This window comes from Vigna unguiculata, chromosome 3, assembly GCF_004118075.2.
Source record: "Vigna unguiculata cultivar IT97K-499-35 chromosome 3, ASM411807v1, whole genome shotgun sequence".
Classification (NCBI taxonomy): domain Eukaryota; kingdom Viridiplantae; phylum Streptophyta; class Magnoliopsida; order Fabales; family Fabaceae; genus Vigna; species Vigna unguiculata.
In genome coordinates, this window is record NC_040281.1 from 45,575,162 (window position 1) to 45,647,250 (window position 72,089).

Consider the following 72,089-nt stretch of genomic DNA (forward strand, 5'->3'; position numbering starts at 1 on the left):
TTAAAATTATAATATTAAAATTGAATTAAGTTGACTCAATCCAATCTAATCCAATCTAATCATATTAAGTTTCATTATCGATTAGATCAAATCCAGTCAAACTCAAACTAATCGAATTGTTGTCAATTGAATAATATATTTATCTAAATCCTATTCACCCAACTCACTAGTTTTATGTGATGGTACGAAGCGATAGAAAGTAGTGGTGTAATAGACTGATTATTTAAGATTTCTTTTCATAAATTGTGATACGTGCATAAATTCGGTAAGCAAAAACGCCTTGAAGAAAAACATTGAGATTGATAGATTTGTTGAGCGCGCGTATGAAGTTTAACTAAATAATCAGATTGCAAAGCATTGAAATAAAAGATAAGGATGGTTTATTATTATCAAGACCTGGAAAGAATAATGGTTCTACCATTATAAATATACAGATAACTTATTTTGGAAACAGTCATAACGCATAGAATACATTACCATATGAAGAAATTTCTTCCGACTTTTTCTTCTTTTGCCATACCCATAGGGTTTCCCAAGGCTCGCCATCTTATTTGCCTTATTACTGTAGCTCCCCAACTGGCGCCTCGTTGAGCCACAGGAAATGAATGAAGTCGTATAACTTTGCACTAACACTGACCTTGTATGGGGTTGGGTTAAGTCTCCTCATGTGGTCAGGTCGCATTATCTCCAGTTGCTTGATGCACCGGTCTCTAATGTCTCTCAGAGCTGGTAAAGTATCTTTCTTTTTATCTTCAAAAAAGAATTACCAAGATGGTAAAGAAAACAAAAAAACGACGATCATGAGCAGAATGCACTGATATATGAATTGTAGATAAATGCTAGAGTGCGACCTAGTTTTCAGATGACAAATAACCATTTCATTCAAGAACTCATAAAATAATACATTTTGCAACCACAAGATTTACAGATGGAAGGATATCTTCCTTTTCGTAGTTTTAAATGAGTAATGAAGTGGCAGGTTCACAAGCTACAATCCCGTAAATATTTATAGAAAAGAAAAATAAGAAAAAAAATAATTTTCCTCAACCTAAAACTTATTTATAAATAAATTAAATTGCAGAAGCTCTTTCATACCGGCTTCATATTTTTTTGATAAGCATACTAGCTTAGCTTCATATTAAAAGATTATTTCTTATAATAATATCATAAGCTATTACTGATCTCCACGATAGTTAATAATTAGTTCTCTTCTCACCTGAATTGCCAGGCCAGTAACACCTTAAAAGCTCCTCAACTTTCTGTGGCACAACGTATGCTCTCTTGGATTCTTGAAAGGGATGTCGGCACAGGATTCTTTCTCCCACCTACAAATCAAAGATGATAAAATAATTGTTAGGCCTTATTTTTATACTAGCAAAACCAACTCGCTTGGAAGCAAGATTGACAAGCCAAGACGCTGGAACTTTACATTCTAAGAGCAATGAGAGAATGTTGCCAAGTAGTCGGTCCATTATTTGGATTTATATTATCAAAAAGGGTGAAGAATAGCAATTGAATATGGCCAAATTTTCCAGAACAACAATATTGGAGGTTCTATCAAAAGTTGCTTCTACATTACTAAGTGTGCATTCAGTTTTGTCATCTAATCCGCCCACAACGAAACCCATGACTGTTTTAGGCACTTCATCATTGTACCTAAGAAAAATCACTTCAATGCTTAGATAATACAACACATGCTTAAACCAAAGCATGACAGTTTCTTCAGACTTGACACTACTACTCCAAGGCGACAGTCCTAAAAAAGAAATCTCATTGACCAGAATCCCAACTTGGCATGCTGGTGAAAACATTGAAATAATACCTTTGGAGGGGGCTCATTTTCTCCGGTCATTATGTCAACCAGGGGATAACCTTCTTTCCCATACAACCTATAGCATCGCTTCTTACATGGAATAGAGACCTAAATACAGACAAAGAAACAGAAAATATAAAAAATAAATATTAATCAGACGATTACACTACCATGTCCAGTTTAGAATGATCAAACCTTTGACACATCTTCAGAAAGTTTGATACGAGGTTGATTATTTATTTCAACCAGCTTGAAAACAACACCTAATGCAGCTTGAGCGTAACACGTAACCAGATAGGTACCAATTCCATAGGCATCAACCTCATGACCCTATAGAGAAAATGCCATACAATAAAATATTTATGATAATGAAACTACATATTCTGTGTAAATTTATATAAAGTCTCGGAGTTTTCATTTTAAACCTCAACACATCATCAGAAAAGATTAATACATAGAAAAATCCTATTGATGGATTCCACCATGATATGAAAATGTTCTATCCCAACGAGAAGAAAAATCTATTAACAATTTCTATTCAATAAATTAGCAGTACCCATATTAAGCATTGGTCACTGTCATATTTATTATGGGCTTTTGAATTTGAGCTGGGGCTAAAGCTACATGCTGATTTTCCTTTCAAACACTGGCTTGGTAGCAATTTACCACAGTGAAGGGGGCAGATAAGATAATTTAAAGTATTCCTACGCCTTGACAATTTTAAACTTCTTTTATTTACTAAGTTTTTATAAAATTCTGATTATAAATCCTCAATCTCAGTGATGGCTACCCTTTCAATAAACAGCCGCATGGTCCTGTGGTTAGATAACTTCAGTTGGTTTAAATTAACCTGAGTTTGTCGAATTTTTAGAGATTAAGATTGTGACTTCAGTGAGTAAAGTTATGTAAGTTACTTCTATTCTCAGTTACTCAATAATTAATGGTATCCCAATCATGGTAGGAAACCATGTTACTTCCATATGGAAAGTTACATGCCCACAGAACTAACATATGTATCCTACAAAACTGCAATTTTGAAGGCAAAACTTTCCAAAATTATAACAGATCTTTCAGGGACACCCGTATTAGTGAAATAAACAAAGTTTCATATTCCTCGCATTTCTTATAACTTACTAAATTACATAACTAAAGTACCCTTTTTTCAATCAATTTTTTTTTGTTTTAATTAGAGGAGGGGAAATATTATAATAACTATCCAACCATGTCAGTAACTTACATTTGAAGATCCAATTTTAAATAACAGGAGAACTTATTAATTCCACCAAAAGCCTAGATATGTAGATGTAAATAGATGTGCGAAATTTATAATGAAAATCTGTATAAAGTTTAAACCAACAAATCATGTGCAATAGCCATAAAAGAATTTTATGTAACACTGAAATTACTCAATGGGAACACATCTACGCCGAAAAGCAAACACAGATACTGCTCAATTGTTACACTGATTGAGAATCAATAGTTCAGAAATCAGAAGCTCCAGTTTACATTGACATAATTACCTGTTTGTTTAAAGCATCTAGTGTTTCCTCATTGAGGTCATTACTTGCAGTGATTGCTAGCTTCCCAAATTCAGGCACTCCAAATTCCTTCTCAATAGAGCGAAAGAACTTCCTGACCTCACAAGACAAATATGCAAGGTCACCAGAGTCCAATCTAATACCAACTGCTTTGTATCTGCACGGTACATCATGAAGGCTCAGCAATGAATGGCAATTATGTGATTCTTTGGAAATGATAACTTTTTTAAGGGAATGAACATGAGGGTACTAAGAGACTAGTTCAAGCCAAAGGTATGACTCCCTTAGTTCCCTTTTGTCTTTTAAGGTTCTTTTCCCGGAACTAAGAAATACAATAAATTTTCTTGATTCTAATAAAATAGTTGTATAGTTTTCTATTTTACTCCGTTCTCTCTCAATCTAACACTGTAAATGCATGTGTAAATTATTTAAAAATTAATGTAAGGGTTACGGGCATAATAGGAAAAACAAATAAATTTTATTCAAATTCTAAAAAGAAACAATTCTTTTTCAAAATTAAGACATAAAAAAGAACAGAGGGAGTGCAATTTATTGATTATAGAACAGGATCTGAGAAAGAAGAGATCTGCAGTAAATTAACAGGCTGGTGTAATCTTCAATTTGAAAATAACATTATAGCATACATATAATATAACATTATTTGCCAAAAGGAAAAAAAAAATAATACAAGCACATGGAAAAAGGATTCTCAACGAACAAGATACATGCAACAATATACACCACAGTCTGCATAAAGAAATTATGTAATAGCAAGAACAGGGCAATGTGCTTCTAATAACTGTGGAAACATTATTCATAAGCAAGCCCATTTAATAAAATTTTCAGGAAAATTTTGCATTAATGCTAAAAATACCAACCAACTGCAACTACGAGTTTAGATATTGCATCCAGTACATCCTAATCAAATCCTAATGAGGATTGCCATTACATCCATATTTCTAGACTGGTGGCTACTACTGCTATTAATTCCTCCCAGAACATCTATGCAGATACTACCACATGATATAATTTTTCATTCATTCATTTGGAAAAGAAAACAAAACTTTGTATACCTACCAACTAAGAAACAACAGGGACAAGGGAACAATAACTACAATAGAAATTCATACTTGTGTAAAACTTAGGGATACAACCGGATATAATATTAACATGAAATACTTCCTGACATACCCTAAATCACTGAGAGCTAATGCAACTGCACAGAAGTTAGGGACTCCACTTCTCATCACCTGTCAACCAATGCAAATGTAATGATCTAAAGAAATAGCTGAACTCATAACAAAAAATACAGAATGAACCCATAAAAAAGCAAACCCGTCATTTGATATAATGACATGACATAATGACTGATATAGCAGTTCGCACATTTGCAAAGCTTAACAAACTTTCAACGTTAGCATATACAATAAAATAATAGGCAGGCAGAAGTTGGAGGGCAATATGTGTTGCAATATTCAAGAGTAAAATAGGTATGGCATCACTTATGCACCTTAGGTATGATTTGCAACACTATTCACCCAGCCTGGACTTTGTACCTCTGTTGCATAAGAACGATCCATTCAGTAGAGTTATACTCTATTTGAAAACTGAAGGAACACTGACCAGTGATCAGTGTCTCTGAGTATTGAGCACAACACTACCTACCCATCCACACATCTGTTAAATACATAGCTAATCTAAATCTTAATATAAAAGGAGATAATTCATGTGACTAATTTGCAACTTAAAGTTTATGCATATCCTAGGAGCAAGGGCAACTAAGGGTTGGGTTACCTCCAATACATACGCAGAGATTTATAAGCACACGACAATTCACTCATCTTCCCAGTTATCTAAATCACCTATCAATTGCGTCTCAAAGTCAAATTGATAAAAGATACCATAACTGATTCGTTTTTAGCTTGTATCAGTTTCCACTTTTATTGTTTATCACAGCATCTTCATGGAAAAACCAGAACTAGTTCACAAGACATAAATGAGGGGAAAACAAGATTTACCCATAACCATCAGACATTTCCAGGTAAAATAGATTATATATAATGATGGTATTTTAAGAACTAGAAAATCAGTATACTTACATCATATGTATCTACAAGGGCAAGAAAATTATCAGGAAATGCCAATGCATACGATGTGAATGCTGCCAACTCGCTTTGATTGGTCTCACCAAAAACACCATTTGATAACTGCAGAGAGGGTACATATAAGTATATTCACTGGTAAATCCATCTTTGATTTTGTAAGAGCGCAAATGCTAAACAAATAACGGAGTGATGGCTTAAAGCATTGGCATGAAATGCTTATTCATTTTTTTTTTTTCAGAAAGTGGGGAAAACATTAGCACACATGAAAATTATTAAATATAGTGAAACTAAGTTTGAGATTAATCTCAAAATACACATAGAAGTTGTATTTATAATAAAGAAAATATGGACTAAGCCCAAAATACATATGAAGAATAATAACAATAGAAATATAAAATAATATATTAATGATATCTTTAAAAAATCAAGATCTAATATACCTATATCATATTAGGAATGACTTTATTTGATGTATACCTATTCAATAAAGTTCTATTGTATTAATCTTCTGGTTATCCAGGCTATATGATTATATTCAAACTTCATATGTAGAATAATTTTTTCCTGTGTAGAATGTCCAGTGAAGGATCAAAACACTCCATAATTCATGTATGTCAATCGCATAAAATAAAATCATGTGTAGCACAGTTACCCCAAACCTTTTTGTTAGGATGACATCATTCTGGGAATGCTTTCTACGCCAACTAATGATAAAAAACCTTAGACTCAAAGCTTGAATAAAACATGAATCCACCCAAAACCTTGCGTGGAGACTGAACACACCATGCTCCCCCGCAGAAATAAACACACCAAAAAATATAAACAGGAGATAATTCACAACTATGGCAGAAAAACAACATTAAGGATGTAAATGTTGTATCATGGAACCTGAATTTTGCTCAGCCATGTTTGAACCACAATAACAAAATCATCACATGTACTTGAACCATCTTTTCTGCGAAGTGATTTGTCTGATATCTCGTCAAGGTTCTGCACAAATGTACACAAAAAAGAGTAAGCAAACGAAAATAACAGAAAGTACCTCATTTACTTTAAGCATATAAACTACAATAAAACAATAAACATAAATAATATATAAAGGCGGCTAGAAATTACAAGCCAGATTTTGGACAAAAGCTCCAAATTTATAAAAAATGGGATCTACAAATTACAGATTCAGGAAACAACAGCAGGGTAAGACTGCAACAACTCCGCTCCCTAGATCCCCGGGCAGGGAGCCTTTTGTGCACTTGGCAACTGTTTTTTAAGGGGACCTACCTTGGTGTTTCATAGTTTCATGGTCAAAGTCAAAAACTCAAACTTTGACTCTATGGAATCTGATCTGACTGCGTAATATTTTGGAAAATGAATAGGACAAAACTTTCATATGATCCCTCTGAATTATACAATTGCACTTGTCACACTCCAATCTTGATCCATAGTGTAAATGTTTTATCTTCCTAGACCTACATTTTTGTAATCTCAAATGAGATTCATAAATGCATATAAACAAATTGAAATGACTTTAATTGTTATGACTTAAAACCATATTCACACTGAACTACATAGCAGTGCCTCTCCACTAATCAGTGTATTCTTCCGGGACAAATTTCCAACTATCTTTGTTATAACAAACAATCAAATACAATTTAGTGCCTTTAGACATGTTGAAAGGAAAAATTTAAACAGAAACTATATTCTTTCATCTACATAGGGGATATGTATTATATTTTACAAATAACAAGCATACTTATTAGAAATTGTTTACATGATCATTAACCAAATATGTCACAAAATTCAGTAAATTGGTTACGCACCATGTAAGAACTAACGAATGCATGGGAATGAGTACCACGAAGCGGTATCCCGAATAACTTTCCAGCTGCAACATTGCTATTGACACATGAAAAAGGCAGTTTATGAAAGAATCAAGCTTAGAAAAAGTCAGAAACAAAAATATTCACCAAACTAAAATAAAACAGCCAACCTCCCCCTTCCCCAAAAATGCAAATTTTCCCTGATCATTCAATTTGAGCACAATGCCCCGAAATCTAGGGTTATAATATGAAACCTGAGTGACTTTCGAGTTATTAAAATCTCATATCTTACCATTTTGTGCAAACAAAGTCTGACTTGATCAACTTAAATTGCAGGTCAATAACTTCACTTATCACATATAAGTAATGGGTACAAGGGAACTTGTGTAGGCCATCTCTCAGTAATATGATTTTTATTGTTTGTCTACTCTATCCAGTTGTACTTAACTTTAAGTACTTCAATATTCCTAGGGTGATTACAATGACAAAAGATAAAAAAGTAGAAGTGCAAATAACACTGAAAAGGAATAGCAAACTATGGGTTTTTTCCACAACAACAATCTACAAAACTTTGTAACCAACATCTCTATGCAATCAAACTTAAAACAGTAAGAAAAAAATAATAATAATAAATAATTTCAAGTTCTGCATTGCACTATGAAATGGAGCTAAAGTCAGTTCAAGGTTTTAGGCCATCCAAACCAAAGTGTTTCATCACAATAACTACAACAAAGAAATACTGATATAAGAACATCAATAAGTAATTTAAAATTTTAATCCTTTCCCTGCATTCAAGTTCTCTCGTACTTATTAATTTTCAAAATCACTCATAAGTTATTGCTTGCAACCTGATGGCGTTATTTATGTGACAGAAAATGGGGCCTTGATCATGAATTTACCAAAGTTATTTGAATCATGCTAAAAAAAAGTCTAGCACATGGGAAACATTTAGTTTAGATCCAATTACAATGTACAAACTAACAGACCATGTCGCAAAACCATGCTAGAACTACATTGCATAATTGATAATACCTTGTTGCATCAAATCCACCAATATAACAGTACTTTGATGCTCCTATTCCACCATCAGGCCCCTAAATTAAAAAAAAAAAATCTTTTAATGAATATCAAAGAAGCTAAGTTATCCCAAAATTTACTACAATAAAAACTACGTAACCTGAGCCCTTCGCAATCCAAACTCCAGAAGAGTTTTGGATTTTCCAGCAACATGACGATGCCTTGCAGCATTAGTAGAAACTAATGATGCATAATTAATTAGATTCACAAAAGGTGTTTCCAACAATTGAACAACCTGAACAATACGACAGTCAATTTAATTAAGAAATTGGTCATCTTTGAAAGCAGATCACTATTAAAGTATGGTAGTTAATGGCGGGCAAGTACTCACAGCAATTGGGCCTTCAACTCTCATAAGGGGAACCTTGGGGAAAACAACTGTTCCCTCGGGAATAGCATACACCTCAACATCAGAGCAGTCAACTCCTCTAAGATAGTCAAAAAATCCATCCTAGATTTAATTGATTATTATTAACAAGTCAGAATATTTCGAAGTGCGAATTTAAATAAAACTGCAAGCAGTATTAAATTTTCCACAGAATTGAAGCAAACCCAACTACCAGACATATTATTTCAGATTTTCATGGCCCAAATCTGTTTTTAAAAAAGAAACAAAAACCTTCAATTCTTTCTATCCTGTAGATATCCTAAAGTTAGATTCCAGTATATCTAGTTGAAAGTTCTGACACAGTTGACATTAAGGATAAAATTTCTGCTTTTTACCTACATCATTTCCTATTATTGAAAATAATGTTACACCTAAATTCCCGGTATAAGGAAACTTCAAATCTTTACACTTAAACCATCCTACTAACCATAGTAACAAAACAAGGAAGTTACACTTATAACAAGTATCATAATTTACTTTACCTCACAAGAGGAAGATAAACTTTGCCTGACAAAATCAATCTCCTCCTCAGTGAGCTTGAAATTAGCTATGAATCTTATGCACTCTTCCAAACCAGCGAAGACGGTATACTCTCCACCGAACGGACTCTTCCGAAAATACAAATCGAACCTGAAAGGAAACACGATCCAATCTCCTCACAAACACACACATGCATTCCAAAATTAAAACAGTGATTAAAACGCCGAAAAGAATAACCATTATGCAGCCACAGATTAATCAAACACTAATCCCAACAGAAGATAATGAAAGCTCTCAACACAGCAGAAGCACAAAACGACAACTATTATTCACAATTTCACATGCACTTCATCGGAAACAAAACGCAAACTAAAACAAAAAAACGACGAATACTGACACAGCACGTTCTTGATGCTTGCCAGCTTTCCAGTAGGCGTAAGCCATGGTGAATTGATAGAGATCTGTGAGCAGAGGCGTAACCATCGGATTCGTAGGTCCGTCTATGGCGCCACTGGAAGGCTTCTTGTTCGCTCCGTTCTCCTTCGCCTCCATTAGGGTTCTCGCGCTCGTGCACTCTCTGCTGCGAGAATCAGTCCTTGTGTGGTCTCTGTTTTTACTGTTTACGGTTTTTAGTTGCCCTGCGTTGTTTTAGTTTATCACCTCGCGCGCGTTCTACTTATATAGTTGGTTCTAATGCAAGCGTGAGCGTCACGCACGAAAAGGGGACCTGCGGCGGAGAGAGGAGAGAGAAAGTGGCATATACTTTCTTAGAACAATACTCCTAAGCAAGTCCTTGGTCTAAGCCCAGACTCTTTGAACTTTGAACTTGGATGAAGGAACCAAGAACAGAGAAAGGTTGAATAAGACAGATAGAAGCAGCTTGGTTAGTTGTTGTGTATTCTCGAGGTCAAGTGCAGTGTTCGTTGCACTGCCAAAAGCCAAAAAGAGGTTAAAAAGCTTTAGGAATCTTGTTTTATAACTCTACAAAATATAATCTAATCAACCATCGCTCTGTTACTATCACTGTAAAAATAGTTTAGATTATCAACAAAATAATAATGTTTCTAATATTATATTTAAGGCTTTAGAGATTGAATGAAATATAAAAAGTTTATATAGTACTTTCGTTTTTTAAAGTAAATATTTAATTAATTTTTTTTTCATTTTTAATATTGTTTAAAATTGTGAGATATTGTTCTTTCCGTTAAGTTATATGATGACAGTATCTTGAAATTTTCTTTTTCAATTACTTTTTTTAAATTGTTTTTTTTACTTAATTACTCATCATATATTCAGTTTGTTTCCAAAATTTTAAAATTGTACTCACTTTTAAGTTTGTTTATCCAAATTCAAAATTGTACATCAATGTAGTACACTCCGTTATTTTGTTGCAAACGACACTAATATAATTAGTTATATTTTTCATAGACAAACTTGGGATTTCCGATCTCAGGTAATATCGGTTTAGGATTATGGGATCTTTTCTATCAGATAGGGAGGACTGTTTCACAAAATGTACTTCTAAGACAAGGTACTGCCACGTGATAAGGTACCTGCCAAGTGTCATTGATTTCAAATTAGTTCAGGTATCTATTTGTTCCCAGTACTCATATTTATTTGTTTCAATTTAGTCCCCGCTCTATTTGTTTTAATTATGTTCAATTTTTTTTTTCAAAATAGAGAAATATTGTGTCTCCCGACCAAATTTATTATTTATATAAATGTTATATTTATATTTGTTATTAAAAATGACTTATAAGATTAAGTATTGAAATTTATATTAAAGTTTAGTGATAAAAGTCATGAATAACAAATTTACCAACACTTTGTTATTCATGAGTATAATAAATATTAATGTAACAAAACATAAATTTGTTATTCATGACTTTTATCATTAACTTTAATATAAATTTCAATACTTAATTTTATAAGTCATTTTTAGTAACAAATATCAATATAACATTTATATAAATAGTAAATTTTGTCTTAAAATGGAGACAATATTTATATAAATAATAAATTTTGTCTTAAAAGAGAGATAATATTTCTCTATTTTGAAAAAGAAAATTGAACAAAATTGAAAGAAATAGAGCGGGTACTAAATTAAAACAAATAAACATATATGGGTGTTAAATTGAAACAAATAGACACATGTGGGAACTAGATTGAAATCAAGACAATGACACTTGTCATGTACCTTGCCACATGTCACGGACAATGCCATGTGTCACACCAAGAATTTGACATGTGAAAAAAAAATTTGTTTTTTAAAAGATTAAAAAAGAATTAAAAAAATTAAAAAAAAAAAACAAATGTTGACACGTGATACCATTAACTGCGTTTGCACAAAATTAACAGAGTGTACTACATTAATGCACAATTTCAAATTTGAGTACTAAATTGAAACAAAATATCATTTTGAAATTTTAGAACCAAATGGCGTATATTTCGAGTAATTAAGCTTTTTTTCTTTTTATTCCTTGGTTTCCTTCCTCTTTCTCTCCACTCCACCCCTCTATTTCATCACTCTTTTTTATGATTTCTCTACAACAGCAAGGGAAAATCAGTTCCACATCCTTACAAATTCTTTCTAGGTTCTTACTTTCCTCAACCTCTTCTCTTCGGTCTCCTCAAGAAAAAATAAAAAACACAGTTTTAGATTGTTCAAGCTCTTTGTTTTTCTTTTCTTCAAGATTATGCTGTAAAATTCCTAAACTCAACAAGTTTCAGTCACATTTTAGTCTAAAGATTTGTGTACAGGTTCAGTTTTTGAAAAGGTTGCAGTTGTTCTTCTCATAAGCCATTGATTGATGTTTCTTTTTTCTCTCTATTTAAGTTGAAAGGTTTTATTATTTTTTATCTATTATTATTGTGATAACCAATAAATTTTTAAAAATATTTGATATCGAATGTATTTCTTTTTAATCTTTCTCTTTCTTTATAAATATAAAAATTAATTTTTTAATAATCAAAATATCATAAAGTGTTTGTCAATCGGTACAAGTGCTTGTCAAAAACATATTTCCTTTCTGTCCCATGTCTTTCTCTCTTGATGTGGAATGCCGGGGTCAAAGATTTTTGAGACATTTTCTGCATATTTTTGGTGAATTGGGTCAGTGTGATTTCTGTCATAGAGGGTAGAGATAAAATATCATAATGGAGATAAAATAGAAGTAAATATGGCTTTTATCTTTAGGTCATTATTAGTTAATTTGTCATTAATAAATTTTTCATAAGATATCTTAATCATATTCTATGTGTGTCAAGTTCAGTTAGCTATCCAAGCTTAGTTTCGAAATATGAGTAGTTTGTATTTTATTTTATGTGAATTATCTCTTTATCTATTTTTAAGTATAATTTGTGGCTATGCATAGGCTTGAGTTTAATGCACTGTTTGTTTTGTGCGACGGTACTATTTAAGTGCATTTGGGATGATGGATTTGATATTTTCACCGTGTTCCTTTTATGTGATATGGAGTGAATTACGAGCGTGGATTTGCGAAATGGGAGGTTTAATCCATTCATCCAAAACTGAAATGATTTAGAAGTGATTTGCCCTTATTTTTTAAACACGTGAGTTGCTCCACCCACCGTGCTGTTTAATTTGTTTGAAGGTGTGGTGGTGTTACTTCACTGTAACAACAAAAACAGATATGGGATGTGCATGAATTGAATGCATCGGTGTGTAGTGTGGGCTTATGAGTAGTGTAGAAAAATGGGACTGGTGTGGGTGGTGAGGGAGGAAGATGGTGGTCGTGGTGGGGTGTGGTGGGAGAGTAATGTCGTAGATGTGACGGAGTAACATGGTGGTGGATGTGGGCTCATGGAATGGATGCGCACCAATTACATAACCGGTGCGGGATGCATTGTGTGTGTGTGGTACCAATTACGTAACCAGTGCCTGTGCAAAGAGGAAAGTGATACCGGTTACGTAATCGGTGTCGTGTGTGTTGTTTTTTTTTTAACTTTTTTTGTATAATTTTGTTTGAAATTTAATTATATAACTTTTTTTTAATTTAATTGTATAATTTTTTTATATTCATAAAAATTTAAATTTTTTATTTTTAAATTTCATATAATTTTATTTTTTTAATTCGTATTAATTATTTGTAATTATTTTTATAACATCAAATTACAAAATCATTCTCTTTTTTCATCAAGGGTATTTTGGTAATTTTCTAATTCTATTTATTTTATCTATCACATTAATCAAATCTTTTACTAACTTTCATACAACTTATTTCCAAATCCACTCACTTCATCCTCTAAATCCATTCAAAAAAACACACAAATTCATTCACTTAAATCCAAACAAATTCATTTTCATATTCTCTCTCAAATCCATACCTCAAAGAAAGACATCCTTAGATGCCTCTAAGTTGTATCCGGTCTTGAGAATAAGCATACATTATTCCCAAAATAATATTAAAAATATTTAGCATTTTCAAATTTAGTTAAGATCACTTTTCGTGTTTTTTTTTTTTAATTTAAAACCAATGTTTTAATCGATATAGAGTTAAAATTTATTTATTTTAGTCCATTTTTAATTATTGTTAGAGATTTTTATTTATACAACTAACAATTATAAACCATTTAGATGATAATTTATTTCAATTTCAGATGCATTCTAGGACATTCTACTCTTTTCTAATGTATTCATTCTAGTAGTCTAGGTAGAAATATTTGAACAGAATAGTTTTAACAAGAATTTTTCAAATCAAAAGAACGAAAAATTAATTCCAAATTTGGATTTGTAATCTCATGGTTTCTCTAAAAATTTACTTGTACTAGTATTTGAAAAAAATATTTAAGAAAATAAAAGTTAGAAAGTATTATGGTTAAATGAATTAAAATTAAACAAAAATTATTTCTACTATATCTAATAATTTCACAAAGTGAAGACCTAAGAAAATTTACATATTTCTTTATTCTTCCTTCTACCAAATGTCTTTTAACAATAAAACTGTTATAAAACATAACTTTTAAAACAAACAATATTTCAAATATATGATTTAGGTGAAGCCATTTTCACCCCTCGAGAACTGACTCCTTACTGTCCAAAGTGCATGATATTATTAGCTGTAGTAAACTTTGAACCTGAACCTTATTCTACACGTAAACATGTTTTCCGTCAAATTTAGGTAAAAAGAAAATTTTTGGCAAATAATTAAGAAGAAAAGAATAAGTTGTATTGAATTGACTATGAGCAACGTTTGTTAGGGATTGGGACGTCTTAACAAGAAGACAGTTGAATAGATGGAAAACAGAAAAGTTAAAATGATTAGTTTTCTTTTTCGACTTGTTGTGATCAGAAGATAAAGACTTGAAAAAGATTTGCACCACCAAAGACTAGAAGATAGAGTAAAGTTTGAAACTTTTTTCTTGTTTTTTCTAAATTCTGATACCCCATTGCATTGATTATATCTCCTTTGCATTTTTTTCTTGCTTTTTGAATTCGGAGTTTTAGGTTCGTGTCAGAGTTGCTTGGTCCTTTCATCGCATTAAACACGCCCTACATTCAATTCCAGTTCTTTAATGGAGAATGTCAAGGGTAGGCGCAGCACAACATAAATTCTTCATTGTGCCTTTCAAGAGATGGAGTTGTAGGAATGGAAACTTAAAAGATCCATTTTTTTTTTAAATATAAAGACTAAAATAAACACTCGATAATGATACAAATGCAACAAATATGTACTAGCATTTATTTCTAATTGTTTGGTTGGCTGTATTATTATAGCTCGTTGAGGAGATACTCTCGTTCTATAATTTCATCATTCATATTTTACATGTTACTATTACTATTTTTTATATTACATTATATTTTTCTTGCAAAATTATTTAAAAACTTTGTAAGAAAAAAAAATCTTCTGCTATTATTTTTAATAATCTTAATTGACAAGTAATTTCTTCGTAAATAATTATTTTTTACACAATTATAAAATTAGTAAGTATTTTCTACAAAATTTATTGTGAAAAATGTTTTATACAAAAAAATTTACAAAAAATATTGACACCAATTTTCTGCAAATTGTTTTTCATAATAAAATTTATAAGTATTTCCTAAAAAAATTTAAAATAAAATTGACAGAAAATATGAATTTTTTCAATAGTGTGTATAGATTATTTTATCTAATGGACATACAAATTTATTAAAATTATTAATTTAAATTTGAAAACCTTTATTATTAACTTTAAATATGAAAACAAATCAAAGAAATATAAGTTTATTTTCATTTCGGATTAAATAGTCATGAAATTTTGTTTGAAAATGTTTTGGTTGGACTATAGAAAGTGTTGAAAAATACTATTATTCTCTTTTATTTTTAACATAAATAGCTTTGAAATCTTTTCTAATCCACTATTTATCTATCATAAAGTGATTTTTTATTAGTATTTAATATCTGAGCAGTAGTTGGAGAATAACGAGGGAATTATGATTTTATAGATTTTTCGTAACTTTGTTCGGTAACTATTGATATAATATATCTAAATCTATTCCTCTTATATCTAAATTTTAAGGTAGTCATGAATAATGAGATTTTGCAAAATTCAATTTATATCCTATCTAAATTCAATAAATACATTGAATCTATACTTCATATCTATTTTAATTAAATAAACTAGATTTGGATTTTTCTTAATCTAATTTGAATTAGATCAAATCTAAATTGAATTCACTAATAAATTTAGTAAGATTGATTTAATATTCTGACTATTAAGACTTTGACAAAGATGGCAAATTGTACAAATATAAAATGAAAAGTTTAAGTATATTTTTTTTCTAAAAGACTAGCGCAATAACAAATTATTACTATATATACTAATTAAACTATAAAACTTTGATATAAAATGCTTGTAATTTTTAAGATTAATTATGAAATTAAAATATGAAAAAATAAGTAAACAAATAGGTTGAGGGATAGGTTTAAAGAGGAAGAAGTTCGTTTGGGAGATATAATACCTATGAAACTTGAGTCTAACCATATAAGACATGGACATCATTCTCAATCAAAAATCTTAAGACATTGAATTTATGGGTCTTTATCCTTATATAGTACTATACTTTTTCATTTTTAGACAATACGAGACTTAGACCCACACTCTTAACAATCCCCTCAAGTATGAGACTTCACTAACATCTTTCTCTGATATTCAATAAAATATTTCGACTTTCAACATCAATCATCAAATTTATCCAAAACCCTGATTTCTTAGATGAAAAAAACCTAAATTCCTTTTATAAGCCCTAATTTCTTATGTAACTTAACAAAACAATTAGCATTAAGCTTAATGATTAAAAGATGATCAACTCTTAATCTATACTTTATTTTGTTGCAACTTGCATTAAACCTAAATAAATAAAATTATATCCTGTTGATTTAATCAAGATTACTTTAAAATATTCATGATCTTATTAATTTATTTTTCACTATTGGTATTGAATATTATGTAACGAGTTTTCTTTCTCAACTATTTGTAATTCTTCATCTTTATTATTTGCAGTATTAGAAGATGGGGCCTCTCCTTACCATTATTTGCTTATTTTTCTTTTTTAATTCCAAGTCAAGGTTCTTAATAAGTTTGGTATTCTTACTTTCTTTTTAATTTTCATTTTACGGAACCACATCTAATTCCTATCTTGTTAACCAACATGTTTACTACCTTGTACAAGTTTTGCAACCGGACCACAAGACTTTTATCAACATATATATATATATATATACCCCTCTCAATGCTACATTGAAACTTAAAGAAGTAAGGGTAACAAAAATCGCAATAACCTAAGCTTTTGGGTTAACTATCCTACTTTATGTTCTAATAGTTTAATATTATTTTAATACCATTCCACATACAATGTTGGGTTTTGACTTCGCAACTAATTTATCTCCTTATGCTATATATGTTTGCAATTTTTTCTTAAGTTTCTTAATACATTTGGTAATCTCTACTACTGCGTTTTGGCTATAATTGAGACTGTGTTATTATATCAGAAATGGAGACAAGGATAAAATTGGAAGCTAATAGTAGAAAAAAAACATCGATACAGCTGACACATGATCACATGTGTTAATTTATAGACTATGAGAAGAAAGAATGTGTACAAAAATATATACAAAGGGTGTTTGGTTAAAACAACTCAAAGAGAATTTACTTACTGATTTATTAGAATCTTGTTTAATATATAGAGTATAATGTTCCATCATATAAAAGGAAAAAATAAAACCTAATAAAACAAAATATTTCATAATAATAAAAGAGGATAAAATATATGATATTTCTATTAATATAAATAAAAGCAGAAGATATATAATGTGACATCAACAAGGCCATCAAAGTTCCCAAGCTTTTGTAGAAGAAACATGAAGAAGGTGGATAAGGTCATCAACAAGCTTTTATCGAATAATGTGACAACTAAGTTCTATATGATTGGTTTTTTCATGAAAAGTGGGATTCTTGACAATGTGAATAGCGAAATTGTTGTCACAAAAGACAGTGTAAGGAGTAAGAACAGAAAAATGCAAATTCTGAAGAAGGTATTGAATCCATTGTAGTTCATATGCCAGGGATGCAAAAGTGCGATACTCAGCCTCAGAAGAAGATCGTGAAACAAGTCAGGTAGTGGCACATGTTGTCCAATCAGAATCAGAAAAAGTCTGAATAAGAGAGATGTTGGATTTATACAAAAGGCCATAGTCATGAGCATGTTTTAAGTTCCAAATGATATGTAAAGCCTGCTACATATGTGGTTCACGCAGAGAAGAGACAAATTGGCTAAGTTGTTGGACAACAAGACTAATATCAGGTCTAGTGTTAGTCAAGTAAAGTAATTGTCCAATCAGACACCGAAAGGAAGAAGGATCTGGTAGAAGAGTTTCCTTGTCGGCATGAAGTTTGATAAAAGGATCAGATGGCATTTAGAAGTGGAGTTTAAGCTTAACTCAACTCCACAAAACTGGCTTGTAAGGTGAGGTTTGCACTCCACTTATATAGAAATTGTCTTATCTCTAATCCATGTGGGACTTCCAACATACCCCTCTCACGTCGAGGTATAAACATCTCATGTGTGAGTCTATAAATGAGTGATCCGTTAGCGGTCCGATCGTGGGTGGAACAAAACTTTTTTTTTTGACTCTAAACTTATATTTTATTAACACAAGGAAAGGGTGTGAATTTTGTCTCTATTCTATATCGTCTCTTCGTATTCTATGTATTTTGCTTTTATTAGCAACCTTTCTCTTAGGTTTCTTTCTTTTACAATACTAAATAATAGGTTAAAATACCTTTTTGGTCCCAATCTTTGTCAAATAAGTTCTAATGTTGGTTTTGTGTCAAATAGGTCCTAATTTTGTCAATTTTGTTCAATTGAGTCTTTTTTTTTGCTAACACTGTTTAAATCATTAACGACAATGAACAATGATTGTCACGTGTCACTTCATGATTTTTTTTAATTTTTTTTATAATTTTTTTATAATTTTTTTTAAATGTCCACGTGTCAACCCAACAATGTGCCACATATCAAAGTCAATATTTTATATTCAATTTGGTCCCTATATTTTTTATTTTTGTTCAATTTAGTCTCAATTTTTGTTAACATGAACCAATTTGGTCTCTCTCTAAATTGAAACCATATTTAATTTTTATATTAAAATTCACATCATCATAACTTTGATATAAAAATTAAATTTGGTCACATCTTCGATATGGACAAAATTGGTCAATTTTAAACAAAATTAGGACTAAATTGAACAAAAATAACAAATATAGGGAATAAATTGAATATAGAACATTGACTTTGACACATGGCACGCTACTAGGTTGACACGTGGACATTTTAAAAAAAATAAAATAAAATAAAATAAAATAAAAACTACGAAGTAACATGTGACAGTCACTGATCATGACCGTTAATGATTTAAACGATGTTAGAAAAAAAGACCCAATTGAACAAAATTAACGAAAATTGAGATTTATTTGAACACAAAACCGAAATTAGAACTTATTTGACAAAACTTGACGAAAATTGGAAAAAAAAAAGTATTTTAACCTAAATAATATTATGTATGTTGCTTTTATTAGTAACCTTTCTCCTAGATTTCTTTCTTTTACAACAGTAAATAATACTAAGAGATTTGTTTCCTTAACCCACGGTACATTGTTACTTTCCTTCCATTATATCTATCCATCATTATATACTCATTCCTGATGGTTGTAACAATGATAAACCCAAGACCAGAGAATACAAGAGAGTCATTATTTTAACCCAATAATTATTATTTATTTATTATTATTCATCTATACACCTCTTAAAATTCAAGAAAACCAAATATATTAGTGGTACCACTACCACAGCATATATATTATAATTCTAATAGAAGGTATTAAGAAAATTTTATGAATCTATCTTCTTAATACTGCTATATATTGGTGGGGATGTTTACCTCATGTAGTTTTCAGTTTCCATAAAAGTCTTAAATTCTTTAAATTCGTGCAGTGGAGGAAACAAAGTTCATTTGAATATCAAGAAATAAAAGAGTGCTCAAAAGTAAATGAAAATAATTAACTTTTTTCCAATTTTTTATTAAATACCGTTCTTTATAGAAATAATAATAATATTTTAGAAATTCTTCACATAGATCCATTTCATTATATGCAGACATTATCATTTATGAATTTCAGTGGTTATTTTCTATAGTTTTATGAATTTCAGTAAATGTAAATAAATATTCTTATAAAGGAAGTGTGTAATACAAGAGTCACAGTTACAAATATTATCCACACTTTTATTATGATAACTGACTTTAGTGTCAGAGGAAAGAACTCTTCTTCAACCGTTAAGATTGTTTGTAAAATATGTTTGTGGGTTATAATATAAGTATTGTCGAATTTAGATCTTAAGTCGCTTTAGTTTGAAGTTAAGTTATATGAAATTGCATGTTAACATATGAGAAGGAAAGGGAACAGATCTTGAAAGAAATTTCAACAGCAGAATATTAAATATAGCCCAATTTTAAGTTTAGAACCCTTCCAAGGGGGTTTCTATTTGCACCTCCAAATATTTTTTTCTCCTCCTCCAGTTTTTTTTAATTTCTACTTTGCTGACTCTTAATTAAAAGTAAATACATTTTTTTCTCTCTAATTAACCTAACCCCAAGTTTTTTTCTTCTACAATGTCATAACCCCAACTGTTTTTCTTCTACAGATGTTCATAACCCCAAGTTTTTTTCTTCTACTGATACCTTATTTTGTTTTACATATGTAAACATCCAATACTTTATTTCTTTTTTTAATTTTTTGTCCATTATATATATCCATATCGGGTATTATATATTTTTTCATCTACAAATGTTCAGTGATTTTATTTTATAGATGTCGATATCTGGTACTTTATTTTTTTTTATTTTTTTATTTATTTATGAATGTTGACATCCGTAAAAAAAATACAACACCAAATGTTGACATCCTTAACATAAAAAAGTACCGAATGTAACATCTGTAAAACAAAACCAAACCCCGGATGCAGACTTCTATAAATAAAAAAAATATATCACTAAATATTGATATCCATAACGGGAAAAAAATTTAAAAAATAAAAATAAAGTATCGGAATGTCGATATAAGAGAAAAAAAATTTGGTGTGGAACAATTAGAGATAAAAAAAAATGTATTTATTTCTAATGGAAGACAAAGTGAGAATTTAAGAAATTTTTGGAAGTGCACGGAAAAACTCCCCTACTAATTTGATAAAATCGGTGTAATGAATAACTTCATTGATTTTACTATTTTCTCTAGCACACTTATTTTACATTTAAATAATAAATTATACCTACACATTGGTGCTTTTATACTCTATTTTGGGAATCTATTCAAATTTCAATGAAAATCTGAAACTTCAAACTAAAATCTGATTTTTCAGTCTTGTTACCAGTTATCATTGCGGCGTTTTGCCCCCATCTACAGTCTTATAAAATCTCATACCAGTAAAACAATTTAAAAACTTTTGAGATTTACAGTTCATAACATTCCAATTACCGACTTAACCGCTGGGTCAGAATAATGTTGGGCTCACTATTTCTCAAGACTAGTAGTTCAGATTGATCACTTCCAGGGATGCAGTTTCCCAAAGAGCTGTTGTCTTTAACTGCAGATTTTTGGACATCAAAGGAAACTGATGATGCAGTAGCCAATGTGCCTAATTCAATTTGTAAGGAGGGAACAGTTCAATTAGTTCGAGATTGTTATTTCCCAATGAAACAGCTACGATAATTTCTCTGGAAAGAAAAAATTATCACCTTGAGAACAACCTAATGGATTGGTATCTGAATGGTTTGCGTTTAAATGTTGGTGCTGCAGTATGTCTTCTCTGCATATCTGTTTTGTAATTTAAAAGGGGAAAAATGTAAAAATGAATATCTTTATACTTTTAACTAAATGTGTAAGTAAAAAGTGAGCTAACCTCAGAAAAAGCTCTGAGTTGAAATGATGTTAAATTGTCAGGAATATGAGATTCCAATCTAAAGGAAGTTTGTGAGTTGAATATATATGATGGGGTGGGCATGGATGGCTGATCTGCCACAATTTCTTTGTTACGCAAATTGGATGAATAGGGTATGGTGTTTTCTTGCTGCATAGGGAGAGTAGTAGTAGTGTTTGAAGGGATACACCTGTTTTCTTCACTTGAATCCATCCTCATCTGAGAAAATTGCGGGGGTTGCAAACCTTCTGGAAACAACATAGGATGCAAACTCAACCCATTTCTCATTGACAGCATCTGTTATCAGCATAAAACCATGTTAGAAACATATATATATATATATATATATATATATATATATATATATATATATATATATATATATATATATATATTTAAATTTGGGGATATGATAGAGATTAAAAGCTATAGACTTATTTTAACTGAATATTAGTTATAATCAAGCTAATTTATAGTGAAAGCGTCAATTTTAGTATGTGTTCGAGTAACTAAATGCATCACAATTTCTTCAGTTCCTTTAAGGATGTTATTAAAGGTATCTTCCCCAAGATTCCATAAAAGTCCTTTCCAAAAGTTCTTATAATGTATGCCAGTTGTTATTACAGACATACCTCAAGATTCAAAGGTTTAAAATAGTGTGATACTAAACCTTGCAATCATATCTAGTAACAAGACATGATCACACAAGTATCCAACGTTTCTCATAAAAACAAATAACTAAGATATCATTACGCATGATTTGTAACTTCATGTAATTGCAATCTAAGAAAGAATGTTCAATAATCTAAGAAAAGGAATTGGAATAATAATGAAAGACACGGAAAGAGAAACAGACCTGTACTTGGAGCTGAAGCTGTTTAAGGTATTCAATAGCTTCATCAAGCATCGAAGCCTTATCAGTCTGCCACACAACAATCCTCCACAGTCAAAGAACAATGAATCCTGCAGCTCGCTAATCAAATATTGTAGAAGAAACCAGTGTACCTTGTTGGAATTTGGAATTAGATTTTGCAAAGCCTTCAATTTCTCATTGATCCTACTCCTCCTCCTCTGCTCTCAACAAACCCCGCACCAGACATAAAAGCCAGAAATGAAAATTACTCAGCCATGACCAAAAGCCCAAACCCAAACACGCAAAAAATAGCCATCATATAGTAGCAGAAGCAGATGATTTTATTGGAGCTGCAGTTGCATTTACCCGAATCTAGCAAATTCTTGACAAATTAGTCCTTTCTTTGTTACATTTGGGAACTGACTTCTTTACAAAATTGACAGGACAAAACTGTTGTAACCTTGACAAATTCGGAGACTAAATTAATGAAATAAATATTCATAAAACCTTGGTTGGGCATTACATCAAGCATGTTACGTGAAGAGGTTTCTTATATTAGGGGGTGCAATGCAGGTGTAGTGCAGCTGCCCCGCCCCACTTTACAACGTAATTAGGAGAAGAAAATTCAAACCTTTTCAGACAAGTTATGAACTTCCGCCGCTCTGCTTCTTTTGGATGAACTCCCAGAACGAAAGCAGTTGGGTGGAATTGGAACCTCTTCTACCAACGCTTCACCCTCCTACATTCAGAATATTCATATAATAACCACACACAGCACACCACAAAACTACACTAATAATAAGAAGAATAATATAAACATTATCCAAGAACGAGTAATATCAGAAAGTGGAAGCAACACCTCACTCTCGCAGTCGTAGTCATCGGTTTCGTTCTGAGTATTGAGTGGCAGCGAGGAAGAAGCCTTGTAGGCCGAGATCCCATCTCGTAGTGCAGTTTTGGAGGTGCAGAAGCCAAGCATGGAGATGGAGATGGGATTGCGTGGGTGGTTACCCTGGGGGGTTGTGAGGGGAGAAGGAAGAAGCGTGTGAGGAAGGGGAAGGGAGATTTGGTCCTGTGTGGAAGAGGAGGAAGAAGACATGTTATTATCCCTTTTTGTTTTGTAGAAAATAATGTTGTATTGTTTTGGTTTAAGGAAGGAGAGAAAAGGTCAAAGGAGCGTTAGCACTTTTCTTTTTGGATTGTTGGGGATTGGGTGTGGGTTGCAGAGGCAAGTGTTTATGTTTGTGTTTGTTAATGTAAAAGCGGGTAATGGAGGTGGCTAGTTTGAGAAACCCATGGAAAAGAAAAGAACCAAAGGTTTTAGAAAGGAAGGATATGACGTATAACATGGGGAATTGTGAACTGGTTCGGATCCAAAGTATGGTTCGCTCACACTACCCACAGTTCCACGCGCCATAACAGCGATTATCTCCAACTCACTTTCACCGTACAAACTCACAGTAGATCCGCATGCCCATACAAAAGATTCCTTCTATTCTATTAAATTATTAAAGTATGTAAAAGGAATTAGAAGTAGTTATCTGTTATTTCCTTGGGACCTTTTGGTTAACATAAATAATACCAACATCTTGAGGGTCTAATTAGCAATGAAGGAGGGTGCCATAGTTGAGCATGCATTTAATAGAATGAAATATAAATCTCACAAAATGGTGAGGCTGTACTAATTATGTAGCATGCAACGAAGGCCTTACTGGGGTGATTCAAAATAAAACAAGGAAGTCACGTGAAGTGCAAAGCATAAGTAATTGATGGGGTGCAGGAAGAAATTGACTTTGGTTACTTATGCTTTTGCACCCCTAAGAAGGGTCTGGCTTTTGATATTTCACATATTAAATGGGTGCAGGTTGAAATTCGAGGGGTGCAGAAAGCAACCGTCGGAAGGAAATAAGGAAGCCACTATTATTGGGCTTGGGCGGCCCGTAGCTATTTAAAGCCCAATTAACTGGATTTGAACCTACTATCCCATCACATTTCTTCACATACAATCCTCTAAAAACTGGGGTTGGCATGTAGCTATTGGTACACGATACAACGCAAACAATTTTTTTTTAATAACGACAAAAGATCATTTTCGAAAAATATGATCTCAAAAGAAAAAAAAAATAGAAAAAGAGAGATTACATTTGCTGAAAATTTACTTTCTAGATTTATGAGTAAACCAAGGCCTATCCCATTTTTAAGTGTTCTATCACCACCTCTAAACTACCACAAACTGAAAAAACAGTGTTAACTTTTGTGAGAAGAAAGAGGTGCATGTGTCGAATGATCTAATTCAAAACAGTTCACAGTTATTTATTACCAGAATCAACCAAATCCAGTTTCTACGACTCTTAAAAGTAGTCGATACTTTTGGTACAGAACAAATTATTGCAAACTGCAAAGCAACAACCAAATAGTTATCCGTTGGAGCTTGGAATGACTGTGCCCAATTGTAAGGAAAAGGGATACCAAAGCCCAAGAGGTGGACTCGCGTGTGGGGTCAGAGGGAAAATTCACGGATGGACACGTGGTGGGAGGCACAAAAAGCATGATGAGAGGCAAAGGCGCACGATCCAAGAGAATAAGCACCAGGCTGAAAGATTTTGAATGGGGTATTCATTAGTATAAAGGCAATAACCATTAGGAGAGAGGGGGGGAATATTATTCTGGTCTGTTACGTTTTGCTTCTCTCTCTGTTTTGCATTTCTCTTTGTTACGTTGTGCCTCTGTTTTGGAAAACAGTTTGTCCTGGATTGCAACGTTCTTTTTATGAGATTTCTTACTATTCTTCATTCATGGAATAGAAGAACTTTTCTCTGCTACGTAAATTGTTTACTTTAAGTGCTTTCATTACAATTGGTGCTTTCATCGCATCATGGCAGAGAACACTCGTTTGAAGGAGATTTCGATGGAGTTATCACGTCTGAAGGACGTTACTGTTGACGTAAAGCAACTTTCAGAGTCAATTTCTGCAACCGATCGTCACTTACAGGCCTTAATCGCAACCTTAAATGATCGACATAAAGATGACTCTAAACGATTTGAAACGCTGGAAACGACTATGGACAACGTATTGAAGTCCATTGCTGCTCTTGAATCGGGATCTCGTCTTTCTCATCAGTCCTCGTCGTTTCAGGTTCGAAATGTGAAACTAGATTTTCCTCGCTTTGATGGTTCAGATGTTTTGCAATGGATTTTCAAAGCTGAGCAGTTTTTTGATTATTACAAAACGCCGGATGAACAACGACTACTTATTGCTTCAGTTCACATGGACAAGGACGTTGTTCCTTGGTTCCAAATGCAGTCTCGAACGAATCCTTTTCACACATGGATTGCTTTAACTCGTGCTCTTGAACTTGAATTTGGCCCTTCACCATATGAATGCCCCCGTTCAGATTTGTTTAAATTGACTCAAGATGGCTCCGTACATGATTATTACGTGAAATTCACAGCTCTTGCAAACCGTGTGCAAGGTGTTACCGGTGAAGCATTGCTCGATTGTTTTGTTGGCGACTTACAACAGGATATTCGTCGTGATGTTTTAGCTCAGGCCCCGACCACATTAATGCGATGCGTTTCATTAGCCAAACTGTATGAAGAAAAATATGGACATAAATCACACACAAGTTACAAATTCCATCCTAAACCCCAAACACAAGCTACAAATATTAGCCAAGCCTCCCAGTCCCTTAAGTCTAGTACCCTCCCACCCTTACTTCCTAAACCTACGTCAACACATCCTTCCAAAAATTTTACTGTGAAAAAAATGTCTCCCGCTGAAATGCAATTACGAAGGGAGAAAGGTCTATGCTTCACGTGTGATGAGAAATTCACTCCCTCTCATAGGTGCCCCAATAAACAGTACCTATGGCTGCAATTAGAGGAGGAACATGATGTTACTGATCAACCCAACTCTTCTGTTGAGGATGCAGTGGATGAGATTCCACCTGTGTGTGAACCCCATTTGTCATTTAATGCCTTAAAGGGCTCTGCTGGGATTGGAACAATGAGATTTCAAGGAATTCTCAATGGGTTGCCTATTCAAATTCTTCTAGATAGTGGGAGTTCAGATAACTTCCTACAACCAAGGATTGCCAATTATCTGAATTTGTCGATCCAACCAATACATAATTTCAATGTCTTGGTAGGTAATGGTAGCACTTTAGTTGTTGAAGGATTCATCAAAGATCTCGAGGTCACCATCCAATCACATTCCTTAATGCTGCCAGTATACTTACTTCCCATATCCGGAGCTGATTTAGTCCTTGGTGCGTCATGGCTGGCCACTTTGGGAGCCCATATTTCTGACTATAGCACCCTGACATTGAAATTTTTGCTGAATGATCAATTTGTTACTCTACATGGAGATCATATCAAGCTCCCTACTCAGGCTCAATTTCATCATTTTAAAAGACTGCATACCACTAATTCCATTGCAGAGATGTATTCCGTACATATTCAGTCTCCCAGAGTCCTTCAAGATCAATTTCTCGAGCTGCCTACTGATGTGGAGCCAGAAATAGCCTTGTTGCTGCACACATATCAACAAGTGTTTGATGTTCCCTCTGCTTTACCTCCTCCTAGATCCCACAATCATGCGATACCTCTCATACAGGGTGCCAATCCTGTTAAAGTTAAATCCTATCGGTATCCTTTTAGTCAGAAACAGCAGATTGAGAAAATGGTCCAAGATATGTTGCAGGAAGGTATTATTGTTCCAAGCAATAGTCCCTTCTCTTCCCCTATCATTTTGGTGAAAAAGAAAGATGGCACTTGGAGGTTTTGCACAGATTATAGGGCCTTAAATGCTATAATAGTGAAAGATAGCTTCCCTATTCCCACAATTGATGAATTGATGGATGAGCTTCATGGTGCCCAATACTTTTCCAAATTGGATCTTCGCTCAGGCTATCATCAAATTTTAGTAAAGGAGGAAGATAGGCATAAAACCGCTTTCCGTACTCATCAGGGTCTATATGAATGGCTGGTTATGCCATTTGGGTTAACAAATGCCCCGGCAACTTTTCAATGTTTGATGAATGAGGTGTTTAACAAGCTGTCTAGAAAATGTGTTCTGGTGTTTTTTGATGATATATTGGTCTATAGCCCCACTTGGGTGACCCATTTACAACACCTTGAGATGGTCTTACAGTTGCTGCACGAAAATAAGCTCTATGCCAAGCTCTCTAAGTGTTCGTTTGGTCAACACCAAGTCGAATATTTAGGACACACGGTTTCTGGCAAAGGCATTGCTATGGAAAACAGCAAGATACAAGCTATATTGGCTTGGCCTGCTCCTACAAACGTTAGACAATTGAAAGGGTTTTTGGGCCTTTCAGGTTATTATCGAAGGTTTATAAAGGGATATGCAGCTCTGGCGGGACCATTAACGGAGCTCTTAAAGAAAGATAAATTCCATTGGCAAGAGGAGACTTCTCGGGCTTTTGCAAAATTAAAGGAGGCTTTAACCCAAGCTCCTGTACTTGCTTTACCGAATTTTTCCTTGCCCTTTGAATTGGAAACTGATGCGTCAGAGGTAGGTATTGGTGCTGTTTTAAGCCAGAACTCGCATCCTATTGCTTTTTTCTCAAAGAAAATGACTTCCTCCATGCAAAATCAATCTGCTTATGTTCGGGAATTTTATGCAGTAACTGAAGCAGTAGCCAAGTTTCGGCACTACCTATTGGGGCATAAATTTGTGATCAAAACTGATCAGAAAAGCTTGAGGACTATTATGGATCAAAAATTGCAAACTCCTGAGCAGCAAAAATGGCTGCACAAATTACTGGGGCACGAATTCACGATTGAATACAAACCAGGTAAAGAGAATGTTGCAGCTGATTCTCTTTCGCGATCATTTCACATGGCATGGTCTCAACCCATTTCTCAATTGTTAAACTCGTTAAAGGAAGCTCAACAACAAGATACAGAATTAAAACGACTCTTTGATTCTTGTTCTATACAAACACTAAACCACATTACTCCATCAATCAAGGCTTGTTACTTTGGAAGAATAGAATTGTGATACCTGTGGGCCATGCTCTGTTACAGACCATATTACAAGAGTTTCATAGCTCCTTAATTGGCGGACATGCTGGTTTTGCTAGAACGCTAGCTAGAATTTCGGCTCAATTTTATTGGCCATGCATGCATAAGGACATCACGTCTTTCGTCCAACAGTGTTTGATTTGTCAACAGGCTAAAAGTGCTACTACCTTACCTTCGGGTTTGTTACAACCCTTACCTATTCCGGATGCAATATGGGAAGATTTGGCCATGGATTTCATTACTAGCCTACCTTCATCTCATGGCTTCACTGTGATCTATGTGGTGGTTGATAGACTATCTAAGGCAGCTCATTTCATGCCACTGAAAACTGATTACACGAGCAAAGTAGTAGCAGAGGTTTTCTTTAAAAATGTAGTGAAATTACATGGATTTCCTAAATCCATTGTATCGGATAGAGATAAAGTGTTCACCAATCAATTTTGGAAATATTTGTGGCAATTCAGTGGCACCACATTGCAAATGTCATCGGCATATCACCCGCAATCGGATGGCCAATCTGAGGCCCTCAATAAGTGTTTGGAACTGTATCTCAGGTGCTTTACTTTTGATTCCCCAAGAGAATGGTCCAAGTTTCTGCCATGGGCAGAATATTGGTATAACACAGCCTATCATACAAGTGCTTGTATGACACCTTTTAAAGCTATGTATGGTCGTGATCCTCCCCAGTTATTGAAATATGTCCCTAATGCTAATGATCCAATTTCTGTGAAAGAACAGTGGTTGACAAGAGACATCCTATTACAAAAGTTGAAAACGAATTTGCAAAGAGCACAACAGATTCAAAAGAAGTATGCTGATCAGAAAAGACAAGATATGCAGTTCGCAGTGGGTGATTTGGTCTTGGTTAAATTGCAACCCTATCGATAGCAGTCATTAGCTTTGAGGAAGAATCAAAAGCTTGGTCTCAGATATTTTGGTCCCTTTGAAGTCATGCAGAAGGTGGGACACGTCGCTTACAAATTGAAGCTTCCGGATTCAACTAAAATTCATCCAGTATTCCACATTTCTCAGCTGAAATTGTGTCGTGGAAACCATGATCAGCCTTATGTGCCATTGCCCATTTGTGACTCAGATGTATCTCCTGTCATTCAACCTGTTGCTGTTCTAAAGTCTCGTGTGATACTCAAAGGGAATCAACAAGTTCCACAATCCTTCATTCAGTGGGAAGATGGGTTAGCTGCTGATGCTACTTGGGAAGATAATGCGGTGCTTGCTCAAACTTATCCTCACTTTAACCTTGAGGACAAGGTTAATTTCGATGGAGGGAGAAATGTAAGGAAAAGGGATACCAAAGCCCAAGAGGTGGACTCGCGTGTGGGGTCAGAGGGAAAATTCACGGATGGACACGTGGTGGGAGGCACAAAAAGCATGACGAGAGGCAAAGGCGCACGATCCAAGAGAATAAGCACCAGGCTGAAAGATTTTGAATGGGGTATTCATTAGTATAAAGGCAATAACCGTTAGGAGAGAGGGGGGGAATATTATTCTGGTCTGTTACGTTTTGCTTCTCTCTCTGTTTTGCATTTCTCTTTGTTACGTTGTGCCTCTGTTTTGGAAAACAGTTTGTCCTGGATTGCAGCGTTCTTTTTATGAGATTTCTTACTATTCTTCATTCATGGAATAGAAGAACTTTTCTCTGCTACGTAAATTGTTTACTTTAAGTGCTTTCATTACACCAATATCATCCCAAGTCCAAGTACCATAAAAAATCCATTAAAAGAAAAGAAAAAATAGTCTTGCATGCGTTTAAGCTCATTTGTGATCAAGAATCAAATACGCGCTCTCTGCAATCACAGTCTTTAGAAGTTTCAGTGAGGAACTATTGACTGTGACCTTCATCGTGAACCACAGCTGCATCTGCAGCTTTACCTTCTACATTTTGGTCATTAGGCGTTTCCAACCCAGTTCTTCTGCAGACGGGGCAAACGTTCTTGCGGTTGAGCCAAGTTTTGATGCAATCAAAGTGAAACTTGTGCACACAAGAATGCAGCTTCCCAATACCCTCTCCGTTGCAAAATTCTTCCTATAAACATTGTAATAGAAAAATTAATACAACACTAAGATGTGAACATGCACACAAATTCCATACAAGAGGAGTTATGGAAATAATGAATGAAAAAGTATGACTGACCATACAAACGATGCATTTTTCTTTATTTTGTTCTGAATCATCTCCATCAACAACCAAGAAAGTTTCACGCTCCATGTATTGCGTTATCGTTTCAAGACTCAGGCCAGTGGATCGCGATGATGTCTCAAATAGTTCAGGGTGCTCTCTCTGCCTCAATTAATACTTTTTAGAACAATAATCAAGCCAAATATTTTATTCTAAACTAGATTGAAAATCTTCTCTTAACTAGGAAAACAAATGCAAATGCATTGCTTCCTTTCAGATTAGACTTTAAGAAAATACCAAACATAACTTGTATATGAACTTTTTAAGTTTATTCTCGGAAAATAAATGGAAAAAAGACCAATTCTAGAAGGAAGAGGAGTTTCAGAGATGGTCAATGAAACGATGTTTGATTTTGATAGATTTGAGGAGGCAATTTGGAGGTATAAACGTCCCCAAAGTCAAGGCCTAATTCAATTTCGAAGTTTATCTAAAGTTTTGGAAGATTACACGGAAGAAGAAAGAAAAAAAAGAGAGAAAGTAGAAGATATGATGAAAAATGTATAGAGTTAGATAAAAGAAAAGGTGACGATGAAATAGAAGAGAAAATTAATGGATGAATATATTCATACCTCAAACGCACGTAACACAAGTGAGTAGTCAAGAATCATCAACTCCTATAAGATATAGACATAAGACATGTTTAATTACAATGATTATAAAAGTAAGATGGGAATTTATAAGCAGAATTACCTCATCAGGATACTAATATATTATAATACACACTCAGAGGATTAAAAACAAAAAGAAAAAAAATATTAATTAACACCATCTCTTGTTTCGACATCTATTTGACGATAGGCTTTTATAATAAAATATTATATTAACATAATAAAAATAAATTATTATGATAAAATAATAACTTATAAAGGTATGATCGAGTTGAGTGTAAGAGAAAAATTGAAGTGTTAAAGTATAATAACCCAAAGAAAAGAAAGGTAGAATGAGCAAGTGGTTGACGAGAAAAACATGTCATTGAAAAATAAGAAAAAGGATAGAAAGCATACTTTAGAATTGAAAAAAAAAGGTGTGCAAAGTTTGTTTACCAATTTATTTAATTTTATAGTAAGTTTTTTACAACAAATCGGTTGAAATTAGATTCAAAAGGATGTCGAGTTGTGCGAAAATCTACCTCGAACCTGAGAGCTTGACCATCGCTTAAAGAATTAAGGAGAGATTGAACCTGTATGAAACAAAAAAGATATATTAAAAAATTTACTAAGTGAAAGATAAATTTTGTTACCAAATAAATTAAAATGGTAAATTATCTGTAATTTTTTTTATCAGCTAAAAAAGCTATATAATTATCATAGAATACTTGAGAAATTTAACTTATATATAATATATGTACAATAGAAGATTTTACAATTAAGTTCAATGTTTTTTTTTAAATCTTTCTATATTAACTACAAACTAACTATGGCTGATACTCGTGCCTCTTATAATATTTAAATTCTTTCTGACTAAAAAGAAAAGATATTTTTTCTATGAAAAGATATGAAAATGCATAATGAAAGTGGTGAGCTTACTAAAACGTATGCTATATATAGGAAGACTAGGATTACTTTCTAAACACACGGCACCACAACAATTATTTTCCACTCAGGATTCATGACTAAATCCTCTCACACCATTCGGAATGAGTTTTAACAATAATAACAGGGATGAACATGCATCATACAATTTAACACCTTAAAGATTGAAAATAAAGAGCTACAGGCATAGTAAGTTATTATGATAAGAAGGGTGATAAGAATTAAGAATGTATGTCGAATGCATGTTTCTGAAGTATGGATATAATACCATACACACATTACATATATATAGATATATATATATTTTGACAACTATCATATATTCAATACTACCATTATGCAAGTCAGGGAATAAATTGAGCCTAAAAAGGAGTGCTAGCAAGAAAAATACCAGATTTTTGTAATTATAAGGATTGAATACCTCATTTGGAAGTCCTCTTCTGGTTTCCTCAGAAGGAAATTGTGGTAGCGGAAAAGCGGGTTCATGAATGAAAATGGGTGGAATTGCAGGTGATGATGTTTGCATAAGACTCTGGAGATTCTGAGTGGCAGGACTAATTACTGCACCAAAATGGTGCATTCCTCCTGAGCCCTGTGGAGGAAACCAAGTTGAAGAGCTTGCATGATCAGTCAGAGGGTGGTAAGTATTCGCTCCACCAATACTAACTCCGCCACCATTGCCCACAATTCCAGGCAGTAACTGCACTGCTTGCAATTCCGGGGGTTCGAACGGATGGGGGACAACAAAAGCAAGACTCCTTCTAGCAGTATCTCTATCAGTATCAACGTAAGACCAGTTTGGTCGATAAGTGGGAAAATTACCCATTGATGTTACGACCGGACCAAACATGTAGCTCCCACGTTCATAAATTGGAGCTATAATATCCATTCCAGCGTGTGGAAAGGGAGAGGATATTGAGTGAGGAGCATTCATGGCGGTCATGGTGTTTACGGTCAAGGCAGGATTAGACATGAATGGAGTACTGTGAAAAGATGGAGGCTGAACGGGGTGTGAGGGTTGGAAAGATGAGTGAAGGGAATGTGTTGAAGTATAAGGTTGAACATGAGAACCTGTTGTATGATTAGTATTATCCATGGAGTCAGCTCTCATGTTGGTTGATGGAATCGTTGTTCCTGCACTCTGTGGAATCACATTGCGGGTATCTCTCACCTGAGACCGAGTATCAAGCCTTTTGGGTTCCTCTATCTGTCGAGAAGCACTTTCAGGGAGGCTTCTTTTTCTTGATATGTTGTTGACGCTGTTTGAGTCGCTTTCATTCACGCCAAGTGCAACAATGTTTGAACTTGGATCCATGGCAGGAGATATTGTTGCAACCTCAGGGATCATGTCAAAGTTCAGATACCTGTCTACATCTTCTTCCTCAGGTGGTACAACATTAGGGTTTTCCTGAAGTGGAACATCAGTTGTGGCACCAATGTTGTAGGCTCCTTCTTCAGGGAGATTCAATACTGGCTGAGGAAACGTGCGGTCCATAACCAAGTAGGGAAATAAGGGATGTGGCATCTCCTGTGAATGACCAGAAAAGTGAGGCCTCGTATAATTTTGGTTGTTTGCATTAGCTTCTCCAGCTGAGCCACCTTCAACAAAATGGACATCAAATAGTTAAAGAGTGTTCACAAATAAATGTTCGACAGAGGAATGAGCTCACCATGAGGGTTCATCGTTGCTAAATTCACTTCTGAAGACCGAAGATCGGAAAGACAGTGATGAAAACTAGGTACTCACTCACTAAACCTGCGTGAGAGACATAAGAAAATATTATTTCAAAACACTGATCAAATATTATTTGTCATTGCTGGCAATGTACTCAGCAGTGTCACCCAGCGGTGTCACCCAAAATAATTTTTTGACTGCTAAATTTTGATAACTTTTTCTTATAATTTTAAGTGTCATTTTTTAAATGGTCTTTCATTTTTTTTTTTCATTTTCAATATTCAAAACTACTTAGAAGATGACACCTCATGTTATAAAAAAAATATCAAAATTTAGTAGTCAAAATATCATTATTCTTCAGAATAATATATATGAAAGGAAAGAATTAATAAGTTTAGGTCTTGTAAATATATGAATAATGTTGGATAAATTTGTTATTTAATTGCTGAAAATGGAAGTCAATGTTTAATTGTTATCAATTTATGGTATCAAACCAAAAATCTAAGAGGAATTTTATATGATTGAAAAAAAAAGAGAGGCTATAGTTGTTTTTCCCTGTTAGCTTATCGTTGCCCTCCAGTAATAAACATAAGAACGGGGACAAGTGATTTTTATCCTTGCCCACGTGATAAATTATATCTCAATACTTATAATGATATATGTAACACATTGTGAATGTTGCAGATATGTTTATACATATGAATGAAAAAGCTGCAAACTAGAATAGTCGTTCGAAAGATTGTAATTTGAATCTTCCTAATCTAGAGGATATTATACTTCATCAATTATAATATCAGAAGTGCAATGTAAAAATACAAGGGTACTATAACCGGGTTACAATAATCATTTGTATAAGGAGAGAATCAACAGGCATAGTTATATATGTTACACGTTTATAAGGCTCAAAGTACCCTAAATACTATATTATATATTATATATTATATATGTATACATATTTTTGCCGACAAAAAAAATAGTTAAATATGTTACATTGGAAAAACATTATTTTGGTGCAATTATTTTTTAAAATTAATGAAATGTAACAAATTTGAAAAAATTAGGAAAGTGGGTAAGTCATGTCAATTGAAGTAGTTTCAATTTGAGTTCAAAATAACTTTAAAATTGAAGTAGTTTTAAGTGAGAACATTTTAAACTCAAGTAATGCCAACTTATCACGACTTCTACTAAAAGTGAACTAAAAAGGAAAAATTTATTCTTATTTTCATACCCAAACCCATGAGTTATAAAATGTTTGTCTCATCCTCATTGTATTGGATAACGGGTATACATCAATACTCATATGCATACCCGCTTTCTTACTATTTCAATATCAATTAATTAATTTTGTTAAAATAAAATAAAAATTTTTGCAACGAAAACATAATATGATCAAATATTCAATATCGAAATGATACATCCTCATTCCTTCAATATCAAATATTTAGAAAGAAATTATAATTTTATACATTCCAAATTAAAGTACCGAATAAATTTTCATAAGAACTTAACATTTATTAAATTTGTAAACATTAACGAAAAAAATTTGATAAAATTTAACAATAATTTTTAAAAGTTTCAAAAAGAAAATAGATATTCAAATTTAAAAATATTTTAAATGTCTCTCTTTACTCCCATTCTTTAAGTTCTAATAATTATTTTTCTTATATACTAGTACACATTATAATACACCACTTGAATGAAATTACGCAAAAGACAAAAATTAAACTAATAATAATTAACATAGATTTTTCACCTTTTGAACTATAGTATCTGATAGATGATGATAAACAAGATTTATGACACTGACATTAAATTATTATATTATAGCTAGTAAATATTTTTTTTATATAATTATAGTTATATAATTACACTTGTGATAATGAATTAGAAAATAAAAATAATTATATAAAAATTACAAAACACTATTTTACATGAAAATAAGAAACAAATAAAAATATTAAAAAGAAGTGAAAATAATCAAATTTGTGTCCCAAAACAATTTGATACATCTTAGAATGAATTCGCAAAAAAAAAAAAACAAATATAAAATTAATAATATATGATAAGATGAAAAATATATTAGAGATCTAAGAAAATTTTTAGATAACAAATTTAGTAAATGAAGAATTTATGCTATTGAACACTTAAATAGAGAATTAACATTATCATGTGAAAAAAATAATAAATAAAAATATTATTGGAGTATAAATATTACATAAATCATTGCACAAAGAATTTAACGGGATAGAACATATCTTGGAAATGTGAATTGATTTCATAGTAAGTCAAACAATTAGAAAAGAGAAAAAAAAGTATGTAGCTAAAAGAAAAAAAGTTATAAAATTAAGGACTAAAAATTATTTTCATTATATAATAAATTATGAATATTTTAGTAATTTAAACGGAGACGTGAATGAGGACGAGAATGAATATTACGATGGTTATCAAGACATGAACGAGACGAATATATACATATTCATCTCAATCTTCATACCCAATTGAAAAAATCGAATATTACTTATATTCATATTGAAATAATATAACAAATTTTCATACTAACTTACAACTTCAACTTTAAAAATATTTTAAACTAAAGTTATGACACCTTGATATGATCCGATTACATCACAAAATTGTGCCACCTTGACATTTTCGTAAGTTTTTTGAAGTCCGACTCATTTTGACAATTAAAAAAAGGAAAACGTTTTGACTGTTGTACACACCATAGATAGAAGAAGGCTTAACTATTACTTAAAAGAACATGCAAGCAGGAATTATTAATCAAACATGATCATAATAAAATTTGCATTGCAGATAATTAAAAAGGCTCTATATACATTAAATAATTAACATTAAAATTCATAATCATACATGTAAATTAACAATAAAAGTGGGTGTACCTTTTTTCGTTGTTGGACTTCAAAGTTACGAAATCTAACTTGAGAGTTTAAAGTTTTCTTCTTTCTCCGGCTGCAAAAAATCCTTCCTCAGAGATCGAGCAAAATTGTGCCAACACCTAATTTACAACTCATTTTTCCTTTATTATTTTAATAATTAAACTTAAAAAATAACATCATTTATAAAAAAGGGTAATAATGGTAAAAACGAAAAAAATATATGAGAATTTCCCTTAAGAAATAGATGAGTAAAATAAAAGCATAACTTAAAAACAAAAAATCAATAGGAATACTTGATGCTATAATTATTTTGGACATACAATTTTGATCCATAAGAATTAGAGTACCCTTTGCACTCTAAGCCATAAAAAATTATTTTGCTTCAAAAAACCATTTTTGACAAACGAAAACCCTAAAAACCCAATCGGTTAGGGCAAATCTGTTAATAGAAAAAAAGAAATGGGTCTCTTATGACATTAAAGGTCAGATCAACGAAAATAAAGCATGCATGAGTGATCTGAAATAACACATCAACACACATATCAAAAACCCATCTTTTGAGAAAAAAACCAACAATCAGAGGGGGAAATAAGGGAGAAAAGAGACCCATTATAACAGCATAAGTGAGATCTGTATAAAGAAGAGGAAGAAATGAAGAGGGTACCCATGGACTTTTTTTCGTCACTTAGTCTGTGGAGGAAGTTCTTTGAATGTTGAAAAGTTGAACTGAATAATCAAGAGTGAGGTTTGTTTGATTAAGCATAACTAGAGAGGTTTGTGTTGCAAACGCAGAATTTGGGTTATTATATATAGAATTCTGATTCTTACGTTGGTTTTACATGAATGGAATGGAAGCTATTATTTTGAGAAACGCATATGAAGAATGCTGACAGATGGAACTACCGACAAAATATCCAGATGCCATCGTCCTGTCTCTCACTCTTTCACTCACCTTTTCCACTCTGCTCCGCTAGGCTTTGGAGTTTTGTGAACATTTTGCTGAAAATCTTCATTTCTTTTTTCAAGAAAACATGCAGTCAATAAATAAAATATGGTAAACATTAAATCCTCTTTTTCAAAAGAAAATAGTAAATATACTCATTTATTTATTTTGTTAAAGAGTTTTGAATATTTTCTTTCCACTCCTCTTTCAAAATGTCGTGTTTTAAAATTTTTATTTAAATTCATTTTTAACTTTTGTTATTTATATGTTTAATCTTTTATTTAATTTTTAATTAATGTAACATTAGAAAAAAGAAAAGACAAATGTTTATAAATATTGTATTAAAGTTAAAACATTTATTACATTTATTAATGCATAGTTAATAATGAATGCTGTATTATTTTTAATCTGTTTTAATTATAACTGCCTACAAGCATTAAATAGTTTATTTATTTCTGCTCTTTTTATAGTCATTTGAAACTGTTTTTTTTTCTTTTTAATTTCATTCATCTCTTGAACGTTGGGTGCTTCTTCCTTTTTATCCGGTGATATTTGTCTATAATTGAAGTGGACAGCTGTAGAAAAAAATTACATTACAAAAAACTTTTAAATAGCAACCAATTTTAATAATAAAAAATAATTAATCACTATATAATGATTAATTTAGATACTAAATTATAAATTAAAAATTATTAGTTTCTAGAATAGTCGGTATTATAAATAAAAAATTATAATTAGTGACCAATTAAACTCTAAATTAGACACTAACATTAGTTATCAAAATTTTGACTACCAAATGAATTAATGTCTAAATTGATTATTAATTAATTATTAATAATTAATTTAAACATTAATTACATGAAACCATTCACATCTTTAGGATATTTTCTCTTTTATTAGAACCTTTGTGAAGTTATGTTCAAATGATAAATGTAATTAAATATTTTTTTATGTCTTATATGTGAATAATTTTAACTCCTTTTTAATACTTTTATTTATTTTTTATTTATCTCACATGAGAATTTTTTAACTTTCAATTTAAATGTTTAATAGCATAAACCATTTATTTACTAGGTTATATAGAACATTTATGTTCTTTATTCTTTTATTCTTAATTTTTGTTTTATTTGAATAACTCTTTTTGTTTTGTTAAAACAATTTTCATTACATATAGTTCAACTAATTTGATATCTAAAGTTCTCTCAGATTTCTAAGATAATTTTCATCTATCATCACCTTTTATTATACATTTTAGAAGTGACAAAACGAGTTAATTTGACCCATTTTGGCCCGTCAAAAGTGAGCTGGAATAGGTTGGCTCACTACTGAAAACAAACTAGGAATGACAACCCACCCCACCATAGGGCGTGCCGACGGGTTGGCAGGTTGACCTGCCACTTTTCTTTTTAAATTTAATTTATAAAGTTTGTTTGTATATATACTTATAAATGAATATTTAAGACATATTTAATCATATAAATATTTTCTAAGCTTTTAATTGATTAATTAATACTTTTAATTGGATAAATTAAAATAATTATTACATTTACATGTTAAATTACTGTATTATAACTAATAATTGAAACTTAATTTATAAGTGTTAATAATTTAAATTATAATAATGTTGCATATTTATATCTTTACAAAAACATAATATAAAAAATATAATATTTTCAATTATATTTAATTTTAAAAAATAGAAACAAATAAATACAAAATAGAAATAGACCATCAAGCTAGACAAGCCAGACCAAAATATCAAGGGGTAGTTTTCGCTCATTTAAACAATTAACATGGACAATAGAATATTCCATTATTGTTCGAAACATTCATCTTTGCATATTCAAGAAATTGTTCTACTTTACTCTCATGTTCATGTGTTGTGCATATAAAATTTATCTAACTCCTATCTATTGTTGTGTGTATAAACCAACACATTTGCTTTTTTAGTTAGAGCTAAGAAATAGTCAAACACACAATCGAATATGTGAACTAAGTTCTACCAACAAACAACCACATGAACAATTAATCAACGGATTGGGTTGTTTACATATCTTAAATTTATGAAAATGAATAAAAACAATATTTGATATTAATTAAATTAATTAATTTAAATAAAACGAAATTTCCAAATTAAATAAATATACGTAATTTTTAAAAATAAATAAATGAAATTACAAAAATGTTTATGATTTTTTTTAAAATATAAAATTATAATTGAATAATAAATTATTAATGTATTCAAAAACATAAATATTATTTATACAATAAAATTTAAATATTTGTTTTCTTTTATGTTATTTAGAATAGTTATTATCATTTCATTCATTAAATACTTTTAATTAAATGACTTAATTTTATCAATTAAAACTCATAAATTAGAAGTTGATCTTATCAATCCCATCTATACATGTCATTGAACAAGTGGCATATAAGTAGCATATGCTTTGATAATGAAGATTATGTTTGTTGTAAAGGGATATTTATGATTTATCAACTACATTTTGTGGTCTAGAGTGCTTTCTTTTGTTGTAGGTGTAGTGTTCAGTTTCTACCAAGGAAGACTCACTTATAGATACCTTTCATGGACGCAACATCATTCATGCTAGAATCATTAAGAAAGTTGTTGTAGTTGTTTAAATAAGATGATAAACTCTCTACAAGCATTATAGAGAAGGCAATTTTTGTGAAGTGAGCTTTTAAGGGAGGATTTGTGTTCTGCTCTAGTATCTTAGTAGATCAATAGTGTTGTGTTCTCCTCTTGGTAGGTTTTGGTTATATACTATAGTTTGTGGTAGTTTTATTTTGTAAAAGAAAAACTTTCATAGACTAGACTTTTTGCTTAAGTACAAATTTTAAGGCCTTCCATATATATTTATATTATGTATTTGAATAATCTTGTATGTATGTGTGTATAAAGGTTAGAATATTCCAAATACTCTATTATATATATATATATATATATATATATATATATATATATATATATATATATATATATATATATATATATTTGCCGATAAAAAAAGAAGTTTAGGTGTTTTAAGAGCGAGTTATAATTTAGTTGCAGTATTGTTTTTAATTATATAATTTGTACTAATTAATGAACTTCATCTAGAAGTATAACTGAAATCATCAATAAAGAATTGATTTCAAAATGTTATAATTTTGGTTAAATATGAAAATTTCTCATTTGAGGTAAAATAAAATGTTACTTCTCCATGAATTTTAATAAAAATTAAAATAATTCGGTTAAAAGTAATTTTAAGCAAATAAATAACGTTAAAGTTATATATAAATAGTCTTAACCACCCTCCTCTGTCGATACAAGAGAAAAAGAAAAATTAAAGATTTTAAATATTTTCCAAACCTCTTTACACTTTCTTAAAATCTCTGTCTTTTTACTAAAACAATTATCATGATTAATATCGGAGTTTCCTTTTTCAAATTGTGGGGCTTTCGGGTTAAGATGTTACCTAAGCAAGTATATGGAATGCGATATAGATAGAATCAATTTGAAATAAAAACTAATAAGTAATTAATTAAAATTATATATATATCCTACGAACCAAATATATAAAAGTTGGAAAGTATTTGTTCAGTTGTAAAAGTTCATACATAATATATATCTTTTTGGAGTATGGTAAATTTTATTTAGGTGTCCATGTGACCATACTTACCGTAAAGATGATTATTTATTAAAGGAAGTAGTAAAAGCTCATAATATCTATTTCTCTCTTCTGAATTCTTATTCAAGTATATATACCATTCTTCGGTCATTACGCCTTTCCAACGCGGTTCTTCTGCAAACGGGGCAAAGATTCCTCTGCATGAGCCACTCTTTAATGCAATCAAAGTGAAACTTGTGCACACACAAATGCAGCTTCCCAATATCCTCTCCCCTGCAAAATTCTTCCTATAGAAGGAAAAACACGTTGTAGAAGAAAAATTAATACAGCAATATAAGTAGACACACGTCAAAGTGAGCCAATCTGACTCTCATCACGAGTCCGTTGAAAATATGTGAATCCAACCTGGCTCATTTTATGGTGAGTCAGAAATTTTATAATCCGACTCAACCCACCACAGATTGGTGGGTTTAGTAGGTTGACTCACCAAGTCACATAAAAAATTATTTATGTATTTATTTTTAAGTATTTAAATATTTAAATAATTTTTTAAGCAATATATGAGATGACAATCATAGAAAAATCAAGAATCAATGTCTTCATCATGCTCATCACCAATATATGAATTGTTTTCAAGAAAGTGTTCATATAGTCTAAGAAAACATTGTTAATGGTACACATTTTTTGTCATGCTATTCAACAAAATATATATAAAAAAAACTACACATTTTTGTCATGCTAATTAAAAAAATTTGTTTGTAAGACGGTTGCTTGAGTAATTGACTATAAAGATTATAGTTAAAGATTAAAGTATCAACGTATATAACTTCACAATCAAATTAATTAAAAATTCAAACTATTCAAATATTATTGAACAACATTGTAACATTTAAAAATATGAAATTGTGAACCAATATAATTAGGAGTAGTAAATAATTGTTTAAAAAAAATTGTAAAAATATGTTGGTGGGTTAAGTGGGTCAATCCACCTTCAAACCGGCTCGAATCCGTTTAACCTGTGGGTTAAATGAGTCGGGTTGAGTTCAACTCACTTTAAAAAAACTGAATTGTTTTCAATCCAATCTGGTTTGAATCCGTGATGAGCCGAGTTGACTCACTGGTTGAAATCTATTTTGACATCTCTAACTATAAGAGAGTTATGGAAACCTAATGAATGAAGAAGTAGCACTGACCAGACAGACGGGGCATTTTTCTTTAGTTTCTTCTGAGTCATCTCCATCAACAACCAAGAAAATCTCACGCTCCATGAACTGCATTATCGTTTCCAGACTCAGTCCCGTGAATGCTTGCGACGTTCCAAATGCTTGAGGGTGCTCAATCTGCATCAAATAATACTTTTTAGATAGGACCTCAAAATGCATTGCTTCCTTTCAGACTAAACGTAAGTTGCTGCAACTTTGCAAAAGTTATTCTCAGAACATAAATTATTGAAATTATAATTAAGAGAATTGCTAGTTTAAATCATTACAAGACATCATCGTCTATATATATATATTTAGAACTTGAGTGTAAGAGCATGAAAATCTACCTCGATCACACCGCGACCATCTCTAAGAGAATGAAGGAGAAATCGAAACTGTATGAAAAATAGAATTCCAAACAGTTCACTAGGTGACAGCTAAATTAGTTACCAAATAAATTATGATGGTAAACAAACAAAAATTTGTGCATCAAACTGCGACACAAAGACTCATAAAATTTGCAACTTAAAACATACTTCAAAATTTGTAATAAAACAAGTATACCACTTTAATGCATCAAAGTTTTGTTCACTTTAATTGAGCAAGAATTGTTTTGGACTGAAGGAACTCGATCGCGCCCTTCTGTTGTCATGGAGAGGGTATATATAAAAGTGAAAGAAATGACACTAGTTAAAAGAGATTAATGTTCTTATCTTTCCTATTTACAAATTTTTCAACGACCGTTCCTAGACTCTTATATCTGATCAAAATGGCGTAGTCGAACTAAGTATGCATTGTTTTCGACAGGATCCACATTGCTACAAACCATTGCATGAATTTGTACGATTAAAATATGTTACATTACGTTCCATCACATAACTCATCCACAAATATTGTCAAAGTCCACAACAAATTCAAAGAACTTAATAAGAAAGTTCAACGAAATAAGATAATTTAACTAAATTATCTCGATCGCAATATTCAGAAAGAACTTCAACAATAATAACACGGATAGACATATGCATCACTATTCAACACCTTATAAAGAGAAAAATAATGAACTAAAGATATAAGCAATATACAGTGATAAGAAAAGTGATAAAAAGAATTTAGAAGTGTATGACAAATGCATTTTTGTAGTATAGGATGTAAATACATACATTGACAGATCCTTTTTCTTAATTACAACTGAAGCCACCAAAATATATATGAATATTATCAGCAAAGTTCATATTGATCCCACATTCATATATGGATATAACAACAACTACAATATAATAATAATAATAATAATAATAATAATAATAATAATAATAATAATATTTGTATCACTTAATTATGTGAAGGTAAAAGGAATTGAGAATACCTCAGATGGAAACCCTCTTAGTGCTCCAACAGAAGGAATTTGTGGTACTGGCCTATGATGGTTGTGGGTGCCAGAACTACTTGCTGTAGCAGAAGGGTTCATTCCTCCTGAGCCCTGTGGAAGAAACCATGCTGTAGCACTCAGAGGGTGGTACGTATTCGCTCCAGCATTAGTAACTCTGCCACCATTGCCCGCAATTCCAGGTAGAAATTGCAGTGGTTCCGATTCCGGGGCACCGAACTGACGGGGGAGACCATATAAAAGAGCCATTCTAGCAGTCTCTGGATCAGTATCAAAGTAAAACCTGTTTGGTCGATGAGTGGATGTAACTACCGGACCAAACATGTCATTTCCATGTTCATAAGATGGAATCATATTAATATTATCGACTCTAGCGTGAGGACACGGAGAGGATGTTTGGTTGTTAACGCTGGGGGCAGAACTTGACATGAATGAACTACTGAGTAAAGATAGAGGCCGAACGGAATGTGAGGGTTGGAGAGGAGACAGTTGGGAATGTGATAAGGCTCCGTTGAAAGGCAAACTCGCTTGGCTCGGAATCGGAGCATGATAACCTCTTCTTTCATCATCAGTATTAGTCAGCCCAATTGAAAGAGTACTGGGTGGAGGAAAAGGTGTCCCTGCATTGTTTGGATTAACATGGCGGCCACCGAGGAATTGATGCTGTTGTTGCACCACAGAACGTGATGGTGGTGTCGGGTTCACATAGTTGCTACCTCTCACCTGAGACTCAGTAGCAAGTCTTTTGACCTCTCCTGTCCCTTGACCCATGCTTGAACTTTCACCCAGATGAAGTCCTCCAGAACCATGAGCAGGGACAGATCTTTTTCTTGGAATGTTCACTGAGTTTAAGCTGCTCCCATGCACGCTACGTGCAGGATTGGAACTTGGAATCGCAGCAGAAGATATTGCTGCACCGTGACTACGGCTTAAGCCAACGTTCAGACACAAGTCTAAATTTTCCATTGGATTTGGAGGAGTTCCAGCACGGGAGGAGCTTGAAGAAAAAATGTTTGATTCCGGTGCTACAATATTAAATGGAACATCAGTTGTGGCTCTAATGTTGTTGGCACCTGGTTGAGGGAGATTCATATCTAGCTGAGGAAACGCTTCCTCAGTGGCAAAGAGGGGAAATAAGGGAAGTACCCTCTCCTGTGTTTCACTAGAAAGCCGGGGCCTATAGTAATTTTGGTTGCTTGCATTACCTTCTCCGGCTGAGTCACCTTGAACATGAGGGTTCATCGCTAAATTCACTTCTGAAGGCCCAATACTCACTAAACCTAAATTCCCAAACAACATACTATCAATCATCTTCTAGAAAAAAACTATAAAGTAAAGTTTTCCCATAATGTTTCAAGTGACTAACATATATACACGTATAACACTATAGTACTAAGAAAAAACTATGAAGTAAAGTTTTCACATAATGTTTCTGGTGAATGTCATTAGTGTAATAACAATTATGCCTAAATCTGCCTTATATATCTATATATACATAAATACAAACATATCTATATCTATATATTTTGACGTCTATTTACAAATCATTCATTTACTAATACAATAATTGAAGCTTGCACAAGTTATGGATAGAAATTCCCAACCAAAATGTTTATATGAAGAATATAGTCCCTTTTTGATAAAAAAAAATCACGAAAGTATATAACACACACACACACACACACATATATATATATATATATATATATATATATATATATATATATATATATATATATATATATATATCACCCACACACGATGTTAAGGACACAAAAAGAGGTCAATCATTCGGACTATAGTAATAATCCAAACCTCACTTATAACATACCAACTTTTTTCTTACAAGGACATATTCCAATCTCGTTTAACCCTGTAGTTTTAATTGAATGACCAAAATTTTTTCTTCTGACGTTTTTATTAATTTTGTAAAAACTGAAACATAAAATTGAAAATTGAGATAAAAAATGCCTCGTCTCTCCTACCGCAGAAAAAATGGAACTGAACTCGAATTGTCCAAATTCTTAATTTAAAATCCTAGACTCACTCTGAATTTTATAATTTTAAAAAGTATACAATTAACAAAAAATTAACTGAGATATTATCTTAAAGAAAAAAAAATGAATTTCTTTCAAAAATTAGATCAGTAAAATAAAAGGTAAAATTGAAAAAAAGAGTAATAAGATCTTAATTTTATTTTTGAAATACAGATATATAAGAATTCGAGCACCCTTTATCCTGCCGTAAAGTTTTATTTTGCTTTAATAAAGCATTTTCCTCAACCATCAACCTGAAATACCAAACCGCTTAGGGCAAACCAGTTTATAGAGAATTGAAAAATCCGATCTTTTTTCTGTCAGTAAAATCGGATCTTTTAAGACACGATGAATGTTCAGATCAACGAAAATAAAACATGCAAAAGTGGTCTGAAACAAATAGATCCATGCATAAATCATAAACCCATTTCGAAAAAAAAAAAACAACAGAGAAAATAGGAGAGAGAGAAGAAGAGGATATACCCACTGGATCTGATGAAACTAGGGCACTGAGCAGCGAAAGATGACAGCTTTGTTCAGTTGGTCTGTCACGCAATTTCTCTCACTATGTCTGAACTGTGACAGATTTGAACACTGAATAATGAAGGCTAAGACAACTTCATTTATATAAATTCTGTGTTACGTTGATCTCACTTATATAGAAATGGAACGCGTTAGTTTCAGAAACGCATTTGAAGAGTGCTGACATAGAGCATAATTGAAAAACTGTGCCAAGAGCCATCCCCGTGTCACCTTTCTACTCTTCTTTCACACTCAAATTTTCCCCACTCTCTGCTACCTGTCAACGTTTCAGTCTTTGCTGGTTTGATAAACTTTTGTAATTTGTTTTTTTTCGTCATGAAAATTCAGTCAATGAGAAAAGAAAGAAATCATTAATTTATTCATTTATTTCTTCTGTAAAATAAATTTAAATATACTATTTTTATTATGTTTAATTTAACTTCCTACTACAAGCAATTAATAGTTTATTTATTGCTGTATTTTTTATATTCAATTAAAACTGCGTTTTTTTTAATTATATATTTCTTTACAGGAAGAAGGTGCAAACTTTTTTCCTTGTTGTCCGTTGAGCTCGTTCATTTTTCTGTTTTTTAAATTTCAAACGATAAAATATTTAGTCCTATAGGTTAAAAGCTGTTTCTCTTTTATTTCTTCTAAACAATCTTTTACCAGCATTTTTCTCCTTTGTTAGTCAACTGTTCGGTCAAATTCTTTTAATAACTTTAAGGGTAAATTGGTTTACAAGAGTTTCTTTTCTATTTTAATTAATTGTGTCATAATTTTTGTTTCAAAAACAATACCAAAAGATCTTTGTATCTTGAGAACATTGTTAGATATAGCTTGGAAAGAGATTGAGTCAAAGACTTTGGTAGACTAGGATAGGATCTCTAGTTAAAATATGAAAGATGAGTATAAATCCTTTTTGACTTGTATAAAAGCTTGTCCTAACTAGCAAGCTTACCGTTGGTATATATAACATAGTAAAATACCTGTTAAAATTTTACATCATAATACGACATTTAAATAACCTTAGGAATTCATCTTTTAATCATTTTATATGTTTCACCTTAGGTAGATAATCACATTGATAAAAAAATATTTATGGCGTCCGTTTATTAATTAAATCAACATAGTACACAAATCAAATTTTACTATCATAATAAGTTTAGTATGTAAGTTTAATTTATAAGTAACATAGTAAGTCACTTTTGGTTTTAAAATAAATTTAATCAAGGTTGAGTTGAATGATAAATTTGAGATGAAGGATGTTGGAGTTTTTAAAAACCTGTTTGGAAATAAGATTATTAGACGACTTGAGTTGAATTATTTATATTTGTCTCATGAGAGGAGACGTATTGAAAAGTTTTGTATCATAAACTTAAAACATGTTTCCATTCCTCTGGCTTATCATTATAATAGTTGATCAACGATCTCTATAGGGAATAAGGATTTGACTTATATGGATGTGATTCCAATGCAAACTTTGTTGGTTGTGCGATGTATGCAATGATTATAACTATCTAACATAATATATATTGTAGCTATTGTTAGCAAATTCATGTTAAATTCTAAATGATAAGATCTTATTAAGTGAATTTTGAGATACTTGTAGGCATCATTTAAAAAGTTTTAGTCTATGGTGATGAGTATAAAGATCTAAACGAAAGAAATGAGTATGAAAATATTTATAAGTGTGAATGAGTATAAGAAAATTTACATAGAAAATGAAAGAAAAATTTTGAGTAATAGAATTTGCTATCTTTAAATTTAAATCTTTACATTAAAAATAAGAAATGATTCCTATTCATTGTAATGCAGCACACAAATTCATAACATATAACTTAGCATTGCTAATTTTATTTATTTTTAATGCTTGTTTTACATAACCACTAGTCACTGACATCAATATTTTTATTTATTAAAAAAGTTTAAAAAATTAGCATCACCATTGATTAAGTTGACTCTAACAATGTTCAACATTAAGTGGACTATATTAGTATTAACTAAGTCAACACTAATCCCTGAAACTAATACAAATATTTATTTATTAAGAAAATAATTTTTTTTTACAATTTCTAATTTATATTTAAAAAAAAATGTACCATTTCTGTCTGGTTAAAATTGGCTATTAGTATTCAACGTTAAACAAACTCTATTATAGTAGCACAAAAAAAAATATTTATTGAAAAAGTTAAAAAAAATATTATGCTATTTAACTTTATTAAAAAAAATTAACCTTTTTCATGTGTTAAAGTTGTATTACCTAACTTTAATAACGTAGCAATTGACTGACACTAATATTTGAAAATTAATTTAAATTTTTCTTATAGTGTTCATAGAATTAAGTGTAATGTGTGCGAAATGAAAATCCAATCTACCACACAGTTCACTGATTTTATCCCGACACATAACAGACAAAATTTCTACTCTTACAATCTGTTTACTAGAAGGAAAAAAATGGAGATCAAAAACAAGGTACGCAGATGAAAAAAAAAAAAGAGTTTTAAGGAAAAAGAGATCATTTAGATGAAAATAAAATAAAAATTTGTTTAATTTGTTGTTTAGTAGTAAAGAATATAAGAGAAGAAAAATAAGTTGCAAACAAAATTCGGTTTAAAAAGAACTTAAGTAAATCAAAGAATGAAAGTGGAAAATTACATTGAAAAGTTTAACTCGGTTTTATTAACAATAGGGAAAATAGAGATTAGGGGTGGAAAATTAAGAATTACGAAGAATGTCTTAGACTTTAAATATGGATTGTGGAGGAACTTAAACGTGAACTATATAAAAAGGATGAATTGTGGTGGTAGAGATCATGAAACTGAGCAAAAATGTCACGGGAAACCTAGAAAAACAAGATTAGTAAAAACAAAGAAAAAATTATTTTTTGACAAACTTTTATCCTCAAATTTTTGACAATATAGTAACACCTTGATGGATAAAAGAAATATTTAATGTGATTTAAAAAGAAAAAGAAAATTTGGTGTACGTTAAAAACTAATTTTGTCCGATTATTAAAAAAATTTATCAAAATATCATCGTCTAAACAAAGTATCAAACCAGGTACTACAAAGCTAACGGGAGTTTAGCTATGTCAGTTTAAGGAAAAGCAAGAGTATAAGATCGAAGCAAAATAACTGCGTATAGTACTACTATTAATGCAATTCAGAAACATTATATATATATATATATATATATATATATATATATATATATATATATATGTATGTATAAATGGATTAGAATACCTTAAGTATTCTATTAAAAATATATATTCTTTGTTAATAAAAAAATAGCTTTAAAAGAATTTTACAGAATATTTGAGCTAGTAACATAGTTCGAAGGAACTGTTTTTTCAAAACATAAGTATGAGTGAAACTAGACCAGTGAAAAAAGTGAGATAAAAAAATAACTACCACAGCCCACGTTATGTATATCAAATTTATCAATAAGTAAAATTTGAACATTGATAATGAAATGTTTCATATATAAACGAATGAAAAGGTTTGTTCATTTTCCAGCATCAAACTTGGTGAAAGTTTTAGGCATAGAATCCACTTTATTCTATCTATTCATAATTATTATATTCTTCCAAACAACCGTCTCTTCTTCCGACCCATTTCAACTTTCTTCTCTTCCATTCTGATTAATTCCATATGTTCCAAACACACCATTAGATAAAGAAATAACCATATTCTCTGTTTGGGCCGTTCAGATGCCTGTTCAATGCAACTCTTCTGCACACGGGGCAAAGGTTCTTCTGCACGAGCCACTGTTTGATGCAATCAAAGTGAAACTTGTGATCGCATAACTGCATCTTCCCGATTTCCGATCCGTTTTCAAATTCTTCCTATAGATGGAAACAAAATTGTAAAAGAAAGGTTAAAAGATGTGAACATGAAAATAATTTCCACCAAAAGGAGAGTTAAGGAAACAATGACCTAAGCAGATAAAAATACTATTTATATCCAAGGCTCTAACTGGTTAATACGATGGTAGAATGAGATACGGAAAAATTTATGTTCACATGTATCATTAAAGAGTTTCATCTCTTCAAATAACTATGAATCAAAATGTGACTAGGAACGAAGTATCAACTGGTTGATACATAAAAAAAATCATTGTTAGTATTTGATTAAAAGTGATTTAAGATTTTAGAAGTTGATTATGTTTTTTCATAATTTTTAACTTTTGTGATATATGAGAATATAAGATTTGTACACAGTAAATTTAATATGGGAGATGACACCATAAAATGTTAATATTTTTTTTATGGATTGAGGTAACATAATTATCTCATTAATTTAATTTGGTTTTACTGATAAAAAAAATTATGAGTCGAAATGTATCAGGACTCACCAAACAGATGGTGCATCTCTTTTGATGTTCTACTGGGTCATCTCCATCAACATCCACCAAAGTCTCACGCTCCATGTGCTGCATGATCGTTTGGAGACTTAGTCCCGCCGTAGATGGTTCAGAGTTCTCTATCTGCTTCAAATAACAATTTTTAGAGCAATAATCGTGCCAAATATTTTATTCTAAACTACAATGAAATCTACTCCTCACTAGGAAAATAAGTGAAAATGCATTGCTTCCTCTCAAACTAGAATTTAAAAAATGCTATTCAAAAGTGTTGGAAGATTTTAAAGGAATTGTGGAAAAATAGTGATTCCCCTTTGTTTATTTGGTGCTAAAGAAGGAGAATTCAAAGGATTGAAGAACACAGACCAATTTCATATAGGCCGCAGGTATGAGATTTTTAGCAAAGGCTTTAGCAAGTAGGAAAGTAACGGAGAAAGTAATTGTTTATGTATTTATTAAAAATAGGCAAATTATGGATGTATGTACGAAATGGAAGTATTTGAAGAAGCACGAAAAAAATTCCAAAATATTAAAATATATTTTGAGATAACAAGTGACTTTAATTTTCGAATTTCTTTGACTAAATGGGTTGAAAAGAATAGCGAAAAATAGCAGGGGTACAAACTTTATGGAATGAGAAGTGCTACTACCTATACTATGATGATGTAGGAATGGTAAACTATATATAAATAGGAAGAAGAAAAAAAATTAAGAGGGAAATATATGTTATGAAAATGAAGATATGACATGAGATAAAATAGAAAAGGGATTAAAAATAGATGAGAAAAAGAAAGCGTGATATAATAATGACTCCATTTCTTACCTCAAACTTCTGTAACACGAATGGTAAAGGAGCATCAAGTCTCGGAAGATATAGAAATAAGACATGTTTTGTTCAATTACAATTATTAAAAGTGACAAATTAAAAGCAAATCGAATAACATTATGAACCCTGAACACATTGAATATTCATGACCTCATCAGGATACTATACAATGCACATTTGAGGAGTAAAAAGAGAAAATAAAGAGAAAAAAAATCAGTAGAAACAGAATGTGATAGATGAGATAAATATATCGTGAGAAAAGAACAAAAATGATAGAAATTATGGTGTAAAAATGAAAAAGCAAGTCTACAATATTTATTTATTTTTATGATAAGTTAGGTTTATAGCATCCATAATTCAAATTGGTTTTGAAAGGTGGCTCGGTTAAATCATTATAAGATGTTCTAACACAAGATATACTTAAGGTTAAACTTGTTCCATCGTATATTTGTGAAAATTCATTATAAAATTGTAAGAGCATGCAGATACATTAGTGCGAAAATCTACCTCAAAGATTAGACCGCGGCCATTGCTCAGAGAATCCAAGATAGATTGAACCTGTATGGAAAAAAAATATATATATGAAAATTACTAGTGAAAGCTAAGAAAATTACCAAATACATTAATACGGTAAACAAACAAACAAAAAAATCTGCAACCGCCAAAGTGAAAGAGTGATAATGTTTTCAATTTAAAAGTACGTTCAAAATGTGTAATAATCAGTCAACATATATATATATATATATATATATATACGACTTTAATGCATCAAAATTTGGTTGATTTAATTATACGAGAAATTTTCTTGGCTGAATTAAGGAAACTCGATCGTGTAATTTTGTTGTCATGGATTTTATAGAAAAAATAAATAAAGAAATATAAGACTAGTTGTTGGAGAATCTAGAAGTTCAGTATAATAAGCCTTCATAAGGACTCAATATGCCTTGTCAAAATAGCACACACAAACTGTATGTCATATATACATTATTTTGCTTAGGATCGACGAAATATCGCTTTAAATTAGTGCAGTATATATAATTTGCACTGAGAATTTATGACTAAATCATCTCACTGTATTCAGAAAGAATTTTAACAGTAATAAACAGGATAAACATGCATTGACACTAAAGTTTAACACCTTAAGAATGACAATAAAGAACTATATATACAGATATAGTAAGTAATACAGAGTGATAAATAAACTAAGAGGTATTAAGTTAATTGCATGTTTGCGATATATAATTTATAAACCTTCAGTGAAAAACCTGACCTTCATTTTTCGTTTTTCATATATATGTGAAAGTTATTTTGTTTACTATATCGTTACCTTGAGAAATGCAGGTGAGGGTGAAAGTTAGGGCTAGCTAAGAAGGTAAAAGCATTGAGCGTACCTCAGATGGAAGTCTTCCTCTCAATTCAGGAGAAATAAAATTGGGTGGAAGTGCAGAATTTTGATTGTTCTGAGTGGCAGAACTGTTTCCTGCAGCAGAATGGTTGATTCTTGGTGTGGCCTGTGGCGGAGGCCGGGTTGAAGAGCTACCATGTTCATAAAAGGGAATTATAATATCAACTCTTGGGTGTGGACAGCGGGTGGGAGGAGTAGTCCTCACGGTTACGCTGTTCACAGTGGAGGTAGCACTGCGCATGAATGCACTACCCTGAAAAGATAATGGCTGAACAGAACCTATGCGTTGGAGAGGATGCTGAGCGGGATGTGTTGAAGCTCCGTTGAAATACAGACTCGCTTGGCCTGGTAGTGTAGCATAAGAAGCTCTTCTCCCGGTATCAGTATTCTCGTTTCTGTTAGCACCGGCATTGGGTGGTGGTGGAATAGGTGGAATAGGTGTTCCTGCATTGTGTGGGCTCACATTGTTGTTAGCTCCACCCTCAGACTCAGTAGCAAGCCTTTTAGCCTCTCCTGTCACTTGCTGTTGACCCATGTTTGAACTTTCACCCTGATAAAAATGTCCAGAACTACCGAAGTTTCTTTTTCTTGGAATGTTCACGGTGTTCGAGCTGCTTCCAACGTGGAAGCTTGAAGCGGACATGTTAGAATCCAGTGCTACAGCATTAAGGGTTTCATGAAGAGGAACATCGTTGTTGTTGTTGTTGTTGTCTCCTTCTTCAGGGAGATTCACTTCTGTCTCAGCAAGCCCTTCTTCATGGAGCCCTTCCTCATTCTTGTTGTTTTCGTTCGCTTCTCCAACTGAGCCGTCACCTTCAACACAAAGAACATCAAATTATTAAAGAGTGTTCACAGAGAAATGTTCGATAGAGGAATGACTTCACCTTCAGGAGGATTCATTGCCCCGAAATGAACTTCTCAAAGTTACTACACCTGCATAAAGAGTCCAAAGAAAATACTATTAAAATTCTTAACCTATTTGACGATTCTGCTATAAGTGGCACTGCAAAGCATTTTAAATACTATCATTTTATCCTATTCAAAATAAAAAAGCTATTTTAAATGCATCACTGGAAAAAAAATCTGAAAATGAGTTGAATATATTTTAAATTCCTGTAAATATAAGAATAGCTATGGATACATTAGCTTTATTTAATACGCAGTCCTATAATCAATTGAATTACAAAGAGATATGTCTCCAATTAAAAAAATCTTAAGAAACAAGGACAGGGAATTTGAATCCGTTTCCACCTGATAAATGATATCCCAACACATTTCACCAAAAATGTGGTATGTAACAAACAATGAATATACAAATATATTTTTAGACGAACGAACCTATAAACTACAATGCCCAAATGAAAGTATTTTTAATCTTCTTAACACCAGTTCGAGCTCTTAGTATAATCATAAATATGATTAAATGTGGTATATATAAAGAGAGCATCTTTTATCGATCTTCAATTAACTTGAATAATAATTGAAGGTGAGGCAGCGTATGGATAGAAATATCCAACTACAATTATATGAAGAAGAATATGTTCTTGCCACAAGTAATAATATATTTCCTATAACATTGCTATCAAAATGGGTAATCAGCCCGATCTAGTTCGATCCATCACAGGTTGGTCACTTAGTAAACTAATTTAACTCGATTCACTTATTAGCGAACCAAACAAATTCAAACTCGGTCCAACTCACCACGGGTTGGTGGGTTAAATGGGTTGACTCACTGACTCACTTGATTCAAAAAATATAACTTTTTTTCTTCAATGTCAAAAAAGCTAAATTATAGTTCTGATTAAAATCTAAATAAATCTGAATTCAAATGCAATTCAAAAGAATGTTAAACTCCAACTACAAACCAAAATTACAAATATATCAATGTGTTGGCTAAAAAAAACAACATAATCTAACCAAAATGCAAAGCCCAACATAAAAAAAACACTTGTGTGATCCTTTATTTGCAGGTTGTTGAGTCAACCTGGCTCATCACAAATTTAACCTGAGTGAGCCGGGTTCTAGGTAGATAGGATCAAAAATTAACCTTATTAAAATTTGTAAAAAAATTTCAACCCAACTCGATCCAAACCTGTGCCCACATAGTAGCTCCTTGATACCCTACTCGTTAGATAAATATTTGTCTTGTACCCATTTTGGGTATATGTTATGCGGGTACTCGTATATTTTTTTAATATCCACATATATCCGCGGTATTTACAGAAGAAAATTTTAATTTTTAATGACATATTTTAACCATACATTCAAATAAAAATATCATGTATAACATTCATAAATTTCAAACAAAGTGTAAATAACTCATTTAAATAGTGTTGATGAAAGTTTGCAAAGAAATGACGATTTTTTAAAACTAATCAAAATCAATGTGTTAATGTTTTAATCATACTTTTTTTTAATTACTTTTAATTTAAATTAGAGTATAGCGGATACGGGTATCCATGAGTACGAATACTATAATACCCATACCTGACCCGTTAACATGCAAAAATAAAAAATACTCATACACATTACTTACACATGTCCACTTAAAATATTTATTTCCTACATATTATGAGTTTTATTCGTGGATACCCGCGAGTATATTGTTTTGGACATCCCTAATTCTATTTCAATATCATTAAAAGCACATTAATGATCTGATATAAAAAAATATAATATATTGATATGTTTTAATATACAATATTATTTTTAATTTTAATTTTAAAATATAATTATTATTTTATAAAATTCACGTATTTATAAACCTGTAATTCAGACAGGTTTAACTTTAATGTTTGTGTAATCAAATAAAAAAAAAGTATCAATTTAGACAACAATACTTTTATGTGACAAATTTAATTTCATAATTTTTTAGATCATTCGGATTAGAAACATTTTTCACCCATGTACTTATAAGATCATAAGCCAATCTCATTTAACCCTGTAGTCATGATTCAATGACTACATTTTATTAAATTTTTGTAAAAATCAAAACATAAAATTTATTCTCTCTCCTACAGTAGAAAATCCCTCTTCGGAAATTGAGTCAGATTGCGCAATCCTGATTCACCATCTTATAGAGTCTCTTTTACTTAATTTTATTATTTAAATATAAAAAATCATATCATTTATAAAAAGAAAATTAAAATCTCTAAGATATTAGATTGAAACAAAAGAGAACTTCTCTTTAAAAATAGATAAGAAAAACAAAAAGCATAAAAAAATAATCAGGGTAGTTTGATCTAAATTTTATTATTTTTGAAATACGACTTTGATCTATATATAATAGATCTATATTATCCTTTACTCTAAGCGATAAAACTTTAGTTTAAGCTTTAAAAAACATGATTGGCAATCGGAAACCCCACATAATCGATTAATAGAAAAACTAAAAGGAAGGGATTTTTTTTATCAGCTCTTTTATCAGTAAAATCAGATCTTTAAAATCACGACACGATGAATGTCCAGATCAACAGAAAATAAAGCATGCATATGAACATCTCAAAACCCATTTTGAAAAGGAAAAAAAAAAAGAGTCAACAAAATCGAGAATGAAAGGGGAAAAAAAGAGAAAAGAGATCCAATAGAACAGTAAATGGCATATCAAAAAGGATAGAGAGAAGAGGATACCCAGTAGATCTGCTGCAAAAGTTGACAGCTCTGTTCACTGTGTATGGGTGAAGAGTGAAGAGTGAAGGCTGAGACCACTTCCATTTATAATGAGAATTGATGAGTGTGAGTTTGGATTATTGTAGAAATTCTCTTTCTTACGTTGATATGGAAATGAAGTTGTTGGCTTCACGAACAAATGTGAAGCATCTGTCACCTTTCTTTCTCCCTCTTTCCGCTGCATGTTAACTTTTCTGTATTTGGTGGTTTGTGAAAGGGAGTTTAACTTCTCCCTATTCTTCGTTTCTTTTTTCAGGAAAATATGGTCGATGAATAATTGAGAGAAAGCAATAAATATACTCAGTTACTTCTTTTATTAAACAATTTTAAATATATTATTTTTAATCTGTTTGATAGTAACTGACACAAGCATTAATAGTTGTATTTATGACTTTATGCGTTGTTTAAAACTGGGTGAGTGGCTTTAATGACGCCTACACAATTAATCAAGATGAAGGTTCGTATTTTGGAATGTAGTTCTTCCATTTTGTAATATATAATAATAATATGATAATTTAAATTATAAATATTTACAAATTAAGCGACTTAATTATATAAATTTATCTAATTAGAGTTAAATTTTATATAATTAAGTATGACTAAATACAAATTTATAAACTAAAAATTATTGATAACTAAAATAATTTGAAATTGATATCTAAATTTGTCACTATAATGAATTGGTCTCTAAATTAGTCACTAGCTACTAAGGTTTTATTTACAAAAAAAGATTAGTTTCTAAAGTTATCCTATTAGTAACAAATTTAAATACAAATTTAGAGACCAATTTTTTTGGTAGCTAAAACTTTGATATCTAATGTTAGTGACCAATAATTTAGAGAATAATTTAAAAATTATTTTAGTCACCAATAATTTTTATTTAAAAATTAATATTTAAATTGGTTATTATAGTGACTAATTAATTTTTGTCACCAAATATGATTAGGGATGGCAACGGAGCAGGGTGGGGACGGGTTTCGCTATCCCATACCCATCCGCATAAAAAATTCATCCTCATCCCCATACCCAAACCCAACGGGTATCAAACTTTTGTCTCATCCTCATCCCTATCGGGTAACGGGTATAATCTCATACCCATACTCGTACCCATGTTCTAACTACTTCAATATTAATTTTTATAAAAGAACAAAATTACGGTAAAGAAAACATAATATTATCAAATATTCAATATTAGGAGGATGATTGTTTCTTCCATATCAAATACTTTGAAATAAATTATAATTGTCTACATTTTAAATTAGAATACCAAATAAAATTTCATGAGAACCAAAATATTTATTAAATTTGCAAACTACAACATTGATTAACTTAGTTGATAAAATTAAAAAATATTTCAAAAAAATATAAAAGGAAAACAAATATTCAAATTAAAATATATTTTAAATGTTTGTTTACTTCAATTTTTTAAATTCTAATGAATCTCTTTTTTATACACTAATAAAAGTGATAATACATCACTTGATCAAAATGACACAAAGAACAAAGAATAAACATAATAATAAAATTTTGACATAGATTTTGTATCTTTTGAACTTCAATATATGTTAGATAGTGACCAAAAAAATATTCATAGCAATTACATTAAATTTTTATATTGTAGTAAATAAAAGTTATTTATACAATTAAAGTGTAAAAATTACAGTATGATTAATAATGAGTTATAAAATAACAAATAATTAGATAGAATATATTGAAATATTATTCTACATAATGAAAATAAACAATAAATAAAAATATTAAAAAACTAACAAATGTGTGTTTACAAATAATTTGAGAGACTATTGAAGAAATCGCACAAAGGAAACCAAATGTATAATTAAGGTATGATAAGATGAAAAATACCTTAGAGAACTAATTATTAAATTATGTTTGAAGTGGTTAAAATTAAATAGAAATATCATTAGTGACCAAAAAATTTGTCATTAAATTACAAATAAATTAGTAATTAAATTGGTCACTAAATCAAGTACCGATTTGATCATTGAATCGGTCACTAATTTAATCATTGATTCAGAAATAAATCAACTAAAACCACTAATGACGAAAAATAGTGACTGATATGGGTTACTGACTAAATCAATCACTATTTCATGTTTTTCTTGTAGTGAATTATCATATACTATTCCTAAATATTATTATTATTATTATTATTATTATTATATATATATATATATATAATTTTAACCACTTCAAACATAATTTAAAGTAAAAAAATTATAGTATGATTAATAATGAGTTATAAAATAAAAAATAATTAGATAGAATATATCGAAATATTATTCTACATGATGAAAATAAAAACAATAAATAAAAATATTAAAAAACTAACAAATGTGTGTTTTAAAAATAATTTGAGAGACTATCGAAAGAAATCGCATAAAGAAAATCAAATGTATAATTAAGGTATGATAAGATGAAAAATATCTTAGAGAACTAAGAAAACTTTTCAAATATCAACATATATACTCAATGGTTGAAAAATAACGAAAATTATTTTAATGAAACAAAAGAGTTCTTCAAATTAAACAAAAATTAATAATAATAATAATAATAAGTAAATTTTTTTTATATTACCTTAAATTGAGAGTATAAACATTCTCATGTGAAAGGAAAATATATAATAAATAAAAATATTAAAAAAATAATAGAAATATTCAAATGTGAGACATAAATTTTTTTTAATTAACATACATCATTTTAACATAATTACATAAAGGTTATGATAAGATAAAAAATATATTGGAGATGCGAATGAGTTTCATGACAAACCAAATAATTAAAATAAATAAAAAATAGAATATATATATATATATATATATATATATATATATATATACATATACATATATACATATATATATATATATATAAGGTTACTTAATTAATTGTGAATATTTTAATAATTTAAACGAGAATGGATATATGGCGGGGACGGATATTATGGCGGAGATATGTACATCCCCATACCTATCCTCATACCCAACTGAAAAGTCGGGGATTCCCCATACCCATACCCATACCCAGTTAATGCGGGGATTCCCTGTCAAAACAGGGACGAGTTTATTTGCCATCTCTAAATATGATGCACGTACGTCGATACGTTTATTTTGGAAATAATAGGACACCATACGTGATAGATATGCAATATATGAATATTGAAAAATGGGTACAAGAATTCTTAAAAACATAATAAATATATGATTGTTATTGTGTTAATCCAAATTAAAACTAGGTATAAATACACATTTGGTACCCAAACTTTTTCGGAAAGTTCAATTTGGTACCCGAACTTTAGGAATGTTCAATTTGGTACCCCAATTTTCTAAAGAGATTCAATTTGGTCATCTCCGTTAAGTTGGAGTTAACACCGTGTTCGTACAGGACACGTGTCAAGCCATGAAATTTTTATTTTTTTTTTATTTATTTTTTTCAAAAAAAGAAATCAAAAAAAATATTTTTTTTTCAAAAAATTTAAAAACGGCCACATGTCAGTTTATCATCGTGCCACGTGGCAGCTTACAATCATGACACGTGGCAGTATAATAGTTATTTTCAATTTAGTACCCCAATTTAAATTTTTGGTTCAATTTAGTACCCCAATTTTTTAAAATCATCCAATTTCGTCATCTTCCATTTGAGACTTAATAAATAAGCTTAATTACAACCTATATATACATGTTACAGTACCTTAAAACTATATGTACTAAAGTTATCTACATAAAAAATATAAATTATTGTCATCATAAAAGTACTACTATATGAAAACTCTTAAATAGTGACTAATTTTAGTAACAAAAAATATGTTAGAGACCATTTTCCTAATTAGAAACCAATTTATAAACTAATTATTTTGGTAACCAAAAAACCTTTGTAACTAATGTTAGTGACCAATTTAGAAACCATTTATTTTGGTAGTCAAAATCTTGATAGTTAATGTTAGAGACCAATTTAGAAATCAATTCATAATAAAAATTATTTTAATTATCAATTTAGAGACTAATTATAACTTTTTTTGAAACTATTTTAGTTACCAATAATTTTTAGTTTTTAAATTGATACTTAAAATTGGTCACTATATAGTGACTAATATTTTTGTTACTAAAATTGATCATTATTCAAATATTTTCTTATATTGTACTACGATTTTGCAAATTAGATACTTCACTAATAAGTATCGATAAAGTATCATAAAGTATCGAATACGGATACGTGTTGGACACAGATACGTGACCTCAGTTAAAGTATCGGCGCATCATACTTGGTCACTAATAAGATTTTTTTTTTTTTTTTTGTAGTGGTAGGTCAAAACTCTTAACTTGTGGGTCACTTGGTTTATCTTAATTCATTTTTATAAAATTATAGATGAAGCAAAAATTGACAAATTAGTTCAATTTTACCCCTTAAACACTTTTTATAGAAGTTGTTGAACATTTTTTTAATCTCCATTGAACTAATTATTTGTATTCTAAATTTCAAACAAAACTATTATCTATGTACTTGATTTTCATTAAAAAAATAATTTGAATTGAAGGGAGTTGAGAAAAAAAAAACAATTTGATATAACTTCTAAATTAATTGGAATTTGAAATGAATTCTATTTTTGCCTATTTGAATGTTTGAAGAGGTATTTTATTTTAATTTAACTAACTGTTGTTTCTTCATGTTTGTCGAAATACAAAAATAGAGATGACAAATAAATTCATTTTTATGAATATTGTTCAAACATGCCAGAATTCTTGATTGTCATATACAAGTACAAAAATGAGTAATATTATTTTTTCAATTGGATATGAAATTAGATAGTGATGGTATGTACATATTAGTAACCATATATATATATATATATATATATATATATATATATATATATATATATATATATATATATATATATATATGGTTACTAATATGTGTGTATATAATTTTTTTTTTTGTTGTGTTGATGAAAATAACATAATTTGAAAAGTTCTACATCATCTAGGATAATCAATGGAGTTGTTGATAATAGTTATATAATAGAAAGTTCTTTTCATAGTGTTATAATCTTGTTGTAAAATTATTCCCATAGTTTCCATAATGCAGTTTTTCTAATTTATTCTAATTGGTTGGCTTGTTCTATATCTACAGAATTCACTCACATATCTAATGTACTTTATCTTCTATCACAACTTGTGTGTGATTATGTTCAATGGTGTACTATCAATTACTGGGTATAAAAAAAAAAATTTAAGTCTCTCATTTCATTATTTTTACTCATTATTAATATTTTTATTTATTATTTATTTTTCTCCTATGAGAATATTTGACTCTCAATTGTAATTGTTCAATATCATAAACCCTTTATTTACTAAGTAATTTTACAAAAGTTATCTTCTTTATTCTCTTTGATCCTTAACTTTTGTTTTAATTGAAAAACTTTTGTTTTGCAAAAAAAAAAAAACATTATTTCTCAATAGTTCGACAAATTCGATATCTGAAAATTTTTCTTAGATCTCCAAAGTTTTTTTCATTTTATCGTATCCTTAAATATGATTTGTTTTCCTTTGTGTAATTTTGTTCAATGGTGTATCAAATTGTTTCTAAAATACATCTAATAATCTTTACTTCTTTTTAATATTTTTATTTGTTTATTTTTATCATCACCGGTGTAGAAAAGAATTTTGACACAGATTATTTTGGACATTGTACTTCAGTTCAACAACCGAAGCATATGCATACGAGGTGTAAAAGGGTGATTTTTTTACTTCAATTATAAACTGAAGCATAAATTTTCATATTATGCTTCGATTCTCCCATAATCGATGCATGAAACCATGAATAAATAATGGAAAATAAACAAAGAAGGGGATTAAGCTTCAATTATTACTGAAACCAATGCCTAATACCCTTAAAATTAAATAATATTTTAAATTATAAAGCATGTTTTTATTTTTTATTTTTATCTTTTATTGTTATTTTATTATTATCTTTTTAGATATTTTAGGTTTTATTTAATAAAATTGAAAAAGATAAGTATTTGGTTTATATTTTGCATATTATGAGAAAAATCCTAAAGATTTCAAGAATATTTCCAAGATTATAAGATAAAAGAAATCTTTGAAGATTAAAGAATATTTTCAAGATTATTATTCAAGTGGAGTACTACTGAATATATATATATATATATATATATATATATATATATATATATATATATATATATATATATATATATTAACTTTGTAGTCTAGACATGTTGCGCATGCGGGAGTACCTATTTATCCAAAAGATAGTTTGAGAAAATCCGATTGTGATCTTTAAGTGCATATTCTATATATGGTTCATATGTAGGAGTACCTGCTGATCTAAAAACTAATGAATTTCGACTATGCATAGGGCTGCGTAACTCATAAATACAAGTAATTGTTAATTTTCCTTACTTTAATTGTTTGGGTTATATATATTTGTTCATATATGGTTATAGTTATAATAATATTGAGAGAGTGTAGTTCTATATGGTTATATGACATTAGTCTTACACATATAAGACCTTTGACACCACTTTTACCTCAAAACCTTAAAACAATGGTGTTATGGGCTTTTATTCTTATATAGTGTTTAACTTTATCTTTTCTATCCAATGTGAGACTTTGACTCTTTTTGACTCACACTTGGACTATTCCCAACAATCTCCCATCAAGGGTGAGTCCCTTGTTTTTTTTTTCTTTTTTTTTCTTTTCATATGATATATTTTCCTTTAGGTGTATGAGTGATCCCTTTTTGGTTATGGTTATGCGGTCAGTCACTTCGGTGACCCCTTTTTTGTTATGGTTATGTGTTTATGCGGTCATTCACTCCGGACCATCGGCTCTGATACCACTGTTGGGTTATATATATTTTTTCATATATGGTATATGGTTATAGTTATAGTCATACTGAGAGATTATGGTTCTATATGGTTATATGACACTAGTCTTACATATATAAGACTTTTGACATCACTTTTACTCCAAAACCTTAAGACAATGGTGTTATGGATCTTTATTCTTATATAGTATTTAACTTTGTCTTTTCTATCCAATGGAAACTTTAACTCTTTTTGACTCACACTTAGACTATTTCCAACAAAATGTGTCTAAACTTTGCTTAACAATTTTAGAAATCCAAATAAGTTCCTAAATATTAAACTTTACATTGATAATGTCTCTTCTACGCAAATTACCTAAAAAAGAAGAAAAGACCTTAAACTTTAGTATGAATTGATAAACTTAAAAAAAAAAAATCAAGAAAATATAATATCCTTCCAATATCTAAAAGAAAATGTGATAGGACAACAACAATCAAAATCTTTAATTAAAATTTTAGAGTGGAGAGTTTTATATAGATAAAATTTTACAATAAAATACAAAAATTAAAAACCTTTGCATTGTAAAAATTCTAAATATTTGTTAATTTAAAATTTAGGTTAAAGTAAAGCTCAGCTATTATCATTTGTATCTATATATTTGAATTTATCAAAATGTTGGAGCGTCACGCAATTTATGTTTCAGAAACTAAAAATAGCAAATGAAAGAAAAAATACACAAGAATCAGAGTATGGCAGGTCAATGATATGAAAAAGAAAATATTTGCTAGCGTGCTAAAATATTAAACTATCAACCATTTATATAATGTTCATCAGTTTATCACAATAAAAAAATAGTTTAATTCTCACATCATTCATAATAAAATTATATACAAAAAAAAACCTAATTAATTCTTCTAAATACAATTATCTATGCTTCTTAAATTAAAATATGATAAAAATACTACCAACCAAATAAATAATTTCAAATATTTTAGTTTAAAATAAAAATTAATATGATTATTTCTATAATAAGGAATATAAAAAGAAATAGAATATTTATATAATGAGTGAAAGTATGAATTAATAATAAAATAGAGTTTATATAAATTAAAAATTATATATTATTTGATTTTAAAATATAATTATTTATTAATATTTTCAATAAAAAATTAGTATCAATAAATTATATACAAATATTAAAATTTTGAAAACATAAAATTTCAGGAAATATCATGATGTCTCATCTATTCAAAATGCATTAAAAAAATCATTAAATAATAACTAATTTTAAAAATAAAAAATATTTAATTATAGTGACTAAGTTATATACCAATTTATAAACTAGTAATTATTAATATTTAAAATAATTTTTATTATAAATAAAAAATTATTTATTGAATTTGAATCTAAATTGATTTTTAATATTATTAGTTACTAATATTTTAGATAATATTTTAGATACGATAAATTAGTGTCTAAATTAGTTATTAATTTAATTTAGAATCAATATTAATTATTTGATAATTAATGTTAAACACTATTTTAAAGTATAATTTATAAAATAGTTATAATTTTTTATTTATAAAAAAATAAATATACATAATTTTTAGTTTATAATTTGACATTTAAATTAGTCATTATAATATCAAATATTTTTTTAATCTTTAAAATTAATTGATATTTAATATTTTTTAATGATGCTTTCATCTTTCATCAATCAATCTGATTAGTAGAGTAAACAGTGCATTTATTGTATTTGGACGTGTGACGTGTCTTTGAAAATGGTGGTGAAACTGAATATATAAGTTTTTTTTTTTAATTTTTAAAATAAAAAATATGATTAAAAAGTTTTTATCTGTGTTTAATTTTTATGGATAATTAAAAAAATAGTAATTGACAGAGTTATTACATACTATACCCCTGTTAATAACAATATTTTTCTTGTTAAAAGTGGAAATACAAACTTTTATCTTCCAATGCATGAAATTGACCAATCATTACATAAAGCTCCCCGAAAAAGGAAAATATACTAATACATGTAAAATATACTATTACGAATTCAAATATTTGTGCCGTTTTTTTAGAAAATCAAACTGGCCGGTTAATTGTAACTTTAACAATGTAACATCCTATTTTTTGTTTTAGAAATTATTTGTTAATTTCTTTTATACACTGTTTATTGACAACAGAATAAGAAACGCGGTATTATGAAAAATACGGTTCAATTTAGAATAATAAATATTGCTCTCTTTTGATTTATAATTTAGCAAACATGAAATATATGTAGAATGTTAAGAAATATTAGGACAACATAATTGAGAATGTGGAATACACTTTTTGATGTTAGTATAATAAAGCATATCTTTGAGATTTAATTCGAAATTTATGAACTCTATTGTAAAAATATTTTGGGAAAGTAATAATTTTGAATATATATATATATATATATATATATATATATATATATATATATATATATATATATATATATATATATATATATATATATGTGTGTGTGTGTGTGTATATTTGTAATTAATGTGCATGATATTGGTTGGCGAGATTGAATTTTTTTTTTATTCAAGTAGTTTTAGAAAGATAAAAGATGCTTAAACTTTTTTATTACAGGTTTCTTTAGTCTATTTTTATTTTGATCTATTTACTATTCAAGCAGAACGAAAACGAGGACTATTTGTGTTTGTTTCCACCAATTAGATTTAGAGGGGATTTACAGGCTAAGAAATGCGAGGGAGAGGACAACTAGACACTACAACAAAATACTTCTTCAGTAATTAATTTTAGTGATTAAAAGTTATTAGTCATTATAGTGACCAATTTGGACACCAATTTACAAAGTAAAAAATTATTGGTTACTAAAATAGTCACTATTATGAATAAAAAATTATAGTTGGTTACTAAATTGGTCATTAAAATTAACTACCATGGTTTTGGCTACCAAAAGAAATTGGTCACTACAAATTAGATACATTGGTTTTAGCTACCAAAATGACTTAGTTTCTAAATTGGTCTCTAATTAATTACTAACAAATTTTGTGACTAATTATAATTTTTATTTATAATAATAACTATTTTAGTAACCAATTATTTTTATTTTTTAAATTGGTCACTATAGTGACTAACAACTTTTGGTCACTACATTTGATTACTAATGAAGTTTTTTTTTGTAATAAGAGTTATTTGCTCCAATGAAAAGATATGCGAAGAAAGGCACATCATCATGCATGAAATTATATTGATACCCTCCTTTTACTTCTATTTAATTCTATTTTAACTTATTACTTTCACTGTACCGTGCATTCTCGCTTTTGCTATTAATGTGTTTTGCATCTCTCATGCAAGAAATCGGTAGAGATTTCTGCCATGTCGTGGACATCTGCAATAGTGAAGATTCGTGACCTCATTGACCATGGAGTAGATGAAGATTTGAATTCCAGCATTAAAAACACTTGACTGTTGGTTTTGGTAGCTTCACTGCATGTATCTTGAGAGTCTTTCATGTGTTGGGGTGGGTAGCTTTGGTTGGTGAAAAAGCTTGATGTGCTTTCGTGTTGTTGGAATCCCTAGCCTGTCAGTTTATAACCATGAGAATCCTTTTTTTTTTCAAAGGCAAAAGAGGCTTGGTGAGAATCAAACTATGGGGAAGGTGATGAGAATTGATTTTAGTGAGTGGTGAATCAATTCTCCTCTCTTTAGTTGTCTTGAGAATCAAACTATGGGGAAGACGAAGGCATAAGCGACAACTTGCAGTCACATATGCTCTACAACAAAATGGTGTGTCAGAAAGAAATAATCGCATAGCCATGTAGATAGTGAGATCAATGCTTAAAGAGAAAGGACTACCAAATACATTCCGGATTAAAGCAATCTACGCTAGAGTCTACCTACTTAGTAGATGTTCTACTCAAGCAGTTCAAGACAAGACTTCAATCGAAGCATGGAATGGGAAAAAACCATCAACTAAAGATCTAGGAGTATTTGGATTTGTTTGCTATATTCATGTTTTCGACCAAAAGAGACACAAACTAGAAGACAAAATCGTACGAGGTATCTTCTTGGGATAGAATACACAATCAAAAGGTTATAGAATCCACAATCTTCAGATAAAAAGCTAACTATCAGCAGAGACATTGAAGTAGATAAAAGCGTGACTTGGAACTAGGAAGAATAACGAATTGAGAGGAAGACAATATGCCCAACAATCAACCGATTACAAGCCAAGAAGATACCATTGTAACTCCATAATTTGTTACAACTCCAACATCAAATTAAGATCAAGAAGAATCATCACTTGAATCCACTCTGAGACGAGTCAAATCTCCAACAAACATATATGAATCTTGCAACTTGACCATACTAAAGCCTGCAAGCTTTGAAGAAGCCGCAAAACAAGAAAAATGGATCAAGGCAATAGAGGAAGAGATAAAGATAATAAAGAAAAAGCTACACTTGGGGGCTAGCAGATTGTCCAAAAGATAAAGATAGCATTGGAGTTAGATGGGTCTTCAAAACAAAGTTAAACCCCAATGGAACTGTACACGGCAAGGTTGGTAGCTAAGGGTTATTCACAACAACCAAGAGTAGATTGTAATGAAACATTTGCGTCCTCGTAAGACTAGACACAATAAGAGCTTTAATATCCCTTGCAATACAAAAAGGATGGAACATCTACCAATCAGACGTCAAGTCAACATGCCTCAATGGTTTCCTTGAAGAAGAGATCTATATAGAGTAACCATTGAGATATTGATATAAATTCCAATAAGGCAAAGTGTTGAGATTGAAGAAACTTTATATGGCTTAAAACAAGCTCCTCGTTGCATGGTACAACAAAATTGACCAATATTTCGTTGATCAAGGACTCAGGAGGAGTAGGAGTGAGCCAACAATATACATCAAGACCAAAGGTCAGTATACCCTCTTACTCTCTCTCTATATATGTAAATGATCTTATATGCACTGGAACCAATACAAAGACGTTGATGGAGTTTAAAGAAGATATGATGAAAACCTTTGAGATGACTAATCTTGGCTTGCTGAGTTATTTCCTTGGTATAGAGGTAAGTAAGAGAAATGATGGAATATTCATCTCACAAAAGAAATATACATAAGATTTTATGAATAATTTTATGTATGGAGGCAAACTATAAGCTCACCGCTAGTGACAAATGAGAAACTACAAAAGGTGGATGGAGCACTAGAAGCTATCGATATAGGAGTCTAGTTGGAAGTCAACTCTATTTGATAGCTACACAACTAGACATCATGTTTGCTACAAGTCTTTTATCAAGGTTCATGCAAAATCCAAGTCAAATACATCTTGATGTAGGGAAACAAATTTTAAGATATCTATAAGAAACAAAAGAATACGACATATGGAATAAATGCACAGGCAATCCAAGGTTGTTTGGTTATATCAATAGTGATTGGGTAGGGTAGGTAGATTACACGAAGAGGTCCTCAAGTTATGCTTTCTCACTTGGATCATAAATGTTCTCTTGGGCGTCAAAGAAGCAAGCCACAATTGCACAATCAACAACTAAAGCAGAATACGTGGTTGTTGTTGAAGCAACGATTCAAGCTATATGGCTTCAAAAGATACTCAAAGATATGAGAGAAAAACAAAGTGGACCTACTATAATTAACTGTGACAATAAATCAACTATTGCAATGATGAAAAATTCAATGCATCATAGTAGAACAAAACATATAACAATCAAATATCATTTCATCTAAGAAGTAGAGACAAATATGAAGATTTGACTCGAATACTGCCCAACAAAAGACCAAATTACAGATATTTTTACAAAGGTGTTACTAAGACCAATGTTTGAACTACTACACACTATGCTTTAAAATTACCAAATTTGTGTGAAAGAAGAATATTAAAGTGAAATACAAATTCTAGAATAATGTAGAAAAGCCTAAGATAGAAAATAAAAAGAATTAATAGCATCTAGATAGGCAAAAATCTAGAATATTCTACGTAAGTGGTTGTGACTATCATTTTCTACAGGGTAAAATGGGATCTATAAGTAAAACCGATGTATACTAACTTTTGGACTAGAACACACAACTACAAAATATATTCCTTTCAACTACTACAATGTCTGCCTACGCGGCTCATATATGAAGTTCGGTAGCCTTATCTTGCTGGTGGGAATCCTCTATACTTTGTTTTGGTCGCTGCTTATGTTTTGTTTCTTGGGTTGTAGTGATGGAGGTTAGGTTTTCTAGTTTTATAGGTCCTTAAAGGGTGCCTCGGTGCCTCTCGCCTACCCTCGGCCTTGGAAATTTGATGTCTGTACTTCTTACATCTTCTGCAATCTATAATTTTCTAACTATTTAATTTATATCATTTATAATTTATAATATATAACTTAAAATAAATATAAATAAATAAAAAGCCATATCATGATAAATCCTTATCATCCAAACATATTCAATAGTCGAAATGATCAAAAGTAAAAACAGTAAAATAATATCCAAATTTGTCGCATACTAGGGCATGGCATGCTCCTAAGCCCCTTTATAGCCTTATTTTTCATCATTGTTAACAAACGCAGCATTCGTTTGAGCTTTCATAGCTTGCTGCTAAGCTTTTGCAGCTTATTGATGAGCTTTATCTATCTCCTCAGAAGCTTCGCTGGGCGAAGGAGGAGCACCAGACTCTTGAGTCAGTGATGACGCCTTAGTAGGGACATTCACAGCTTTGTCTGCAATGCCATAGACATGACCACTGGTTTTTCCCTTAGCAACCTCACTCAATATGTCCACCCTGGTCTCCTGTGTTACCCTGGAGGAGGAGGCCTCACCAACCTGGGACTGTCGTTTTAAAAGACGAAGCTGATACTCCTCCTGTTCAAACCAAAAATTAATATATCTGTAACAAAAATATATTTTCTTAACAACATAATATATATAATTTAAATAACTCACATATGTCTTCGCAGCGCAGCTATCCATCCAATGGCCTGGGTAATTGTACTTGTTTGTAGCCAAGAAAAACTCATCAGGGTAGGGATCTCGACCAAACTTCTTGGCCTTCAAAACAAGAAAGGCGACAAAAACGATTATTAGCGTATAAATATAATACTACTACATTGGAAAACAAAACAAACTTCGTTAAAAAAACGTGTAAGTAGATTCATACCAAATCTTTGGCCACATCAGTAAAATCCTGGTAGCCCCCAGTGTTGACTGTGATACCTCTGTTTGGGGTCCGATTGGCCTGGTTTCTGGCGGAAATGTTCTTGAAGCTTGGGGTATCCCAATAGGCCAGAAGCTCAATCCAATCTTCCACTTTCATCCACTGCGGCTTCTTCCTAGTGTTCCTCACCTGTGAAAGGATGTCTCCGAGATGTTTTGAGCAATGTGCTTCAAATCTCATCTGGATATGTTGCTCATGGCGAGCATCCCAAGTGCATTTTTCCTACACATTCATAGTGAAATAATCACTGTGTGAATAAAAGAAATATTGTAATCTATAAATGAGTAAAATCCTTCACAGAACTAAATTACCTTGAACACGCGAAACCATTGTTGTCTATCAGCTAATGGGATAATGCCGTAGGAATGGAAGACACCTCGGAACTGGGTTTGAATGACATAATTAATGGCATCATGTGCTCGATGTGCAGGACTCCAGCTACAGAAGATCAGAAGTAAATATCAAAAAAAAAAAATGAACACAAATGTTTTCTAAACAAATACAAATACAGAAAATATGTGAACTTACCCATTCCCAACAGGTTCTATGATGTACTTTCCTTCATCATCAAGAAGATCCTCCGTTTGTCCATCTTGGTCATCATCCTCTTGGTCCTCCTCATCAGTTTCCTCCTCCTCTTCCTCACTCTCAGAGTCACTCAAAAGCGTGTCTGCCTGCAACTGAGCGTTCTCATTCTGAGCATTCTGTGTGTTCTCGTTGTCAAGTTTCTGCTCAAATAAAAAAGGGCATAGCTTTGGCATCATGGGGATGCCTGGTGTTACAGGTGGTGGTCCATGAGTGAGGTCGTAAAACGATGGTGAATAACCTATTGGACGATGCTGGAGACGCTCTTGCATGTAAGCTTGAGCAGGTAACCCTATCGGGCGATAGTGGCTTGATGATGATGATGATGATGACTCAATTGCCTTTCCCTTGTCTCTTACACCTCCTTCTCCTACTGTAAGTGCTAAGAAAGAAAATATAGTATGTAATATGTATCAGCTAATTCACTAGTGTATATCATATTGAGGGTTTTGAAATTGATTAGTAAAGCTACATGGAACTATGCAATGATTATAATGGAACCCATATTGAGGGTTTTGAAATTGATTATAATGGAACCCATGATGTTAGGTCT

The 72,089-nt window shown here is 30.9% G+C and overlaps 6 protein-coding genes across 6 annotated transcripts in view; all 6 read right to left on the reverse strand.

The window, feature by feature from the left end:
• Positions 1-357: 357 nt before the first annotated feature.
• LOC114178569 (nicotinate phosphoribosyltransferase 2-like) lies at positions 358-10,158 on the reverse strand. Its single transcript, XM_028064562.1, has 14 exons — positions 9,616-10,158; positions 9,221-9,368; positions 8,682-8,801; positions 8,451-8,585; positions 8,306-8,367; positions 7,274-7,349; positions 6,345-6,446; positions 5,451-5,558; positions 4,543-4,601; positions 3,334-3,508; positions 2,009-2,143; positions 1,823-1,921; positions 1,217-1,325; positions 358-750 (listed from the first exon to the last, which is right to left on the reverse strand). The coding sequence occupies exons 1-14, from the start codon at positions 9,768-9,770 to the stop codon at positions 560-562; spliced, it is 1,674 nt and encodes a 557-aa protein (XP_027920363.1). The 5' UTR covers positions 9,771-10,158; the 3' UTR covers positions 358-559.
• Positions 10,159-20,985: 10,827 nt separating this feature from the next.
• On the reverse strand, positions 20,986-23,842 carry LOC114177198 (transcription factor SPATULA-like). Its single transcript, XM_028062455.1, has 7 exons — positions 23,403-23,842; positions 23,175-23,282; positions 22,696-22,761; positions 22,547-22,612; positions 21,673-21,987; positions 21,509-21,587; positions 20,986-21,408 (listed from the first exon to the last, which is right to left on the reverse strand). The coding sequence occupies exons 1-7, from the start codon at positions 23,640-23,642 to the stop codon at positions 21,245-21,247; spliced, it is 1,038 nt and encodes a 345-aa protein (XP_027918256.1). The 5' UTR covers positions 23,643-23,842; the 3' UTR covers positions 20,986-21,244.
• A 6,472-nt stretch (positions 23,843-30,314) lies between these two features.
• LOC114175484 (probable E3 ubiquitin-protein ligase HIP1) lies at positions 30,315-34,003 on the reverse strand. The gene is made up of 6 exons (XM_028060240.1): positions 33,991-34,003; positions 32,742-33,919; positions 31,918-31,968; positions 31,358-31,402; positions 30,744-30,890; positions 30,315-30,635 (listed from the first exon to the last, which is right to left on the reverse strand). Exons 1-6 carry the CDS (start codon positions 34,001-34,003, stop codon positions 30,432-30,434), a joined length of 1,638 nt encoding a protein of 545 aa, XP_027916041.1. The 3' UTR covers positions 30,315-30,431.
• A 7,407-nt stretch (positions 34,004-41,410) lies between these two features.
• LOC114174940 (E3 ubiquitin-protein ligase Arkadia-like) lies at positions 41,411-45,327 on the reverse strand. The gene is made up of 3 exons (XM_028059673.1): positions 44,033-45,327; positions 42,658-42,804; positions 41,411-41,751 (listed from the first exon to the last, which is right to left on the reverse strand). The coding sequence occupies exons 1-3, from the start codon at positions 45,293-45,295 to the stop codon at positions 41,584-41,586; spliced, it is 1,578 nt and encodes a 525-aa protein (XP_027915474.1). The 5' UTR covers positions 45,296-45,327; the 3' UTR covers positions 41,411-41,583.
• A 4,712-nt stretch (positions 45,328-50,039) lies between these two features.
• LOC114179757 (probable E3 ubiquitin-protein ligase RHG1A) lies at positions 50,040-56,928 on the reverse strand. The gene is made up of 6 exons (XM_028066204.1): positions 56,838-56,928; positions 54,092-54,140; positions 53,194-54,020; positions 52,310-52,360; positions 50,971-51,102; positions 50,040-50,461 (listed from the first exon to the last, which is right to left on the reverse strand). The coding sequence occupies exons 2-6, from the start codon at positions 54,105-54,107 to the stop codon at positions 50,285-50,287; spliced, it is 1,203 nt and encodes a 400-aa protein (XP_027922005.1). The 5' UTR covers positions 54,108-54,140; positions 56,838-56,928; the 3' UTR covers positions 50,040-50,284.
• A 13,297-nt stretch (positions 56,929-70,225) lies between these two features.
• LOC114174917 overlaps positions 70,226-72,089 on the reverse strand; it is a 4,791-nt gene continuing 2,927 nt past the window's right edge. Inside the window, exons 4-8 of the mRNA XM_028059649.1 lie at positions 71,480-71,918; positions 71,263-71,389; positions 70,895-71,173; positions 70,681-70,785; positions 70,226-70,599 (exon numbers count right to left, since the gene is read on the reverse strand). Of these exons, the coding sequence (XP_027915450.1) occupies positions 70,351-70,599; positions 70,681-70,785; positions 70,895-71,173; positions 71,263-71,389; positions 71,480-71,918 (1,199 nt within the window). The 3' untranslated portion in view covers positions 70,226-70,350. The remainder of the gene's footprint in view (positions 70,600-70,680; positions 70,786-70,894; positions 71,174-71,262; positions 71,390-71,479; positions 71,919-72,089) is intronic.

Bases quoted from the DNA above. Each gene is read 5' to 3' on its own strand.
- LOC114177198 (XM_028062455.1), bottom strand. From the start codon at position 23,642: ATGTCTTCTTCCTCCTCTTCCACACAGGACCAAATCTCCCTTCCCCTT. The intron at 22,762-23,174 runs GTTTGAATTTTC...TGTTGAGAGCAG, and splicing joins TTCATAACTTGTCTGAAAAG to AGGAGGAGGAGTAGGATCAA. The intron at 22,613-22,695 runs GTACACTGGTTT...GTTGTGTGGCAG, and splicing joins TAATTCCAAATTCCAACAAG to ACTGATAAGGCTTCGATGCT.
- LOC114178569 (XM_028064562.1), bottom strand. From the start codon at position 9,770: ATGGAGGCGAAGGAGAACGGAGCGAACAAGAAGCCTTCCAGTGGCGCC. The intron at 8,802-9,220 runs GTAAAGTAAATT...AATTAAATCTAG, and splicing joins GTTTATCTTCCTCTTGTGAG to GATGGATTTTTTGACTATCT. The intron at 1,922-2,008 runs GTTTGATCATTC...GTCTGTATTTAG, and splicing joins TTTCTGAAGATGTGTCAAAG to GTCTCTATTCCATGTAAGAA.
- LOC114179757 (XM_028066204.1), bottom strand. The intron at 51,103-52,309 runs GTAGATTTTCGC...TATTTGAAGCAG, and splicing joins GCCGCGGTCTAATCTTTGAG to ATAGAGAACTCTGAACCATC. The intron at 50,462-50,970 runs GTGAGTCCTGAT...TTCCATCTATAG, and splicing joins AGAGATGCACCATCTGTTTG to GAAGAATTTGAAAACGGATC.
- LOC114175484 (XM_028060240.1), bottom strand. The intron at 31,969-32,741 runs GTATTCAATCCT...TGTTTCATACAG, and splicing joins GAAGAGGACTTCCAAATGAG to GTTCAATCTCTCCTTAATTC. The intron at 31,403-31,917 runs GTAGATTTTCGC...TATATCTTATAG, and splicing joins GTCAAGCTCTCAGGTTCGAG to GAGTTGATGATTCTTGACTA.
- LOC114174940 (XM_028059673.1), bottom strand. From the start codon at position 45,295: ATGAACCCTCATGTTCAAGGTGACTCAGCCGGAGAAGGTAATGCAAGC. The intron at 42,805-44,032 runs GTATTCTCAATT...TATTTGATGCAG, and splicing joins TAAGAGGGTTTCCATCTGAG to ATTGAGCACCCTCAAGCATT. The intron at 41,752-42,657 runs GTCAGTGCTACT...TTCCTTCTATAG, and splicing joins AAAAATGCCCCGTCTGTCTG to GAAGAATTTTGCAGGGGAGA.